Source organism: Thermobia domestica, chromosome 7, assembly GCF_964235325.1.
Source record: "Thermobia domestica chromosome 7, izTheDome1.hap1.1, whole genome shotgun sequence".
Taxonomy (NCBI): domain Eukaryota; kingdom Metazoa; phylum Arthropoda; class Insecta; order Zygentoma; family Lepismatidae; genus Thermobia; species Thermobia domestica.
Genome location: NC_137460.1, coordinates 42760880 through 42832968, shown reverse-complemented (window position 1 = coordinate 42832968; position 72089 = coordinate 42760880).

Sequence of the window (72089 nt, the reverse complement as noted above, 5' to 3'; positions counted from 1 at the left end):
CATTTTCCAAAGGCAAAATTGTCACGTAGAGATTAATATTACTTTTGTTCAACTTTTTCGATAATTTTAAAGAAGTGAAAGTTGTTGATAAATACAATAGAATGATCAATGCCAATTTCAGTTTCTCATCTATAGAACAATGTATCTATTGAGCTTATTAGTGAATGTACTAAGGATTGTGCAGAATACAGGTGCTAATGCACATATGTTCACGGTAGTACATTTCCTTCCCATGGATGGGTCCCAACAGAGATACTTCACACTTAAAACTATATCATAGAGAATTTTGAGAGAGTGCCGGGTTTTTTTCTTTTCCAGAGTTGGCAACCATAGGCCCATTGGGTCCAGTCACTCCCAAAACTTACTTACTCAACAATCATTTGTACACTTCTTGAAATACACCCACTTTCATCTTCCTCTGTTACCACTAAAATGTGTTTCTACTTTATAGATTTAAAGAATTTTCATACATGAAGCTCGGTGTACTGATAGAGAAACTCTCACAGTAAAGAGTGTAAACTTCCTTTTTCCTATCAGACGTATTTAAAAACTGACCAGTAGTAATCAAGCTGTGCATGAAATTCTATGAGATGTCAACTAGGTTACGCCAGCATTCAAGAACAACATATGAGTATTTGTATGATATTTTAATTGATATCAATTCTAAAATTTTTCAACAGTCTCTTATCAAATTGCATATTGCAATTAGAACGTATTCATTATGTATTATCATCTTTATATTCGTATACAATTTCTTATTATTCATCACATTATTAAAATCGTTCATCATCATATTCCGTCGAGGGCTATATTTAGTAAAATTAGCAAGTTCTCAACACACACACACACACACACACACACACATATATATATATATATATATATATATATATATATATATATATATATATATATATATATATATATATATATATATATATATATATATATATAAAGTTTAACATTCCACATTTATGCGCCTAAGCTAAGCAAGACAGTGATGATGAGAGTTGTGATAATGAATGGTACAATGACGAAAAAGGGAAAACCTCAAGAAAACCCACGCATATGGCGTCTGTGCACCATAAAGACAACTTCCTTTGAGCAAGGGCCCACACCGGAGGTGAGCGTTCTAGTATTGAGTTACCACGGCCCCAACTCGATATGATCTATCTACTAATATATATATACATCTTATTTTGGGACAATGCATTTTTAGTTAAGAGGCCTATTCTCTGCGAAATTAAAATACAGCTAATTTTACAGTAATTATCTGATATCTTCAAATAGATAAAAGATAATCGAAATATGGAACAAGAGCGCCTAGACAATATTATTTTGCATAAGGTACCGTTATCACTAGTCACCTAGTACCTTTCTGTTTGCAGCTATTTAAAAAGCGCGAGAATAAAAGCCGATTTTCAAAATGGCTGGAAATCGAAAGCAGATAAATGAGTCATGATAACGGAGTCTCATGTAAAATAATGCTGTCTAGCGAACTCTTGTTCCACCTTTCGATTATGTTTTATCTATTTGAAGATATCACATAATTACTGTAAAATTAGTGGTATTTTAATTTCGCCGTGATAGGGCATCTTAATCAGAAACTAAAATGTAAATGACGATATATTAAGGTTTATTTCCTTAACCATGTAACTATGTATAATAGTCGTGTTATGAACCATATTACTAGTCTAACTAGTGTCCTAACCATAGATGTTCATTTTACTTCGACCTCACTCACCCTCGCCCTCGCAGTAGCAGTTGGCCCTCGCCCTCGTTCACCCTCGCCCTCGAGAATGGAATTGTCCATCGCCCTCGCGCGCCCTCACCCTCGCTGTCGAAACTTGTCCTCGCCCTCGCGCACCCTCGCCCTCGTCGTCGAAGCTTGTCCTCGCCCTCGCGCACCCTCACCCTCGCCATCGAAGCTTCTCCTCGCCGTCGCACACCCTCGCCCTTTTCGTCGAAGAATGTCATCGAACTCGCGCACCCTCACCCTCGCCATCGAAGCTTGTCCTCGCCCTCGCGCACCCTCGCCCTCGCGATAGGAGTTGTCCATTATCCTCGCTCGCCCTCGCCTTCGTGCTCAAAACTTTTCCTCGCCCTCGCGCACCCTCGCCCTCATATCATTGAGGGCGAGGGTAATTGAGGGTGAGGAGGCCTCGAGAGGGCCTCCTTTGTGAGGATCAGAGCATCAATTATTCAACCTATTTGTTGAATTATTTCCTTATCATCAGTGGCGGATCCAGGGGGGCGATCGGGGCGATCGCTCCCCCCAAGAAGAGGAAACTTCCTTATTTTATATATACAAATAAAACGCATCCCAGAGTTTGGAGCTCTTAAAAGTAGCTCTAAGTAGCAGTATTACAACCCACCACCCCCAAGAGAAGTCCGTCCTGGATCCGCCCTTGCTTAACATACGTCCTAAAGAAAGGAAACTAAACATATCATCGTATAACTTACTGTGGAACACCTAAAATGGAACAACTGTTACAATGGAGATCTCGGTCGATAGTGACGTTTACATCACTTAATTCAACAATAGTGTTCTGAAGTATTTTATTTGTTTGCTGACGGAGTTTTAAAATTAAGCTCTTTAGATCTTTCCCCTCAAATTTGTTCAAATTCCTCAGTTACGCTACATACATCAGGGATGGCCAACGTGTTGACTGTCAAATTCTGACAGATAGTCCGCGGCAGTCACTCTACCGCCACTCATCAAACCTTGATTTCACCCTCACCCTCATGAGAGCCGCCCTTCTGTGGCTGAATACTTATGCTTGCATCGTAGTTCAAGGAACATTTTGAAGTAAAGGCATTCGGAAATATATACCCACTCTAACCTATAACATGAATGACTTCATTGATTTGAATGTGAATCTAAGTTAATTGGTATTTCAAAATATAAACTGAAATGTGTCAATGTGCTTGTAAGGTTAATTTCGATGCTCAAATATTGTTAATATTCACCACTAATAGAGATACATTTGTCCTACCTTAACAATGTTAAAATTTTTAATTTTTTTCAATAATTCAATAAATATGAAACTTTGTCTTAAGAAACTACCCTAGGGGCCAATTTGTGCACTTTATCACTTTGGTCTTGGTTCATTTTTGGCAGCTATCATTGTTGGAAAGTTTATTTTCAGTAATTCCCACAATTATGAAATGATATCTTTCAAACGTTGTCTCAAGGATTCCTTACACTACAAATACGCAAAGGCAAATGAAAAATGAAATCTTTAGTTTAAGATCCCACGATTATGCAAGCTAAATGCTAAAGGTGACAGAAGTGAATGATGAAAGAAATAGTTGAATGAGAATGTGGTAGGAAACTGGAGAATCCCCAGAAAACACACGAACACGATGTCCTCCACCACGAACTTACTTGGACGGGAATCGAACATGCGACCCTTCGAACAAAGGTAATTTCTCTATCGCTGAGCCACTGTTCCTTCCTAAATGGCACGCTCAGAGCTTAGCGCCTCCAGGGGCCTTGGAAAGATTATCGAGCCTAAAATGATTTAGCACTGACTTTTATAAATCCACCAATTCAACAATTAATAATGTCGTGCAAACTTTAATACGTGAAAACTTTAAGATTGTAGTAATGAAAGAAAGGATGAAATCGTCCCATCTTTTTAGTTTAGCGCCCCAGAGTTATGTAACTGCTAAAGGTGATGGATCAAATTGCAAGTGAATGATGATGAAAGAAATGGTGGAACGGGAAAGTAAGAGAACAAACCTTTATTTTCTTTAGCACAAATAATTAAATGAATAGATTAATTGATTTCCAGAAATTTTATTATAATTAGCAATTAAAAACTGAAAGGGTGATCATAAACTTTTCTTGCCCAGGACCTCGCAACAATTTGTTACACGCTGCCATACATCATTAAAACGGGAGTAGAGGGACTGAATTATTTTGCTCTGTGGGTTGAAAAGTAATAATGCAAAACAGACAATTATTGACTTGAAGAGATAGGATATTTTAAAAATTCTGAGTGGGGAATAAAATCTTCATTTTTACGTCCTACGATTATCGCAGTCTTGTAGCCAACCTGGAACGATAGAGATTCAGCCCACTGAAGATTCTTTGCGAATATCATTTCAATGTGAATTTCGAACAAAGATCTAAGCTTACCTTCATGCTTACGTTACGTCAAACAACTAACATATAAGGTGGAAATTATTCAACTTTTTTCATAAGATGTAATCCAGCTGACTAATTAAAATTTTATAAGCTTTATATGTTATATGTTGATTGATTAAATGTTGCACCTGATAATATGTAGTCGTTACTGCTTGTTACATAGTATTAGCGTGTGTAATGGTTGTATGGGGGAGAGGAGTATTTAAACGCTAATATTCTAAAGTGAAATATTTACATAAAAATTAGGATAATTAAACATTTTCAATAACTCCCTCTTAGTCTTCGACTCTGGTTATAGGTCGATTACCGGTGATTACTGAAAGTTAATGATATTGCAATATACAAAAGAAGTTAGTATAGTGTCTAGCAAGCATGTCTGCTTTGCAGCAAGTCTCAGGTTCGATTCCCTTGAGTGAAGTTTGAACGCATTATGGTGGTTCGGATCCTACCATAAACTATAGATTCACGTACCATTTAGCATCGGCATCGGTGATGAATTATAAAGGGACATTAACTCTAATATGTCAGAATACAGACAGATCGACTGATTCCCAGATATTCGTAAGTAAAACTTATATTTTCCAAAACAGCAAATTACGTTAGTAGAGTGCTATTTTTTTCTAAATATAGATCATGAACGGTTTGAAATTATGTTTATTCTGTTGTGTGAGAACGTTTCTCTATAGTTAGAATTGAGGACATCTTCGAAAGTTCCCCTTCTGGAGGATGAACACTAAGAATCATGAAATTATAGGTGTAAACCTGAATGCAGTTTTACTAACTTATCTCAATAGTAATCTATGTAAATGTAAGGTTACTTGACAGGTCCAAATGTAAGGTCACTTGACCAAAGGCTTAGATAATGTCCCCACAACCTCCACGATGCGAGGCCACCAACTCCAGGGATGTAAAATATATAGAAAATGTTTAGAAAGTAGAGGCGAATAACTAGGGGCTGCAGCGGGCAGGGGCTGTGTAGCAATAATAGACTATCAAAAACTTCCTGCTCAAGTCCTAAAATTTCACACGGCGTACACCATAGTCTTAAAATTTTCACAGAGTATACGCTAGTCTTAAAAATTTCACAGGTTATATATGCTAGTTTTGAATATAGTACTACACGCCTTGAAGCAGAAAGTATGCGCAAATGACTAAGATTGAGCAATACACCTTCGTATATTCTCGACTACACCCCTGAATATATGCTTTTATTTTCTTAGTTTGCTTACATACGTGTGAACGCGACCACCCAAGCCCCTCGTTACGACGCCCATGATTAGATGAACCATAGCCGAATACTTCAGGTAGTTTTGCTTCTTTATTTCTAAGTTTTCCTATGCTTTGCTGACTAAATATCAGTTGTCAGGGAGCTTTAAAACTTGCGATATAGAACCAAATCATTCTATTTTAATATCCTATTTAGAGAAAAAAAATAATAATAAAAACGTCGATAATGAAGGGTAACAGATCACAGAAAGAAGCCTACTGGACGCCCAAAATAGTCTCCCTTTTCAAGACTGTGCGCTGCATATTCTTACAATATATTAAAAACGCTTTCAAAGATACCAATCTTAAAAAAAAAATTAAAAAAATAAAAAAATAAATCTTTAGTTTAACATCCAACGGTTATGCCATCGATGGCTAAAGGAGACTGATGGAATTGCAAGTGAATGATGATGAAAGAATAGGTGGAATGAGAAAACGGGAGGAAACGGGAAAATCCCGAGTCCCTCGCTCCTGCAGTAACACTTGGCAATCACCCTCGTTCACCCTCGCCCTCTTCGTCGAAGCTTTTCCTCGCCCTCGCGCACCCTCACCCTCGCCATCGAAGCTTGTCCTCGCCCTCGCGCACCCTCGCCCTCGCTGCCGAAACTTGTCCCCGCCCTCGCGCACCCTCGCCCTCTTCGTCGAAGCTTTTCCTCGCCCTCGCGCACCCTCACCCTCGCCATCGAAGCTTGTCCTCGCCCTCGCGCACCCTCGCCCTCGCTGCCGAAACTTGTCCTCGCCCTCGCGCACCCTCACCCTCTTCGTCGAAGCTTTTCCTCGCCCTCGCGCACCCTCACCCTCGCCATCGAAGCTTGTCCTCGCCCTCGCGCACCCTCGCCCTCGCGGCACTGTGGGCGAGGGAACTTGAGGGTGAGGATGCCCTCGAGAGGGCCACCCTCGCGAGGGTGAACATCTCTGGTCCTAACCAAGAGCTTATTGAGGTTGTATCTTAGCTTCACCTCAATAAACAGTATGGTTCTCAATCTATATCAATTTCTAAATCTATATTTAAAAAATCGTTTTTCTCCATTTCTTCGAATACTGTGCTTGAGGTTTTATACCATATTCAGCTCAGTAAGGTTTATCAATTGTTATATGTCTCATTTATATACCAATGTTTAGTTAATTGACAATACTATTGTAAAATTTATTGATAAACTATTTTGTGGTTGGATGCATAGTTTGGAGTTCATTGTCTCCTTTTAGCATTGAGGCTATATGCGATTGAAATTCAAATATGTATTTCTTAAGCTAGGTTTCCCTGCTGCAAGAATCTTGTGGCTGACATTAATTGCCCTACAATATTTCTCCATGTAAACATAATCTTGAAAGGGACATGCAACATTTTTTTCATCTTGCAAGGAATCAAACCATCTGTAACTTTCTGGGTAGTCTTTCTTGCTACCTGCTATCGTTCTTCCACTGACGTAAAGAAAAAGCAGTTTCATTGCTTCTGAAACGACGGATTATTTTAGACGTGGAGGGAAAGCGCGCCAAAATACACGTTTTTATTGATGAGGTTCACTATTTGTCCACTGGAATGCAGTGCTGCAGTGAGATATCCTTCTTGCTTTCAGAAAGTTGTAAAGTGTAAACAGTGAATAGAAAGAGGGGGTTGCAAGATTTTTTTAATGATAGCTAGAAGATTCTTACAGCATGGCAATCTACTCTGTCCATGAGCGCCCGAAGGGAAAGCCAGTGTGGGGCCGGGCCCCCCTCTGGCTCACGAAAATGTATACATAATATAGCAAACCATATATGTATACATAATATAGCAAACCATATATGTATACATAATATAGCAAACCATATATGTATACATAATATAGCAAACCATGTATGTATACATAATATAACAAACCATATATGTATACATAATATAGCAAATCATATATGTATACATAATATAACAAACCATATATGTATACATAATATAGCAAACCATATATGTATACATAATATAGCATAATATATTAAATACGATAAATACAAGACGCAATATAGCAACCATGGAGATGGTACCCTTCTAGAAAATTTTCTTCGGGCGCACCTGACTCTGTCCCAATATTTCTGTCGCTTCTCCTTTTAAACTGCTTGACTCAGAACTTAACTAATTTTTCATGACAATTATCACCATTGGTTACAAGTATTTTTTAAAAAAAACATAAAAAATCGGTTAATTCATGTAGGAATAATCACAGAAAACACAATTCTTCGACATATCTCAATAGAGAGAAGCTGTCTAAACTTATATAACTATTTACGTATATGTGTTTGTCAGCAGTGTTCTAGAACTTCTAGGTTAATACTTTTCGTGGAGAAACGAGCAGTAGCAAGCGAATGACATATAGAATTAGGGCGCCGAAGACGTTGGGGATGTACTATTTGTTATCATAGATCGATAATTTATTAGTATCAATTTACTCATTACTATTTTTGTGGAAAATAAATTAAGTATTCGTCTGTCTGGATAATTGAATTGCTCTGTCTTTATGTAACATATAAATGTGTGTGTAAATGAGTTGGTAGACGCTGGTATCACAGATTTAACGAACATATTTCTTCACATAAATATGTGAGTGGACAGCTTAGTTTACAACAAACTAAGACTAAGAAACACTGATTTCTGAAAGTTCAACATCACACATGAAAATGAAGTCAAATAGTATTAAAACAGATTAAACACCCCAGCATTTATTTCCAGTTGGTTCTGCAGTTCACTAATGGCTGCCCTCTTCTAGGATCCATGAACGGACAATACATGTCAGTCCACTAGATCTTTTTATTTCAATAAAGAGATATTACACAGGAAATTCTGATGATTGCCATATGATATAGGCCTATTTGACTCCAGTGCTCTTCAAGGTCACAACGCAAAAGGCTCAAGCCCAATTACCAAAATTGTAAGAGAGATATATAAAGTTTTTACGCTACCTTAAATGTATCGAGAATTGGCTCCCCTTACATTATACGGAAAGGCACGGTGCCTCAGTGGAAGAGCGCTTACCTCTGGTGCATGGGGTTCTGGTTCCATTATCAGTGGGTTTTCTCGGGATTCTCTCATTTCCTTCCACATTTTCGTTCCACCAATTCTTCCATCATCATTCACTTGCCTTAATCATCCGTCTCTCTTAGCCTAAAAGGCATAATGATGGGACGTTAAACTGAAAGTCATAAAAGTCATACATTACATAAAAGTCATTTACAATATCTGGACATTAATCTTTTAAGCACCGAAAGGGGCTTCAAGTAAGATATCTTAAATGTGAAATACCGAAATGACCAAAATTGGAATTGAATCAGTTGTGCACTGAACGTTCAATATTGTGTATTGCACAATGTCTATTTAAATATTTTTTTGAACACTGCTTTCATTTTAAGATTTTTTTTTAAAAACACATCTCAGACATGGGGACCCTGGTGCGTTGCACTATTGATTATTATGACTATAGCTGGTTGGGGCATTAGACCTATTTGAAATGAAATTGTTGTCTGATAGTGATAGAAAATATGCAGGGGCGTCATTGAGGGGCATTTTCTCCAATCCCTGAGTTTGAAACATATATACATTTTAATTAATAGCAGAGTCTATAGTTAATATACTAATAAAGCCATGAAACTACTTATGTCAGTGAAGAATTTTGTTCCCCCACTCCCCTCTCACTGTAAAGCAGAACCTGAAAAGACGCTACTGAAAATACGGTAGAAGATAAAATAGTAAATATTACTAAAAAGGATAATTTTTATGTCAAAACTAATAGGTTTAGCTGAGAATTGCAGTGCGTGTGGAAGCTTCTTATATTTGCGCCTGTCACTAATGGCAGAACACATAATAATGATGATGACCTTGTCTAATACATTACTTCTTTTTTTTTTCTTTTGCTTCTTTAATTTTAATTAATAAAGAGATTTATACATCCTATTTGAAATAACAACTACAAAAAAATAAACAACAAGAATTATTTTTTTTAAAACAAAAGAAAAAAACTAAGAACACAAAATCCTTTAGTAATTATACCAATAGAAAATTACCGTATCTCATTTCATGATGGAAAACATTTGGTACCTCTTTTATTTTTATTATTATTCTGTTTTCCATTCATTTTATGTTTGATAACCAATCGCGTGTTGCCTTTGTATCACCTTGAAAGAAAAAGAAACAGAGATTTGATAGAACAGCCAATCAAAATCAAGTATTTTTCTGTTTCTTTTTGTTTTTATTTTTTCCCATGGACCCCTAATGTAACATCTCATTACTTATATATATATATATATATATATATATATATATATATATATATATATATATATATATATATATATATATATATATATATATATATATATATATATATTCATCTGTTCTTTTCATCTCAAGGATTATATAACGTAAGCTTCTAACGATAATCTATTGTTCCCTATAACGCAAACATGTATGTATACTCCTTGCTTTCCTTACATGAATATATATATAATTTCTCTCTCTCTCTTACCACTTGCCTTGTAATTCCAGTTTGGAAATGTGTTATCAAGACAGTAGCGACCTCATGTATTTAATTTTGGAATGATGACAATGCATGATACATCGTATAGGCATATTACATAAAAGTTTATCCTGTTTCTGTAAAATGCAATTTTTTTCTCTTTATTATTTCTTCATGAACAATAAAGTATTCTTAATGATTATTTCTTTATTTTCTTTCAGCTAGTTTCGTTTAACTAAATAATGAATTTATGTGTGTACGTTCCTACATTTTAATCTTGAAAATGAACCATCCTTCCTAATTTTAATCTCCAAGATATAACTTGTGTTGCAATTGGCTGTAATCTTACAATGTTGCTATCATCATCACTTATAGGTATTCTGCCATTACTAGCAGGTCATATGCCATAAAGGACTCTTCAATGCATTACGGTCTTCAGCTAACATCTTCGTCTTCATGTAGGAATTTTTTTGTTTTGGCATCATCAGCTGGAGCCTCTTTTGCCGAACTCTCTTTTTCCTGTTACCGTAGCTTCTAGCATATTCCTAATGATACAGTTCCTTCTTAGCAAATGTCCCAAACTGTTTCTCTTTCTTGTTTAATTACATCTAAAATCGTTATTTTCTCTTCTACTATTTCCAACATTCCATTCATTTTCCGTTCGATCCAGTTAATTCTCTTTATTCTTCTCCACACTCACATTTCGAAAACCTCCATTCTTTTTTTCTTCGTTTTTGTCTAAAGTTCATATTTCTGCTCCATACAGTATAATACTTCATACGAAGCATTTTATTAACCTCTCATTCGTAAAGCTTTATTCAAGGACCCCTAAAATAAGAGTTTTCTCCCTCCTAAATGCATCTTTCGCCATTCTCAGTACGTAATTAGACTAAGACTGCACATTTAAAAAAAAAAAAAAAAACATTCAATTTAAACTAAATAATGAAAACATGTTTGTAAAAGTTCATAGCACCGCCGTAATCATTTTCACGTTATAGGTCTATGATGCTATGCACTGTCTACATAGAAACACGTAGTTTTGGCAATTATTGTAAAAAAAAAAAAAAAAAAAAGCAACAGAAAACATAACTGATAATTGTACTGCTGTGTCATACCTCCTCAACGTTTTAACTAGTGGTGGCCACAAAACCCGTTTTTTTCGGTTTCCGATTTTAAAAAAAACCGAAACCGGTTTCTGAAAAATTCAAAATCCTGTTTTCGCCGAAACCGGTTCCGGTTTTCTCCAAAACCGGTTTCAGTTTTTCCAAAAAGCCGAACCGTTTTTTTGAGAAAACCGAACCGATTTTTGAGAAAATCGAAATGTCGGTTTTTCGAATTCCGGTTTCTATAAAAGTCGGTTTTGCCCATCCCTAGTTATAACCTCGTCATTTACTATATATGTTCGATGTTGGTGCAATAGGTTGTATATTTTCTCCGAGACTTCCTTATCATTTCCCAGTGAATTAAGTTAGAATCAGTCTAAAATGAAAGACTGAATTTCACTTTCTTCATTTAAAGAAAGAAAGAAAAAACTATCGCGAAATATTTGTAAAAGTTATCTGAGTTTCGTGAAATACTTTTTGTTTTGTTTGATTCACATCAAAGGCATATTCCTGCTGATCGGAAATGAAATTAATCTAAGAGAAGACGATAAATTCAACTTGCCTCATAAAAGTATGTCCTTTGGCTTTCCATAAAATTAACCGATTTTCGTGGAAACTTATGTTAACTCTCTTACAGGCTTCAGGATGCAGACTATTGTTTGTAGCTGATAAATCAATCAAGGGCAAAGGGATAAATTCACTTCCCATCCCTCCCCAAATTGAAGAACGTGCTCTAGGATAATTTTCGTAAACAAAATAAATGAAAACTGATTTTCATATAACAAGACGTGTATCTTCCAGGAAGCTTATTAAGAATTAATGTTTTTGGTTGAGATTGAATTTGGTGAAGGATGAAGTGACTTTTTTTTAAAAAAAATCTCCAATTACAAAAACAAAGAACAAGAAGAAGAAAAAAGAAAAGAAAAGAAAGAGAAATATTGCGCTTGCTTCTAAAGCGTATAAGAATCAATTCTAGTTGGGTTTGAATTTTCGTCCCCCATCCTTTATCTTCATTTCATATAATAAACCTATTTGGAAAGTAATAAATAAAACACACGCAAAGCTTTACTAAATTTGATAAACAGATTGCCTCGATCAGGAGTGGAGAACTTGCGGTCTTTGGACCCATAAAGTGTAGCCTCCTGGGTTTGCTGTTAAAAAATAAAATAAAATAAAATAAAATAAAAGTTAAATGGTAAAAGGTAAATAATGAATATTTAGCATTTTTCGCAAGCTCAGCAGACGACAGTTGGTAATAGACCAACTAGATCCCTGGAATAGACCAACTACGGTATTAATGTATGAGCATATCGTAGTAGAGGGTAGAAACTCGGTTACGCTAACTTAAGTTACGCTAAATGAGGATAACTCTTAAATTAGTTATATTTTCGGCCCTATTCTCCTGTTCATTTATTCATACACACAGTATTGAACACTATACAATAAAAATGAGTAAAAGGAATAATACAGGGAGGTCTCCAAAAGTAGGTATGAAGTTGTAAGAGTTATTTTCTCTATTAGTAGTTATGTATTATAAAAGTTCTTGTTTATGAAAGAAAAACTTCATTAGGTCACAATCAGGATGATACAGGAATTTCAATTAAGTACAATATCTGAGGGTCTCCAAGTGCAGCATTCAGACATTCCTACAGTCTAGTTTTCACACTAAATGATACTTTGGCACGGAGGTTTTTGTTGTTATTAATTTCTTTGATACTTTACAGATTAAGCCAATTTAATCAAATTTATTGCATAATCCGTACATTGTTAGTCTACTTGGTGGAGGTGTATAAAATTCTGTAGCCCATTTACGTACAACTTTCTCAGTACTCTTTGTTTTCCAGTGTTGTTTGATTATTATCCACTTCGCTTGATTGATGATTGAATTACCAGCCATGATTATCTGAAAAACAATAAATATAATGAACATAATAAATGTAATATAATTGCAAACAATAATTATCTGAAAAAATAATAATTAATAAAAAATAATACACCGTATACATACTTTTGTACCTCCCTGTACAAACATTATACTACACTAGCACCAATTACCCGCTTCGCTGGATTAAATTAAGAAAAAATGTAGTATGTTTCGTTAGTCAGTCACTTTTTAGCAGGGTGGATTGATTTAAATTGACTTTTTAAATAAAAATCGTTGATTTAAATCAACTTCCGAAATAATAAAGTGAAAATAAATAAAATCCCGTTTCTGTTCTGTTATTTCGATTATGGAAGTTAATAATCATAATACGATGAGACTCAAATGTACAGTATAGTATGAAAGCAAGTATCATGCAAAGGATGATTAGGGAAAATCCCGTTTTGAACAGGTAAGGGAGCAATCCTGCTTTATTCTTTTCGTAACATTAGGTTTGAGTTTTAAAATCGTTAACTATTTCAACGGGGAAATTACCATCGACATTTAAGACGAAAATTCTTTTTTGTGCGTGTCTGTTTGTTTGTTCCTAGATAATAGGGCGTATTTAGAGGGGTCCTATCCGCTTTCCAAAAAAAAAAAAAGTTAATTTTATAATTTTAGGCGAAAATTATGTATTTCATGCCACAAGCTAGTTATGAGATTTTAAAAATAGGCCCCTGCCAAATATCAGTAACTTTTGATAAGCGTTGCTGTACTTTTTCCTTAATGCTTAGCCTTTTAAATTATATCACCTATTTTTAGGTGATAAGGTAGAATCTTCATTATTCGATTAAAAAAGTACCAATAAGGCTTTTTACTTCGTTTTCTTCAAGACTAGAGGCATCTTAGAACACGTTACATATGCTTTCACGCCTTTCTGCGTTGAGGAATAGTGTGTGATGACGTTATAAATTTAAAAAGATATTTTTTGTTATGCGTATTATTGTTATTTTTTGGCAGGTTACATTTTGCATTCAGAAGACTGAAATTTTGCACACTCGTTCAGTACATCCCTTAATAATTTTCAGATGTTTTCAGATCTCTACGTGGAAACAGCGGGGCCAGAGGGGCAAACATGTTTTTAAAAAGGATATTTTTAACAAAAATAGCTTTTTTCGTGATTTTCCCGCCTTATATGGAGACATACGAATGGTACCGTTTGAAAGGCTGTCCTATTCTGAAGAAAATAATGTACGTACTATGCTCCTAGGATAAATAGGGATGTCTCAGGAACCATTACCTGAGATCCTGTTTTATACGGGAATCTGGGGTATTTGGGGAATATTATTTTTTGCGTACTTACTTTAGCATCTACAAAATTGAAATTTGCACATTTACTCAGTGGACCATTCAGTATTTTTCAGACTTGTTTCAGATCTCTGTCTTAAAACAGGGGGAGGAGTCCACAGAGGTATTTTTTTTTTAAAAAAAAGGTATTTTTAACAGAAAATTCCTTTTTTCGTGATTTACCCGCCCCAGATACATGATGGAGACATTTGAAGGGTACCGTATGAAAATTTGTTTTATTCTGAAGAGAATAATGTACAAATCATGATCACAAAGACAGTCACTTTTATTTTTATCCTTTTCACATATATATCTCCCCCTTCCCTCCCCTTCCCTTAGGTTTCACCGTAAAAGTGAAATGACGAAAACATCACAGGCCCAAACCATATCTATGTTGAAAATTTGATCAAGATCAGTCTTATGATTCAAGAGTTATTAAGTTTTATTTAATTTTATAGATTTTTCCCGTCCCCTCCCACACCCCTAAGTTCTACAGTTAAAGCGATATGATAAAAATCACCTCAGGACTGAACTTCATCTATGTTGAAAGTTTGATTGAGATCGGTCGGGTGGTTCAAGAATTATTAAGTTTTATTCATTTTCATATATTTCCCCTCCTCCCCTCCTTCTCCCCTAAGATCTACTGTCAAAATGAGATGATAAAGTACTTCCCAGGTTCGAGCTTCATACATGTTGAAAATTTGATTGAGATCGATCGGGTGGCTCAAGAGTTATTAATTCAAACATAGTCACTTTTAGTTTTATATTTATTGACTTTTATATATCTTCCCCGCCTCCCCCTCCCCGATGTTGCTCCGTCATAATGAAATGATAAAAATCATCCTAGTCCCGAACCTCAACTACATTGAAAATTTGGTTAAGATCGGTTGGGCGGTTCAAGAGTTATTACGTTTTGTTTATTTTTTCTATGTTTTTTTTTTTTTTTTTAAATTTCTTCCCCAACCACTAAGTTCTGCCGTCAAAGTGAACAGCTAAAATCACTCCCAGGACAGAACCGTACCTACGTTAAAAATTTGATCGAGATCGGTCGGGCGGTTCAAGAGATTAAGAGTCACAAACATAGCCACTTTCAATTTCATAATATAGATTAGCCTTTGGCTAGCTGGGAACTCCGCCCCCAAACTTCCGAGACTGCTCGGTCTACGGCCTCGTATTTCTTATCTATCGGCCTCTGCATCAACAGTGAATTTCGTGAACTTGCTCTTCATATTTCCTGAATTTGCCCAGCCGGGGGCTTCGCCCCTACACACTGTCTTTGCTCTCCTACGGCCTCGCATCCCTTCTACCCATAATTCTATAGTTTCTTTTTCTTTTCCAACTATCTAAAAGAAACTTGGGGTAAGATCTTTTATCCCAAGAAAATGCCCATTTAAAAAGTATGGGAATTTCTTCATCCCCCTTTAGACCCCTTAAAAATTAAAAAAATCACTTATGGCGATTTTCCTGTAGGTTAGTCCTGCAAGGCTACAATCATGCCAAATTTCATCATTCTAATCCGGCCGGAAGTGCCTAAACATTTTAGGGTGTAAAGACGTCTTATATAAATAACATGGGAAAGATTTTTCAGTTCCCCATAAAACCACTCTACGGTTGGAAATTTTTCATTTCTGATGATTCACTAACGAAAATGTACAAGCATACCGAATTTCAAGTTTTTATTCCAATTCTAAGTATCTAAAACATGAGATTATAAGTCCATAAAAAGGCCCATTTAAATAACATGGGAATTTTTTCATCCTGTCTTTAGACCCCTAAAAATTAAAAATATTCACTTTTGGCAATTTTTTGTGGGTTTTTCCAGAAAGCTACAACCATGCCAAATTTAATCATTGTAGCCCTACAGGAAGTGTTCAATAATTTATGACAGCTCATGTAGTTTTATATATAGTTAAGATTAGATACGTACGTATTACGAACTCAATACTGTATTCTGAATTTTAGATAGCCTAGCATTGATTTAATGTAAGTTTGGTTGCATAACATTCGAGGCTTAAACTGGAGATTTCTATTACTTTATCGAGAGTTGGACGTTTAACGATCCTTTCCAGCATTGAGGCTATTGTTTACAAAGACATCCGAATCATTATTCGGTTTGAATCTGTGGTAAATACTCCACTGGTGGTAAAAATCGGATTCACAGGCGAAGGAAGCACGTGTCGATAGGATGTCGCAGGAAGAAACATCCATGTTTTATGAGTCCAAGGTATACCTCGAAGATTCATTAAAGATCGTGTCAAGATTTTATTAAGCACAACAATCATTCCCAGAAACAGCACAAATAATAATAATAAAAAAAAAACACTACGAGGACTCTATATCATTGGCGTAGCCAGGGGGAATTCAATGGTTCAGAAGTCTCAGGTCTAAGATTTTATTTGATTTTTTTAGCCCAGCGTCTCTTTCAGTCCGAGACCTTAGCCTCACGTAGGATCCGAACAACATAAGCCCCCACCGGGAATCGAACCCCATCGAACCAAAGTCCCTCATACCAAGTCTATATATATATATATTTAGAATAGACTATTACAGATTATTCGAAATAACTAACTTTTAGTAGATATTAAAAATCATTCAACAACTACCCTTTAAATATTGAACCTACCTAGACAGTAAATTGGCTACATGATTTTCTTTGGAAAACGTCTAATACATCTAATACAGTTAACATCTAATACACATTACACGATTAAACATACCTGTGAGAGTGTATATAAAATTAGCAGTATTGGTCAAAGCTAATGTTGTTACAAGACTAAATAGACTTAAGTCCAAAACTGAACAATAATCTCACTTCAAATATGCGAATAATTTTGAGAACAATTCAAATCAATCAAACGAATATTATAGTTCGAAATTGAATAAAGGGTTATTTTTTAAAAAATTTTAAATGTTATAGGAGAAAGGAAAAGATGTATTTGCTTTTGGAGTAATGCATAGACAATCAGAAAGAGTTCCTAGATACATAGTAGTCTTAACTGTGTTTAATGATGTTTTCTCATCCATTATCATATTGAGAATAATGCCCTAACTTTTGTTACGTCCCAAATATAACGACAAATGTCACATCTTGAAAAATCGTATTATATATATTGGTGCCATTCAAATTATTTAACAACCGGTTGTATTATATGATCAGCATAGTAAGTTGGCTTAGTTTAATCTTTTTTACTATATGACTAGAGTATTATTATTATTATTATTATTAATATTATTATTATTATTATTATTATTATTATTATTATTATTATTATTATTATTATTATTATTATTATTATCACTATTATTAAAGGTAGTTTGTCAACAGAGCAGGTTAAGATCTTCGTCAGAATGTTAAGACATACAAATTTCTTATATTCAAAATGATTTTAAAATCAAAGTTCAATTTTTTTTTAAAAAAAATAATAATCTATGTTTTAAAAATATAATCATCAAAACAGTGTTGTTAATGTTTCATTTAAAATAAATTAGTTGAACTTCTTAGAAGTTTAAGGTCCTCAAGCTAAAATACTTTATTATCCTGTTGTGATGTTGGTTAAAATATACTGAACAGATAAATATAACGGTAATATCAAATTTTGGCAGAGTTCTTAATTACGTTAATCTACGTGACTCTAACGTCCTGTTATATATATGCTCAGTTTAAATTATAAGATTTTGTATGTATTAATAAAGTGGATCAAAGGAGATGAACATAACAAACCCAAAGTCCATTTAAGATTTGGAACAAAATGCTCGAGAGAAATCTTTCATAAGTACATCATAATAAAGAATATGTTTTAAATATTGTATTACAGTATGTATACCTGAGGAAATGTAACAAAAATTTCTCTTTTTTTATCTCGTTTCGTTATTATTACTTTTTGAATTTAACCAATTGTATTATTTGTTTTCTCACACCATACATTTAAGTTTTTTTTTTTTTTTAAAAAAAAGGAAGATAATTTTCTTAACTAACAAGAATTTTTAGATTCATTTCTTCCATTTCTTAATGTTCTGACTTTTCCATCAACAAACAGGCACGCAATTGCAATATAAAAATCTGTGTAGAGTCTTCTATGGCACTTCTGCATCCTGTTGGAAAATCTTACACTTAAGTCTGACCTATGATTCCTTATACACTTTTTACCATTTTATTATTTTGAAAAATTATTTTATTTCCTATATTTTTGGAAGAAAAAAAGTACATGTTTCATGTTCTGGCTATTACTGTATTTTTGATTTTTTTAACATTTCATATTATTTTTTAAAGAAAAAATATTTTACAAAAACAATGATTATCTTCTTTTCTCTCCATCCTTCCTCAGGCTGTGAAAGGATGTTCCTTGTTTGTTCTCGTGAGAGACTTGGTGTACTCATGAAGTGTTAGAAATAATTACACTACATTATTACACCGTTTTAATAGTCTTTTAATAATAATAAAATTCCAAGAAATGTTATCGTGTATTCCTTTTTTTTTTAATTTTATATTATATATTTACTTATTTCTTACTAGGTGGTATTAAAATCTCAATCACGTTATAGTGAAGTCAAGAGGAATTCCTGTTTCTTTCTTTCATTATTATAGAAGATTTATTTACGAAATAAATGTTGATTCAGTTATATTAATAAAAAATTTTAAATTTACTAACTGCCTTACTATAAGCATTTTTAATATATATATATAACACTTCGAGGTAGGTAGTGGTTCAAAAATTCATGTCAATGAGTTCAATCGTCCCCAGCCTTGATATGATCACAAATTGAATTAAATTAATTTTTTATTAATGTATACAGTAGATCAGGGTTTCTCAACCTGAGAGTCGCTAAGATAAGCGGAAGAGATAAATATAATTAGAATCTAATACCGGAAAATATTTTTAAATATTATTTTGAATTTTGTTCTGATAGGCATATTTTTAGTTTTATATATACCGTTAAGAACAAAAAAAAAAAAAAATAGGTCTACCAAACATTTTCAACAGGTACAGAGTGGTTTAAAAATCAGTTTAAATGAAAGAGGTCCGATATGAAACTAATGAGAATTGATATACCAGAAAAATACAAATGCTACGAAAGCTGCATATTGAAATATAATTAAAATTGAAAGCTAATGAGATACCTGAGCATGGTGTGATTTCACTAGTGCGGCAAAGTTCCGCTCAATCTTCGTCATGCACATTATCAAGCCATTTAAAATACTCAATAACTTTTTAACAGCTGTCTAAGTTTTTAAACCAAAATAGAAATCACTTAACCAAAATTAGAAAGTTTTTTAACCAAAATTAGAAATCAGCAACATTTGTTATATGACCCAAAATTAAGGAAGTTACGAAGTTTTAAAATTTTCATACGGCCTGCATTTTGAAAAAGTATGACGGATAGAATTCGATGTTTGTAATATGAATGAACTGACTGAATTTGGTTTTAATCCATTCGCTTTTAGGGAAGTTACTGTGTTAGGAATTAAATTAGTAGATTATACGATTGTAAATACCCAAAAACATATGTTTATTCTTTTTCAGCAGCGAGGCTATATGAGACTGGGCTTACTGATTAATGTGGAACTCGAACTACATGAGCTTCTGCCGGGGATCGAACCCGGGTCTCCCACGCCAAAGGCGCGTACGCTAATCGCTTATCCACGAAAGACCGTAATGCTTAATAAGTTCCTAGTTCTGATATTAGTGGAAAAGGACAATAAGATTGTGGCTGCACTTGGTTCTTATATATTCGGTTTTGCGAATATTAGAACTTTGAATAATGGGATAATGCCTGATTCAAAGAACAAAAAATGAAGAGGTTTACCGAGGTCTGAAGCGTAGTTAGTGATAATAAATGTCAATATGTTAAGTCATCAAATAATGTTAGGTTCTAAAAGACCGTCATTATCAATATATAATGATAATTACAGTATTTGATTGATTGCAAACAGTGGAGGGAGGAATCACTATACTGAGTGACCCGTCTATATTACAAACTTTCTGAAATAAATGTCCATTTTAAAACATAAAGAAAAAAATGCCTCTTTAAATAAGCTTAGTACATGTAGTGTTATGATAGATAATTTGCTAGTGAGGTTGGATACGTTTGTGAAACAAAAAAACTGCTTAAGTGGTTAAAGTAGGTATTTTATCCAGAGATCATTCATTATGTGTATTAAAAAAAAAGCATTAAAAGTTCAGAAATATTTCTTGAATGCTTTTAAGAAAGATCACAGGATTTGCGCAATATATGCATATATATACACAAACAATTAATCATCTTGGTATCCTCAATGGGGTACGAGTCCTTTGAAAAGTCAAATGGACAGCTTATTAACAGCAAGATTTCAAAGGTTGGGAGCACGAGAGAGAAAAGCGAATTGGACAGTCCTAATAATCTAAAATCAAATTTATCCTTCAGCAATAGAATGAAGGGGTGTTGCCTTTTGTCTACGATCATTGCCGTTGTGGGTTCCAATTATGTTTAATCCTACGTCGCGCTTCCCTGCACACAAGTCTAGCGCCTATAATGACAACCCAAGCGAAAGATCTTCTTAATCTGTAAAGCAAGGATGAAGAGTTTGGGAAAAAGAAAACAAAAACGAATCAAGTGTTAACGCCAAAGTCAACTCAACTACTCGTATAGACAGTAAAAGCCCAAAGCAGAAAGACAACTACGTCGAAAGAATACATATAAGAAAGGAATCAAAGGGAGGAACAGAAATCACAAAAAATCACCCTCTTTCCCCCTGTGTTTTTCTTTCCTTCTGAGTGGATACACATTTATTTTTACCCGTCCTACTATCACACCCCCTTGATTTCATCAGAGGACGCCAACGACGACCGAGACAAAAGGGAAAATGGTGACGGATGAGGATGAGTAGGAAAGGGAGAAAATTATTTTCTCACTTATGTCTTCATTAATCTTTGGTTAATCGTTTGTTATTGCCAGGCGCTGCTAAAAGGAAAAAAAGTGCGGGAAAAGGCTAACAAAAGAGCAAATCAGATTTCTTAAATAATCAGGTGTGTTTTTGTGTGTACAGGCTTTCCTTTTTCAAGAATAAAGGCTAAACTTATAATAAACCCAACTAGTAAGATTTCCTTATTACGGAAAAAGTTCGTACTTGTTTGATTTATTTTAAAAGCAATTCCATTTACAAGAACAGTTAACACTGCATTGTATTTCCAACACAAGTAGTGGCGTATTTAGGATTTTGTTTCGGACAGTGGCGGATCCAGAAGAGGAAACTTTCTTATTTTATATATAAATAAAACCCATCCCAGAGTTTGGAGCTCTTAAAAGTAGCTCTAAGTAGCAGTATTACAGCCCACCGCCCTCTCTAGAAGTCCGTCCTGGATCCGCCCCTGGTTTCGGAGGAGCATGCACAACACGGGGGGAGCAGGGGGGAGCAATTGTCCACCTGAGTTTGAGAATTAAGTATATTTGAACTTATGCATAAATTGAAGTTTTATTGGCAAGAATTTCAGACTGGTGAATCCTATGTGATATAATACACACAAAAATTTAGCAGTAGAGGGCGCGGTGGCTCAGTGGTAGAGCGTTCCGGTGCATGGGGTCTCAGGTTCAATCCCAGCTCACGTCGTGTGGATTTTGTGGTGGACAAACACCGCGATCGTGGGTTTTCTCCGGGTTTTCCCGTTTCCTCCCACTTTCTTCATTCCACCATTTCATTCATTTCTCATCATCACCATCTCCTTTAGCCTAACCGTGGGACATAAAACTCAAAGATTTCATTTACAAAAATTTAGCAGTGAATCCTAACCTTTTATTTAGCAGAAAAAGGAAGCATCCTCTTGGCCTATCTAAATTCCCGGACTACTTATTATCTCCTCTTGATTTTGTTTGACTCAAAACATTTACCTTTCTTTATAACTAAACGATGTAAATATTCCTTTGCTATAATAATTAAAGTCCCATCATGTTGATATGTTTATATCAAGTTGGTGTGGAACACCAGTTAGTTTTGGTGTTACTGACTTGAATAATATCTAACAACGGTTGAAAGTATGATTGGAGAAACGAAAGAAAGTAACAACTAAGAAAAAGAAACAGAAGAGTAGAATGGACAAGAAAAGAAAGAAAAAAACGCAGTTCTTACCCGAAATGAAATTTGAAAAATAGAGTATAACACAAGTAGTCCATCGTCTCATCATTTACCTTCTTATCCTTAAATTAGCGCTTAATAAAAGTTTTGTTCCATGATTTTTTTTTTTTTGTCTACAGTACATAGCAATTATGGAGCAAAAATTTGACGAAGTCCAAACCCCCAAATTTGATGGTCGATAATTTGGGAACCATATAACCAACATAACCAAATTCAAATGAGAGTTGTATAACAATCGAATAAATCTTATTAAGCTGAACATAATGATTAAAATAAGTATTAATCCTGTAGTGTAGTCTTCGAGAAAATCGATTTATTTTTGTAAACAAATTTCAAACTTTATAATAACCACGTCATCTCATCAAGAGATAACTCATACTGAAGTTTACCTTTATCATTTTTTTTTTTATCACAACACTAGTGATAAGTCAATACACTAAATGGTTATAACTAACTAAACGGCGTGACAAAGATCTTGGCATTTGAAGGCGGTGCTCCACGTTCCATTATAAATGCTGCTGGCAAATGAGAGGTCAGCGGTATTGCCACGTTTATTTTGTACACATCCACGCCTATCCCCTGCCACCTGATCGCGCTTTAGTTCGTCTGTTTAGCAACAGCCATACCCCTTTACTACTCGGCAACGTCGTGTCAGAGCTTGCGTTTTATTCGTTTAGCTGAAATGCCAAGATGTTTGTCACAGGCTTTAACTCTATGGCCTATGGAAACCGGAGTTCAATGCCACATTCACACTCCATTGACTTCTGTCCTTAGCCTTATATACATATTCTATTATTAACTGTTATATACAAAATTACTTTACATAATTCAATAAATTTACACTTCCTCATGTCTAAATAAAAGAATTATCATTAACGTTTAAGTAATATACGTAATCCTACTAATCCTCTTTTGAAATAAAATAATATGTCAACAAATTATTATACGATCGACAATTTCAAATTACAATATTCTGTAAACATGAATATATAAAATTCAAAAAAAAAACTTTAATAAAAAAATTAACAGTAACAAATCTAAAGTAATTATCAATTCACTATACATAAAATTCAAATTATAAATACAAATCATTAATTCATCTTAATTCGATCATAATTAATAAAATTATTATTCATCCGTAAAATAAATTCCAAATGAATCGTAAAATCAAGCTCAGAAAACCATAAAAACTGAAATTTAAATTTAAATCTAAAAATGTATTTAAGAACACTTTTTTGTACAAAGTTCAATGTTTGTTATTATAACTATCGAAAATAAACCAAAAATATCATAGTGGCGTTGAGTATCTCTATCTCAGACATGCATAACTCCACTATATCAATATATATATATATATATATATATATGGTTAAAATATCATTTTTATAAAGAATTCTTTCACTATACGTACTTATGATACACTATGTTAATGTTGAGACCTTTGCTTTGCTCTAAAATTTTAATTTAACCTCACATAATAATCAACAATAATATAAGAATTCTATGTTCCTTAATACTTCAAGTCTTAACTATTATCTTTGAATACCAAAATACACGATACACAACTATATATAATACGCTTGCTTATGAAATATGCACGTACAATCATAATAAATATACTTATATTATCTATTATTTATATCATCATAAACATTATTAATTAATTCATATCATTAACTAAATATTTTACGTAGTTCAAAAGATATATATCGTAAGATTTAAAATAATATATAAGACACATATCTCGTTATAAGTATGGTGATCCAGTGATAGAGGGTAAAGCGCTTACCTCTGGTGCATAGGATCCTGGTTCGATTCCTAATTAAGTAAATTTATGTTGGACAATATCGTGTCCATAAGGTTTCTTAGGGTACCAAAGGTACCCTCATATACTTCCACACTTTCATTTCACCAATTCCTCCATCGTCATTTACTTGCCTTAGTCATCCGTTTCAGTCTAAAGAGTATAATCGTGGGGCGTTAAATTGAAAAAAAAAATTGAATTGGTTTTTCGTTATGAGCAAAAGCTTCCTTGCGGTTATATAGCTATCGTACGCGTCTTTAGCGGGAGAGACTCTAGTTCGATTCCTAAAAACTCATGTGGTTCGGATCCCTCTTTAAGAGGCCTCATCCCGGCAAAATTAAAATACCGCTAATTTTACAGTAATTATGTGATTTCTTCAAATAGATAAAAGATAATTGAAATATGGAACAAGAGCACCCTAGACAATATTATTTTGCATGAGGTACCGTGATCACAAGTCACCTAGTGGCTTTCCGTTTTCAGTCGTTTACAAACGCGAAAATAAACACCGATTTTCAAAATGGCTCGAAGTCGAAAGTAGATAAGTGAGTCGTGATAACGGTACCTCATGTAAAATGATATTGTCTAGGGCGCTCTTGTTCCACATTTCGATTACATTTTATCTATTTGAAGATATCACATAATTACTGTAAAAATTAGCGGTATTTTAATTTCGTCGGGATGAGGCCTCTCAAGCCTCGCTGCTCAAAGGTATGCTAAACTTGTATCCAACCAACGAAACAATCGTTATGAGCAAATAATTACCTACTACTGTTTAGGATTAGTGTTGACCACCAGACGAGATATTTCTCGTCTAATCTCGAATTTGAAAATGTATTTCTCGTCTCAACTCTCATTTTGTTTTCGAGAATAAACGAGAATTTTCACGAGTGTCGGGACAACACTAATTCTCCAAGTCCTAATAACCCTGGACATAATTCGTAATATAAAAACAATTAAAATTATATAGGTGCCGAGTACGTGAATGCATCAGGCTTAAAGCATTCATCGGAAATTTGTAATGGGTGCTCAGCATTTCCTTAATTTTGTTGTGTGTCTGTCGAAATTACTTCGGAAATTACATGTTTATGTTGTACGAGTATAAAAAATTAGATCTTGTGACTCCCGACGTTTCATTACAGGACCAGATCCAGGATTTTCTGAGGGGGGTGCACCAATAACTATCAGTACATTTGAATCAAATTTAATATTTTAAAAAATGCCTTTAGGCATCTGTGATGTGTCTGAGGAACTGATTTAAACTATTGTGTTTAGCAAAACCGCTTTCTTTTAAGCTCGAAACGGAAACATGACATGAAATTTTAGGAAAGCATTGCTATTTCCATTGCCAGTTTTTCACTTTAGATAGTGTATATTCAGAACGGAGGGGAGTGCACGTGCTCCGGTGCACCCCCCTAAATCCGGCCCTTGGTGCGTATAAATTAAATAGTTATTTATCAACATCTATTTATTTATACAGCATATCGAGAATCTATCGATACGATAACATTATTATATAACAGCAATAATAATTTATCACAAACTATGGCAATTTTGTAGAATTATTTCTTTAAATAAGTTTTGAATTTGATCCCGTTCTTTTGTGTTTGTGTGCGTTTTTATTAAAATATGTAAAAAAAAAAAAAGCGTTTATAGGCCTAGGAACTGAGTTTATATGAATTACGATATAGTTTAATCATTTTCAGATTTCATTCAAATTATTCTCGAATGTTTTAGGTGTTTGATTATTACTATTTAAAATATTTTCTGTCTCTTTTCTTCGACTAATATTGCTAAACATAACTGATTTCTTTTTTAAATGCAATGTTTAGTTTGAGTATTAAATAAATATGCATTTGTGTGATACAAACTTATAACTATTAAAGCGCTAATTTTAAATATCGCAAAAATGATATTAGATCTCTTATGTCATCCATAATTGAGTCACTCCACATCTCCAAGATTACATACCATTACTCTTATTTAAGCCTAAGTAACTATTTAGAGCCAAGCATAAGCTCATATTTTGATTCGGGTGTATTTATTACTGTTTACTTTCAATTCTCATGTACCATTTACCATTTCCAATAAACATCAACTGATTTACATACACATAATACCCAATTTGTGATATCTCTTCCAAATTTATAAAATAATAGACCTATAATAAAAGCCAAACAACCAAACCATCTTGCTACACATATAATTTAATTGTTTTTCACAGCATAACTCATCGCAACGCATAACCACAATCTAGGCATGTGCAATTATTTCTTAACACGCCAGTTCAATATCTGAACAGCCTCATTCCATGCAAGACTTATTCCCAACACTATGTATTGTTTTGGAGAAAAACTAGAACATTTAGAATTTTGAACAATTGGGGAAGAGGGGATAGATTATGTAAATCTGGACTGTTCCGGTAAATCAGGACGTCTGGGAGCTCTAAACGAAGAAGTAAACTTGCAATTAGAACTTTTTTTTTTATTTTTGAAGAATGTTCTTTAAGTTTTTCAAAGTACAGTAAACAGGAATCTCTACTCAAAATACTATATTTTCAGAAAATAGGAGACTGGTTCAAGTCCCTGGTAATCCAGCATCCCTGATAGTTTTTCTGTGTAATCAGACTTTTTCAGATATAAGCACATGGTTGCGCATGTATGCAACAAGGTGACTCGTTATTAGCACATCGGTTCCCAACAGTTCGTAATTCGCTCCCAGTTAAATTCATTCAAAGAGTCACCTTGCACTTACTCGTAATTAAATGATTCAGTGCACAAGACATGGGTTTGATTCATATTAGGAGTTTATCTGCTTTGAATCTCAAGTTAAGGTAACGTTATAGGCCCATGTCTCACATGGACTCAGTGCTGAATAGAAACGCTAAACTCTCAAGAAACCAATCACCAATCAAAAAGTTCGCAGTGCAATGTTTTGATCCTTTCTTTTTCAACTTTCAAAAAAGAAATACTTTATTTTTTACTGGCTATACATTCATCCGCACAAGTATACTTGAATGAATGAATGAACTTCTATAATGAATGATAAAATACCTCCTCAAAGGAGAAATATAAAAACAAACAATATAAAAACCATATATATATATATATATATATATATATATATATATATATATATATATATATATATATATATGTTGGCAGACGCCTACCATAGCTTATGTTTCATTACCTGTAACCCTTTACCAGTGAATACAACATAAATATGTAGATAAACAAATAGAGATACAAACTAACATATATTATACGAAGTAAATGTATTCTTCTATCAGATCCTGAATTTTTTTCTTTTTATTTCTTTTTTTCTTTTAAAATACACGAGAGCAAGAAGAAAAGAGACGGAACTACGGGAATTCTCTAAAGGAGAAAGAGATACACATCATATGTATGGAATGTGAATATGAATATATATATATAATACATTCCATATCTTGTCGCGTGGATGAGGGATGCTTCTTATTCCATCTCCGGGGGTGGCTTCTGACAGGAAGATCCTACGCGCGAGTTCCCTACTTGAATTTACGACGTAAGTCCGAAGCATGACATAGGTATGTGAAGAATGTAGAATCCCTGCTAAGTGATCTCATATGGCGTTATGAATGCCATTGTCTCTAAGCAGAACATTTTAAAAGAACGAGAGAGAAAGAGAGAGATAGGGATTAAAGAATGAAATAAATACAAAAGAAATATAAATACTACTTATATAAACATATAAAAGGAAATATACATACTGGCATTTCAAATAAGCTTTAATACAGGCCAGTTAAATATATTGTGTTTTACAAGGATATAAATATAATAAGAGTATAATATTTCTTATCTACTTATATATCACTTTTAATTTTCTTTTTTTAAGGACCTTTGGCGTGGGAGACCCGGGTTCGATTCCCGGCGGGAGCTCATGTGGTTCGGATTCCACGTTAATCAGTAAGTCCACGTCTCATATAGCCTCGCTGCTCAACGGGACGTAAAACTCAAAGTCAAGTCAAGTCAAGTCTTTTTTTAAGGAAAATGATACATAGTAAAAGGCGGAATATCGAGGCAAATGTCGATTAAAAGCAGGGAACTCGTGTTATTATTCAGTTCAAAATCTTTTGTCGTCACGAATTCTGTCGAGGAAATTGAAGCTTAAAATATATAAAACGATAATCATGCCGTTGTGTTGTATGATTATGAAACATGGTCGCTTACTCTGAGGGAAGAGCGTAGACTGAAAAATACTTGAGTTCAAGATCCTGAGACGAATATTTGGGCCTAAGAGGAATGGCGGAAATTTCATAACCAGGAACTACATAATTTATACTGTTTACCGCCCATTGTTAGGGGCATCAAATCTAGGAGGTTCAAGTGGGCAGACCATGTAGCCAGAATGGAAGAAAGTAGGAACGCTTTCAAAGCTTTAACTGGAAGTGAACGCGGCATTGAACCTCTGAGTTTCATAGGCCATAGAGTCAGTTAGTAAAAAGCGGATATTTTAGTGTAATAGCCAAAGGCGCTAAAACGCTATCAATTTGACAAAGAAAAGTTTTAAGAAATTATACGAAGAAATGAAAAGAATACCAGACGTTTTCTTTTACTGAAACACTTTCGAGGGCTGAAAATAGTCCGGCAGACCGGTATTTAGGAGAATAGGGACATGTCTTCTTTTTAGGGAGTATATAGACAACTACCGCTAGTTTACATTTGTTTTATTATTGAACTACCAAAGTGTTTGAATGAAAGGCGATGGATTCTGAAAGAACAACAAATGGATGCTGATTTTTCGAAAACCAAATCATCTTCAGCAATGAGACTTATTTTCGTCTTGATAGCTTTTTGTTAATCAACAAAATTTTCATATTTCGGGTTCAGAAAATCCACGAATGATTGTTGCATAAACAAATATTACCACAATGTATCAATGTTTGCTGCCAATTTTGGGCTGGAGGCATCATCGGATCGTTCTTCTTCGAAAATGCAGTTGGTCGGGCAATAACAGTTAATGCACATTTATACAAAACGGTCAAGGAAAATTTCAACAAAAGAGTGTATATGTGCCAGCAAAGCCGTGGAGGCCATTTACCAGATATGTTATTCCATACAAAACCCTATACTTTATACTTTACGAATCAATAAAAATTTTAACAATTGTTAATTATAAGCCTGTGTTTTCTACCAAGATTACTTTCTGCATAAATTCTGGAACACTTATTAGTTAAACAACAATTTAAAGTGTGAGTTACTTATAATTTTGGGCTTGCCTTCTTAGTGTTATCAAACGGGCCTTAAGACCAAACTTATTCTTTATACATTTCTGCTCTTACGCATGGACAGGTCGTATGGGTATGAGTTCCACAGAAGTTTTATGATAAACTACAAGTCCTGGAACGCATTGTTTATTCCTTACCACAACGGACGTCAAAACAAGAGGTCTGCCATCGCACATTTATACCAACACTCTTACCACATCTGTACAGTCATCACTCTCGTTATATTCAACGCCGTATAACAGACACTCATTCGATTTTCCATGAACTCTTAGACCAGACTCCAGCTCTAACAAGTTACACATATTCACCGTTCGATCACCTTCTTGCTATCCATGAACACGATCAGACCACCGCTCACTATAACCCCTGACCTCGTATATATTGTCACCATTCATTCATCCACTGCACATATCAATGAACCCGTTTGTTTTCTAACTAACAGGGATCCAAGGGTCTAAACCCGCTCTAAGTAGGCCCAGAGCAGAAGATTAACACCATCGTCGCACTTAAGATCATATGAAGGGTAAGGGGAAAAAAACAAGGAATGTCCATGTATATGCTTTTTCGGGTGCTTTGTCCTATTTGTTGGTGACTCTTGGTACTATTTGACTACATATGCCATGCATACGTGGATGTAAAAATGTCCATGTAAAAAGGATCAAAAGTTGTAACAAACCCTATTCTTCTTACGCGGTTTTCAATATTAAATCGCAGTTTTCTCGAAAATGCAGTTATGTGACATTCCTTCTTTTTTCCCCTTACCCTTCATATATCCTTGTGTTCTTTACCTGCACTTCATTTCATCATATAAATTACATACCATGCTTAAGTCACCTTCTTCTGTATGTCTAGCCAGATAAACATATCAATAAATAAATAAATCCTGATGCTCATCTTGCAATGAAACTACCAATAAATGAATGCTCGTGGCCCCAGAGAAGGCGTTACCTTCTGCGGATCGCCCATCTTCGAATGAGAATGAAAATAAAGTATCATAACACCGCTCTGCATGGATTCTGATGTTTTCAAACGAATAACATTCTCTGAACTGGATTTTGGCACTGATTTCAAATATGTAATCAGTCTATTTTCTATCACGTCAGGTCTTTCGAGAATTCGACATATTCAAAAATCAAGGTTTAGTGGAAAAACTCCTTATGTCTATGGGAAAAACTACTAGGAAACATGCATATATTTTAGTAATTGCAAGAAGATTGACATAAATTTTACTATGAGCGAGTCTTACTATATCTTGATAAATATTTAACCAGCAAGAACTAAATGATTTGTCCCGTGATTTATATCTATGGAAAGAAAGTGCTGAACTTATAGGGTCAAGACTCAACGCGAGCAATTTACATTCACTCGGGATTATTTTCTCTTGGTATAGACAAAGAGAACATGAGATCATTTCTTTTTTTTTTTTCTTTTTTTGCTGAACATGGATCATTGGTTTACTGCCGTGACATACCAGGACTTATAGAATGGTTTTGTGTGACTTGCAGTGCTTCTGATTGGAGTTTTTTTTTTTTTTTTTTTTTATCGATTCACCGAAATCAAGTTTGAAAGGTGTCTTACTTCACAATGGCAATATCCCTGGGTCTATTCCTGTTGCACATTCTATTCATATGAAAAAGGCATATGAATATGTTAAGTGTTTGCTAGATTATGTGAACTACAAAGAACATTAATGGCTTCAGTGTGGGATTTTTAAGTCATAGGCCTCATCCTTGTTATCTCTGCGAATGGGACAGTCGTGCAAAGGGTGAACATTGGGCTAGGCAAGAATGGCCATCCTGAAAATCTCTGTCACTTAGCGTGAAAAATGTTGAACATGAACTACTCGTGGAGCGTTCAAAACTTTTACTACCTCCCCTGCATATAAAGTTAGACACCATGACACAGTTGGTTCGTGCTCTAAATAAGAACGGTAAGTGTTTTAAGTATATGCAAGGTATTTAATACTATGAGCATATGAAAACTCACAGCTGCTATATTTACTGGCTCACAGGTAAGAAAACTTCTTAACGACCCACTTTTTGAGAATACCATAATTCAAATGGAGAAGAAAGTATGCCAAAGCTTCAGGAATCTTGTGAAGAACTTCCTGGGTAATACAAGAAGTCCTAATTATGAACATATTGTAGAAGAATTGCTACAAGATCTTAGAAATCTTGGGTGTAATATGAGTTTTTACATGCACATTTAGAAAATTTCTCACACAATCTTGGCGTGTATAGTGAAGAACCGTGAACGCTTTCACCAGGACTTAAAGGATATTGAAAACAGGTATCAAGGAGGTTGGGGCATTAATATGATGGTCAACTACTGCTGGTTGCTTAAAAAGAGAGAGAGAGAGAGAGAGAGAATACAGGCGTTGTAACCCCTGGAAAAATGGCAAAACGAAGGATGCTTTTGCACGATTAATTGTACAGTCAGAAACAATATTAAGTATAGGTAGGAGCTATCATTTCTTATTCCTCCAACTTATACTTAATATTTTTCTGACTGTACATATTTGAGTAAACTATAGTATTTATTTGCATTTGTGTGTATTTAGTTACTTTCGTCATTTTGAAACCACTGTATGTACGTGAAAAATATATATTCTAATACCTCCTCATTTCCAGGAAAACGTGACGTAATGGGAGAAAATTGATGTTATATTCGTAATCTGCTTCCCAAAATTATAAGAAAACGCCACTCAAACCAAAATCATCGGAACTTTTTTTTTTTTTTTTTTTTTTTTTGTAAATGCAGAACAGTGTAATAAAAACTTTAGTGATGATATGTTTCGATATCAGTTTTATTCCAATCGATGGCGTGGTAATCGCGAAACATGAATTATTAAGTTTGCAAAAAAAATTGTTTTTTTTGTTCATTTTCTCAAAAACTACGCATGACAATTTACTACACTCACACACATTATATTATTTAGCTCAATTGATAACCGACTAGTATATGTAGGCTATATATAGCTCATTTTTTTGGAAATTAAATGCTTATAATGTTTATTTCTTTTGATTTCCGAATTTCTATTTTGCTTCTTTTTTATTATTATTTTTACAGAATATTACAGAATAATGTTAGATACACCAGTACAGCAACGTATCATCTCGACATAAAAAAAAAAACAAGTACTTTCTCCACGAAAGCAAGAAAACGATATAGTCGTATAAGATGCCGCCTGCCGGTGATAATTAGAACCACAAAGTAGTCGTTATTCGCATGTGTTTCAGTTTCCTTTAGAACGCGGTTTTCCTGCATTTTCTCTCTCTCTCTCTCTCTCTCTCTTTCTTTCTCTCTCTCTCCTTTGTAAGATAATTCGCATGTTCCCCTTTCCCCCAAACGAGCTCTTTTTTAAATAGTATATTGTATTGTAGGTATACTGTACAAGGGAGCTGATATAACATGTTCCCTTGTACATGTACTTTTTTAAAAAACTTCTCTCTCTTTGAGGAGAGGTTAGAGATTTAAAAAAAAATATGCGCGTAGTTTTATTTTCTATATTATGCGTGTGTATTAGTGTAATTATCCTCTATTTCGTCCTCCGCTTTACGGTACTTCACTCCTTTTTGCACACTATATATATATAATTCTACCCCACCCCGTTTTTTATTCCTTTGCTACTAATTTCGAGCAAAAACATGGGTTTTGTACGAAATGCAAAACCAAAGAAGACGTTCTTCAGAAGCAAAAGGGCTGGAAGCACAAAAGAGGATCCGGGCGGAGGGAAGATGGAGGGTGGTGAAGATACTGAGAAACTGTTACCAGACAAACTTTAGTCTGAGTGGGAGCGAGACCTAAACTTTGTCTAGTATTTCAGCTAAATACAACAGTCAGAGAGAAGAGAGGCAGTGTGTGTGTGTGTGCCTTTCTTTAGCAAAACTTCTGCGTCTGTTCTTTGGTCTCGTATTTTAGAACTTTACAACTACCTTCTGCCTGTTTCCTCCTTTTACTTTGACTTTATACCGTACAATCTACCCCCTTTTCTTGACTACCTTAACACTCACTTCTTTCTTAACTATCAAGTTTTACCCTGTTTCTCCCCCTCTATACTCTCTCTCTCTCACACACACATACAAACACACTTACTATTATACCATACATATCTTTTGTACTAAGTACTTCCTTAAATGGCTAAGAGTAAGTTTCTCAGAAACCAAAAAGCAGAAATTGTTCTGGAAAGCTCTGTAATGCCATTTTTGTCTTTCATTTTTCTTTTTTAGAAATAGCAACACAAACAAACAAAAAAACAAGTACTATGCATAAGCGATAAGAATGTACAAGGGATAAGAACACTCATACCATTTCTCAACTGCAAAGCAAAGTAAAGACTCAACTCCTTGACGCACTATAGCTGTACGTACTTCTAAGCAAATAACACAAGTGCGAAGCAGTACTTAGGAAGTAGAAAGAATTTAACATGAACACACACATATCCTGTACAAAGTAAGGAACATAAAGCTATTTCTACCATCTTATACCTTACCAAAGGCAAGAACTAAACTTCTTTCATACAAAAACCTGAGTCTTGCAAACTACATATACATGTAAACTTGCGAGAACTTTAATTTTACCCTTGTTAGCCAGATTAGTTTACAGGTTTTAACGTACAATTTTTCTTTCCTAAAGATTATGTTACGTTTAAACCGTCATGTATGTGGTGAAATCTACCTCGAAGGATATTATCTGTTTCAAACAACAAAAAAAAAACTTTATTACTATTACTAGCAGTAGTGGATAAACATACACTGTTCCATCTGTTTTGTGAAGTAAAAGGAAACGATTTCTTAGCTGCAACACATGTTGTTAAGAAAAGGTTGTTAACTCGTGCAGAATTACTTTGACGATGTAAATTGCAAAAGAAACACTGTTTGCTTGCAAAGTTTTGTAGACGTGTTGAAACCGTTTTGAACAACACGCTGCAACTTTGTTCGCCATACTCATACGTAGAGATACAATAATTACAAAACACTGCTTTACAACGATTAATACTCGTTTTATTCATTCTCTCTCTCTCTCTCTAATGCATGCATCTATATATACCCTGTAAGCGATGCTATAAACCGTTAAAAGAAAGATATATATTTCTGTGAGATTGAACACTCTTGCCTATGGATGATGTATGATCACGAAATACACTTGTATATATTTTCCAAGTTACCGTTTTTAGCATAGTTACTGTTAGATTCTTAAATTGATTATACCAGTCTACAAATTTCATGTAGGATATATGTGTCATAAGTAAGATTTAAATAGCCTACAGGCAGTGCTTAAAATGAGCCGGTATGAGCCGGTTATGCATCCGAAAGTTAGAAAATTAGCCGGTATGGCATACCGGCAAAAATAACTGATTTAAATTGTAATTTGGGTTTAGGAAAAAAAAACATTTTGCACATAGAAATAAGTATGACGTTGCCATTGAGTCAACAAATATGTTTGTACTATCAAAGATTGCGTTGCTGCTGCTTCAAAAGAAATAACAGTTCCATATAACCCTATTCAATGGCAGAATATGTGATCTTTGTCAATATTTGTAGGAACAATTCTACCCTCCCCTTGAAAAAATTCTAACTACCATACCGCCAGCTTAAAATAATTAACCAGGATTCGCCCCTGGCATTGACAGGATCTTTTTTTTCTTAATTCAAAATTATTCTTTTCACATTGTCTGGACTTCTGTGTTTACAATTACCAAAAAAAAAAAAAAAAAAAAAAAAGTGTTGACCACGAGAGAAGACGAGACCAGAAGAAGCTTTTGAAAATGGAAATGAGATTAAAATGAGATTAGAAAGAATCATTAAATAATAAAGACAAGACGAGAGTGCCTACAAAGCCTTGAAAACGAGACGAAAAAGCATATGGGCATATATATATATATATATATATATATATATATATATATATATATATATATATATATATATATATATATATATATATTATCCACTTAAGGACCACGTTGGATCACTATGTTATAAATGCGATGTCTAAGTAAACGTACCATCCGTATTCTTCCATATTTAAATCGCCGATATGCTCTAGCAAAATCTTGGAGAATCGAAATCATTTTATAAATATTTATTTCGTTTAGGCAGATGATAGTGGGGAATAAAACATATTAATCCTCATTCTCTCTTTCTATCGATCAGATATGGTGCAAAAATGACAAGAGTAGAGATGCTCTTTAGGGATCTGTCAAAATTACTGCTCTATATGTTTATATTTGTCCCATACCGTCTCCTCATCTAATGTCACTTTAAGCACTGCTTACAGGGCCTGCTCTATCGTATGTGCAACATATGCATTTGCACGGGGAGGCAAAATCTGTCATAACTATAGACCCTATTATTTAAAATACAGATTTCTTGTTGGAAACAGACTTGATGATGATGATAGTTCAATTTACTAAGCTGCCCTTGTATTTGAATATTACATTCATAACTCATGTTTAGGTCGCATTAGTTTAAAGTCACGTGGACAGTGCTAAAGCAAATGCTCAAAGAAATCCAAGCATGAAGTGGTTAATTGTTGTCAAATACAAGAACTAATTCTCGAACAGTGGCGGTCACCTGTTCCCTCTAGTTAGTTATCATAGTTTCGATATAGAAACTAGACTTGTCTTTGTCACAAGCAAATTCTTTATCATTGAAGGTAAAAACGAGTTTTTAAAAATATATTTTTTAAAACAGATGTAGAAGGAAAATCAAGAAAAAGAGCTACTTGACTGGAATTGCAAACTGATATATTGAGATTGAAGCTCGATATTGAATTCTATAGAAAGGTCTTAGCATCTTTCCTCTGTAAGTGTGCTCGCTTTATCTTCACTAACATAATTGAATACTATTTATAGGGGGAAAAAAAACATACACAACGAGATTGTATTTGACGCGTGTCAAGTTAGACCAACCACCAACACTAAAACGACCGGAACATATCTCAGAATTATGGGCTATTTATGGGCTAATTAGTTGCTCTAATCCCAAGTTTTGGGCTCCTATTGTTTAGCGGTGGGATTAGAGCAACTAATTAGCCCATAAATAGCCCATAATTCTGGTGTTTGAATTTTTTCGATCGGACCATTCTAACCATATGGGGGGTTCTAGCTTGATATCAAGCTAGACTCGCCCACAATGAATCCGATTTCCCGCTAAACAGTAGGAACCCAAAAATTGGGATTAGAGCAACTAATTAGCCCATAAATAGCCCATAATTCTGGCGTTTGAATTTTTTCGATCGGACCATTCTAACCATATGGGGGGTTCTAGCTTGATATCAAGCTAGACTCGCCCACAATGATTCCGATTTCCCGCTAAACACTAGGAACCCAAAAATTGGGATTAGAGCAACTAATTAGCCCATAAATAGCCCATAATTCTGGCGTTTGAATTTTTTCGATCGGACCATTCTAACCATATGGGGGGTTCTAGCTTGATATCAAGGTAGACTCGCCCACTTTGAATCCGATTTCCCGCTAAATAGTAAGAGCCCAAAAATTGGGATTAGAGCAACTAATTAGCCCATAAATAGCCCATAATTCTGACGTTTGAATTTTTTCGATCGGACCATTCTAACCATATGGGGGGTTCTAGCTTGATGTCAAGCTAGACTCGCCCACTTTGAATCCGATTTCCCGCTAAACGTTAGGAGCCCAAAAATTGGGGTTAGAGCAACTAATTAGCCCATAAATAGCCCATAATTCTGAGATATGTTCCGGTCGTTTTGGTGTTGGTGGTTGGTCTAACTTGACACGCGTTTGTATTTGTAGTGTTTAGGCCTTTCTGAGAGCGAGTGCTTTTACTCTTCCATTTGTTGTTCATGGCGGAGTAGCATACTTAAAATCGTAGCTTTTAAGACTTGTCCTTTCTGGAGAAAGGGGGCGGCAAATTGCCAACTATAGCCTATATTTCTCTGTGTTATCAAAGCATGTCAGGATTCCCTCATACATAGAATAATACATCTTGAACATTTTACCTTTTGTTTCCTGCAGTAAATTGTCATTATGCGAAAACAAATATACATTTCACATGTAGAGTTTTTTTTTTTTTTTTTTTTTTTTGTAGAATAGCTATTATTATGCATTCGGAAAACTTTTTAAAACATTGAAATAGGGATGTCTGAAATGTACTGCTCTAAGCAAAAGGGTTTTAGTAAACGAAGTGACATACAAAGTATGTGAGCATAACAAAAGATGAGCTACCTTTTCATTTTTTTTTTTGTTATAAAAAACATCTTGAACTTCATCGCACACATGTGCGGGACGTGTGTGTGTATGTATGTGTAGGAAGGGGTGTGCTTGTAGGCACGTGCATCTAATGTAGTATTTCTTGTGAACGTACGTACATTGGATCTTGTTTTCATGTCGGTTGATTTTTTAAGAGGAGAATTTTTTTTCTTAAAAAAGACCCGGAAACACATCTCAAAGAAGAAAAAGAAATAGTTTCGCAGTTGTTTTCTGTGTTTTTAGAGAAACCTGAACATAATCACCTAATCCTTGACCATACAGAAAAAATATTGTATGAAACAGAAAAAAATATGAAACATAAGTCAGAAAAGACACAAAGAAGAAAAATTTTCCAGAATAAAAAAAAGTATAAGTACAAGGGCACAACACAATAAAAAAAAAGATAAAAACGAAAGCACCCCTAAGGAAACAAAAAAATTACCTTTGGTATATATAGTTTTGTGTGTCTCTCGTAAAGCGTTCCTACATGAAATAATAAATATATAAGAAAGGAACATTCCTCATATGTTAACAACTGCAGATGTTCGCGACAATACTTCACCTTACCAACTACTAGCATTCGTTCGACTTACAAGAGGAGGGATCATCGGAGAGAGAGACCCCCCTGAATGCCTTATGTATCTTACCTTGTATACTATAAACATAAATACTGAATAATACAAAGTCATATTATAAGAGAGAAGAAGAGCTACATATAAAACGAAAAAAGTCCTCCCTAGGTGGTTTTAATTTTATATATATATATATATATATATATATATATATATATATATATATATATATATATATATATATATATATATATATATATATATGTATCAGGATTATAACAATGTTTATAAAGTAGATTAGTTTATATGTTTCTATATTGCAAGATGAGTTGAACGTATATATGTTACTTATGCAACGTTACCATACGGTAATCATATGCTGAAAGAGAATAATGTTCCTAGGGTATTTATGCATTACACAAGATTGACAAGTAGTAATACATACATTACATATGCAGAGACTTTTTTTTTTATTTCTGAACAGCTTTGCTTTTGCTTTAAACTATGTAATAACTTATAAATACTACCCGTAAGTGCCATATCTCTTTTACTAAAATGGCGTGGGTGTCCTACATGCTTCCCGTACTACATATTTCCTTTCCAAGAATTAAGATCCTTCATGGCTTTGTTTTTAGCAATATACATGATTTGAGCTCCTTCAGGACTACGTATGGATGGCGTACGTACCTTTTTACGCGCAAGACTTGAGTTCGATTCTCAGAGGAAGCTCACACAGTTCGGATCCGACGTTAAGCTTCACGTCTCATATAGTTTCGCTGCTGAAAATGGACGCTAAGCTCAAATCCAACTAAATCAATCTATATGTGTTTTAGGGGCAGAAAACCCGGGTTTGATTTCAGGTAGCAACTCATGTGGTTTCGGTTTCCTGGTTAAGCTGTAGGTTTCGCGTCTCATATAGCCTCGGTGCAAAAAGGAAAGTTGAGCCAAGATTTTACATTTTATTTTGTTTATTTATACTTTATTATTTAACAAACTTGTACCCTGCGAGACCAAATTACAATATAAATTATTTAACAACAGGAAATTGTATGTAAGAAAAGTGGAAAAGGAAGTCGACCAGAGCTTATACGTGGCGTGCCCGTCATCTCAATATTTGCTTGGTACAACCAAGGAAGAGTACTGGGGAAACCATTGTCAAGAGGTCCAGCCGTCGGATTGAACCCTAATCCTGTTCATTGCAAAATAAATACGCGCATCGTTAGTTTAGACACGCATGATAATCATGGTTAAAATAATATGGTATGTTGCTATGTACGATATCGTCTACCCATAGAAGTATCAAATGAGCATAAGATTACTTCAAAGTAAGATCTCAACGACTGTAATGTAATCTCCCATCTATAATCGAGTTCGGAATCTGATGCATTGAAAACATTAAAAAAAAAAAAAAAAGAAAACTAGGTGAAAAAGTAAAACTAACGGTTAGGCTTTGAAAATTAGATATTCTATCTTCACCCAGGTTCTCATGTACTAATATTGCGAAGTGATATTGTCTTCGTCAATATGAAAACCACTACCCGGTTGAAAATAAACTTTCAGTGATAAGAGAGTGGAAGTGATATGGACAAAATGTGACCAAACTATACCCCAGAAAGTGCATCCTCGTACGGATCAGTGCAGGAAAAATAAATCGGTGTTTGAATGTGCTTTGGACATTCTTAGAAATTATTTTTCGTCATTATTTAACGAGTCTAAAAACGTCCTGAGGTGTTATCTCAAAACATGTATATGTCCAATGAATTTACGGGCAGAAACGACTTTTAAATATGATTATGATACTTTACACATTACCAACACTCTTTAAACAACCCCAGCAGGGGCAGATCCAGGGGTGCGGTCGGGGCAATCGCTCCCTTCCCAGATTAGGAAACTTTTTATATATAAATAAAACCCATCCCAGAGTTTGGAGTTCTGAAAAGTAGCTCTAAGTAGCAGTATTACAACTCACCCACACCCAGAAGTCCGTCCTAGATCCGCCTCTGAACCCCAGATGACACTTATTCACTCTTTTAGATACTTTTGGGCACTAGGCTAGGCCATGCATAAAAGTTTTTATTTCAAAAAGGACCTTTTTTTTTTTTTAAAGAAATTAATGTTCTGTAATTACACATACTACACATGAAAAAGATTGTACTTGGAAAGAACTGCGGTCAAACTAGGGACCCAACGACTAGAGGGTGCCCTCTACCCTTTTGTTGTTATTGAACTAGACTTTTCCTGCTGCAGTCCGTGAAAATCAGATGAAGACACATATAAATACATATCAATTCATTGCTGTGCTTCACTGTTATTGTTAATAGCAATGATGATGTCTAGTTTAGTGTTTTAATATAACTTTTAATTTCATTAAGATTTTAATTACTTTTTTTAAAAAAATCATGTCTTCGATTGACTTATATGAAAAAGGATTCCATGAGAATTCAATGGTAATGATTAAAGGGGTAATAAGAGAGAAAAGTAATATACATATACAGGGTGTTTCAAAACAACACCGACAACGCTTGGGAGGTGATTCCTGACACCAAGATAAGACAAAAAGTATAGACCAACCTGGGTGAACAAATGCTTCCTTTCGGAGTTATAGGCTACCGAAAACATGAAAAAATGAACTTTAAAGGTCCATAGCTCCAAAACTATATATGGGACTTACTGCAGTCGGGTCAAGACTTCACTTAGGAACTAGTATGTGCCTTATCTAAATATCGATATTTCAGAATCCCCCGATACTACCGCAACAATTTTTATAGACATAGTTGGTGAGTACTTCATTATATTTTGGGGGGCGCGGTGGCTCAGTGGTAGAGTGTTCACCTCCGGTGCTTGGGGTCCCTGGTTTGATCCCAGCTCGCGCCGTGTGGACTTTGTGGTGGACAAACACCGTGCTCGTGGATTTTCTCGGGGTTCTCCCGTTTCATCTCACTTTCTTCATTCCACCATTTCATTCATTTCTCGTTATCACCGTCTCTTTTAGCCTAACTGGCATAACCGCGGGACGTAAAACTCAAAGATTTCATTTAATGTCATTTCAAATTATATTCCCGTAGCCAAACTTCCTTTATAAAAATTGTCGCTTGAGTACTTTAGGATTCTAAAACATAGATTTTTGGATAGGGCATATATTAGTTCCTAAGTGAAGTCTTGGCACGACTACGGTAGGTCCCATAGTTTTGGAGCTATACACCTTTAAAGTTCATTTTTGCATGTTTTCGGCGGCCTATAACTCCGAAAGGAAGCATTTGTGCACCCAGGTTGGTCTATACTTTTTGTCTTATCTTGATGTCAAGAATTGCCTCCCAAACGTTGTCGCTGTTGTTTTGAAACACCCTGTATTTATAGATGGTATTCGAATGAGGAGATTTACAGATTCCATAAATCACTCACTCTCCAGAAGCACAGTTCAGTACATACAATCTCATACGGTTAAAAGTGAATCACTGTGTGTTTCAGTAATGTTTAAAGCGTGTCCTTAAAAATGTAAGCTAACTTTATATTTTCAAAGCATTTTAACAGTGCTTGATACAAAACAGTGCTTTAACTATGTTATGCACAGACTACAGACGTTGGCAACACAGTTTTACCAGTGTTCTCTAGAAAACTCGTCTTAATGTTGAAACAGTGTTCTTTCTCCGTTTTTTTAATGTAATGGTCAATAAAAAAAGGCAGTAAAACAAGTCCTTTTTATCAGTAGCCCTAAAAAGTTCATGCAGTCCAACTGCAACCACGTCACAAGGAGAAATAGCCTGAGTTCTGTGTTTGGTTTAAACATTTTACCTGGTGGAACATAACCAACTTGGTATTATTTTAATTATAGATGAGGTGTGGTACCGGTTGCGCCCAAGCACTGAACAAGCACGATATTAGATACTGAGCACTTCACAACCTCAAACATCCTTCACGAGTTTTCCACTTCATCTACAAAAAATAGAGATTTGGTGTGCCATATTCAGATGCCGAATTGTAGGGTCCATTATTTTAGCTCTGCAATGACGACTAACTAAGGTTTACCAACATATTCTGAAACAATTCACTGACTTACTGAGAACTGAGGAAAATTAGTCGTAGTTTCAATAGAAAGAAGTTCCTACCAAATTGCAACTGCAACTATGGAGATTATGGTTACCCCTTTCTGAAGACAGAATAATCTCAAGGTGACTTTAGCTAAAAAGATATCCTGATCTTTCGCCCACATACTTTTTTTTTTTTTTTTTTTTTTTTTTTTGCGGAGACTTTCAAAGGAACAGCTCTATTGTGACAAACCAAGAAATGTAGAGTACTTGAAGAGAAACATTGTGTTCTCTATTGCAGAAATCATTCATGCCGTACTATGGAAGGTGTTTTCTAGAGTGTAAAGTGTGTTTCTCTCTGAAGGACAGCTAAGAGAGTAATGTCCATCATGTACACTCATGTTCAAAATTATTGTCGCATATCTATAAGTGTCTTCTTGTAAGAATATAATTTGGTCATGATTTTGCAAGATACTTTTACATTATGTGTATAATCGGGAAATGTATATTTGTGGTAAATTTCATAGGAAAAGAATTATAAATACGAAAATTAGAATGAATAAAATATTTTAAAATGTTGATAAATGGACAAGAAAATATTATTTTCGTTTTATTGTTCTTATTTACTGCTCTTTTGACATGAAATTTGTCACATACATTGTCTTTGCCCATTATACACATACTATCATTATAAGAAATACCGGCCGAATTCGTTATCAAATTGTATTCCTAGAACAACATATTTAGACATGCCACAATAATTTTGGACATGAGTGCACATGAGCTTTTGTACCATGTAAGTGGTATTCTGATAATAATTAATGAATTCTCTTAATGTTGTTGGGTGCAATAGCTAGGGTTGCCAACCGTCCGGTATTTTACCGGAATGTTCGGTTTCTGACTTCCTTGTCCCGTATCTGGCACTATCTCAAAATCGGACGTTAAATGTCCGGTATTTTCCCCAGAGGCGTCATTTAGGAGGGGCAGGAGGGGGCAATTGCCCCCCCAAGAGTTTGAGGAACACATATACTATAATCGATTGTCTATTGATATACTAATACAAAACGTGAAAGTCATATGTCCATGGTGCTCTTGCCCCCCTCAAGCGAAGTCTGAAAAGACGCCCCTGATTTTCCCCTCTTACTACTCCTATTCTCTGTTCTATTCCAGGGGTACCCACAAAGGGGGGCTATGACGCAAACTGAGTCATTGAAATATTTAGGGGGGGGGTAAAAATCTATATAAATATGTTTGAGGATGTGTAAAAATTAATCGATTTTTTTTTTTTTTTATGGAAGAACAACTACGGATAGACAATTGAAAAGGGTGCGTCATGGACATGAGGGGGGATGGGCTCCACTGTCTATACAGATTATTTTTTAACTCCGTGGAAAGTAGATTTGATATTGACTTGTCGTGTGCAGAATTTGCTGAAGAGTTGAAGGTAGGAAAATTTACTGAACTTATCAAACTGCTAAAGATCAACAAAAGTACATTTTCACTGCTTCATCCTCATGTACATCTTCCAATGCATCGAGATCCAGTAAAAGTATGTAGGCATTGTGGGACATTACCAGCCCCAGAGAATCTGGTAAGACTTATTTTTCATATTTTGTGCATGCCATAATTTTGTTAACAATTATATTTGTTTCTCTATTTTAAATACGATGTATTATTGATGGTAGACTACAGAAATTACATGTGATGACGCAACTAATCAAAACTGGAATAAATAAAGTTAATAAATGCTTCAAAAGTAAGTCAAGTTATTAAATTCGAACTCCGAATCGCTCAATTTCATGTAAAGTCCCAATTTCAGTTTTTTTTTTCACATTTTTGATGAACGATGATGTCACAATCTTAAGAGCATACGTACTCCACGAGGATTATTTATTTATTTTATTTATTTAACAATCTCCAGATGCAACTCAGACAGGGACGGATCCAGGATTCTCTGAGGTGGGTGCACCAATAACTACCAGTACATTTGAATTAAATTTGAGTTATTTAAATGCCTTTAGGCATCTGTGATGTGAATGAGGAATTCATTTGGAAATGCTTAGTGTCTGCTCTCGATGAATTCTTTTCTTTCAACCTTCAGAAAATGACTTAAGCTATTGATTTTGCAAAACTCACTCCTAGCTTCTCACTTTAGGTAGTGTATATTTACAACGAAGGGTGGGGGTGCACGTGCACCTTTGCACCCCTCTAAATCCGACCCTGAAGTTAGGAGCCATTTTATACTGGATATCTAACAACAATAACAATGGAAACGATTTGGGCAGGTATTAGCCAGGACCCGTTCCATAGGTACCATTCCAGTCCAGTATTTGCTTGGTAGAACTGAGGAAAACCCTGGAAAACTCTAGTCAGGATGGTCGGCAGCGAGAGTCGAACCCACGACCTCCAGAATGCGAAGCCAAAGCTCTACCATTTGAGTTAATTCGCTTGGGTCCGGTATTTCTATGTTCAAAAGTTGGCAACCCTAACAGTAGCTTACGCAGGGAGAGTTTAACCCAAGGATGTTATAAAATAGAGGATCTGCCCATATAACCAAATCGTGAAGCCATAAGGCCCAAAAGAACGAAACAAAAAAGAATACTTCGGAAATAATAAATAAAATTATATCTCCGTCACAGCTTCGCCACACCTACTCTGCCCACTCCGCGCCACTAAGATCGCAATGTTTCGAGCCAACAATCATGGCGGAGACGAGAGTAGCCAATCAGACGTGCCGGCTCGGACGATGCTCGGTTGTTTTTTGGCTTCATTGAGTTCATATGATGAAGATACGTATGGGCAGATCCTCTATTTTTTAACATCCTTGGTTTAATCTCACCCTTGCGCAAGACACTATGCAAAAATAAATATTTACCATATTAAGATAGTATGTATAGAAACACCAAACACCTTATATGAATTCGGGCACTTCTACGTACGCCACTGGTTGGGTATGCCAACTTTTGAATCACCTTGTATATATGTATATAAACTGTTGTGTTATATAGCACATCAAGCTGTACAGAATACATGTAAATGAGGAAACCATATGTATCTTTTTTTCCTTCATTGATATGTTATTTTCTGCTTACCTGTGTCAAGTTGGACTAATCCTCAATAGATCTACATGTTCATGTATTCACTGTTCCAGGTGGGAGGTCTTCGCCAAGTTAATCCTGAATTTCTCACACAAACACCACACGTGAAGAACAGAAGCCTAAATAGACAACATACAGGAAAATTTACATATATGTGAAATTTCGCAACTGCCACTCGTTTTTTTTTTTTTTTTTTTGTTTCCTCGCGCAAAAAAAGAAAAAAAAATGCCACAGGGTGGACTGAACAACATTTTTTTTTAAATCTTCTCAAACCTGGTGGCATGTTCCAAAAGCGTTGAAGACATGATTAGGTAACTTCTTGCATACTAAATGAACTGTTGCTTTTTTTTTTTTTATTTTATTTGAAATTTGAATGTTTCGTTTTTAGCTATTCTTGCACCTATTTGACAAATATCATCTCCAAGTGTTAACAAGAGCCCTACCGCATAGATCTTGGACTTACGAACGGACGACAGGTGTTTCTCAAAACGTCTGTTTTGTCTGTCGCCCACCACTTTTCATTGATATATATTAGTGAAATCGTATGTGAGGTCAAACATATGTTACTATGGCTGTTAAATGTTACTTTTTTTTTGCCTCTTTCTTTCTTATATCTCTTTGACAGGGTAAGCAAAAGTCGAAGCCTAGTTGTGAAGGTTTAATGTGTGTTTTTACTGTATTAGAGGGTAATCTTCTAATAGCAAAACTATACATATTCCAGTAGTGGTTCGTCATCTGTGAAAACAGACGTTGAAAAATCAAAGATATGTACTCTCTCGGGTGCTTACTTTAATACAAAAAAAAAAAAAAAAATATGGATAAGAAAATAAGGGTACTTCCGGATGACGTGGAAAGTTGAAATTTGACATGATTGTAGCTTTTTGGGACTAACCAACAGAAAAATTACCAAAAAGTGAATATTTTTTTTATTTTTAGGGGGTCTAAAGGGGGGATGGAGAAATTCTCCATGTTATTTAAATAGGTGTTTTTTTTTTCTAACCTTTAATCTCAGATTTTAGATACTTGAAATTGGAATAAAAACTTGAAATTCAGTGTGCTTGTACGTTTTCGACATCATTACCTAAGTAAATCACCAAAACTGAAATTTTCAAAGTTTAGAGTGGTTTTATAGGGAACTGAAAAATCTTTCCCATGTTATTTACAATGGCACATCTTCTACAAACCCAAATTTTTAGGCAGTTCCGGCAGGATTAGAATGATAAAATTTGCCATGATTGTAGCCTTCTGGGACTAACTCACAGGAAAATTGCCAAAAGTGAATATTTTTAGTTTTTAATGGATCTAAAGGGGGGATGAAGAAATTCTCATGTCATTTAAATGGGCATTTTTGGGGGGATACAAAATCTTATATTTTAGATAGTTGAAATATGAAAATAAACTTGAAATCCCTTAGAATTGTGGGTTGGAGAAGTACGAGGCCGTATGCCGAGCAAACGCGGGGGTCTGGGGCACCAGTTAGACGAAGGCTAATCTTCTATATTTTTGCGTTCATTGATTTAGCTTCCTTAATATATATTACGTGACATTCAAAGATAATGAACAATTACCGCACATAGTAAGTTTATAAGTTATTTCTACATAAAAATACTACATCAAACTTATTTAACTCTAGTTTTGAGAAATGAAAAATAGCATGTACCGTAAGACTGCATTGCCACGTTGCATGAATCTTGTAGCTGTCATAAAAGAAAAACTTGAAACCCTACCATATTTCACCATGTAAACATAGTCTTGAAAGGGGCATACAACATTTCTTTTTCATCTTGCAAGGAGTTGAACCATATGCAACTTTCTAGGACGTCTTGCTTGCTACCTGCTATCGCCCTCCCGCTGACATAAAGGAAAAACCAGATTCGTCGCTTCCGAAACAACGGATTCTTTTGGACGGGGAGGGGAAGTGCGCCAAAATATACATTTTTAATGAGGAAGTTCACTATTTGTCCACTAGAGTGCACTGCTTCATGGGTGGAGATACCTTTTTTGCTTTCAGAAAGTTGTAACATGTAAACAGTAAATAGAAAGATTGGGTTGCAAGTGTGTGGTTTTTTATGCTAGCTACAAGATTCAGGTAAAATGGAAACGTGGTATAAGGCATCAAGTACATTCTAATAATAAGATATGTTTCATTCCATTTACGAAATTAAAAACAAAGGTACTATTACAATCTCCAGGGACTAACTAACTCTGTGGTCTTTGGAACCCGGAGGTTCAACCCCGAGTTCACAAAAGCTCTCCATTAAATTCTGTCCTTAGCCAACTGGATCCGATTTCAACTTTCTATTTCTATTTCTGCGACATCAATCTTAATATAGTCCTCCCATCTGCACCTAGGTCTTCATAACGGTCATTTTCCGATTGGATTTCCAGTTAAAACTTTGAAAGTGTTCTTTCTTTATTTCTTACATTTTGGCTACATGACCTGCCTACCTCAATCTTCTAGACTTGATGACCCTAAAATGTTTGGTAAATGTTATAAATTATGCAGTTTCTAATTACGAAGTTTCCGCTATTCCCCATTCCCGTTCCTCTTGGGTTCAAATATTTGTCACAGGATCTTGTTCTCAAATACTTTCAGTCTACGTTCTTCCTTCAGAGTATGCGACCATGTTTCGCAACCATACAGCCCCACAGGCATGACTATCATTATATATATATATATATATATATATATATATATATATATATATATATATATATATATATATATATATATATATATATATATATATATATTAAGCTTCAAATTCCTCAACAGAATTCGCGATGACAAGAGATTTTGATCTGAACACAGGCACAATTATAATAAAACAAGACAATATATAACACATGATACTTAACATTTTATAAAAACAGGTTGAGAACATTTGAAAATAATACTTCTTCTACCATCTGTCGGAGTGAGTGACAGCAATATTCAAGGGCACCCATGTTTTGATTTCCAGGGGGGGCAAGTATAAGCGACATTTCAAATGTAGTCTCAAATTTTGCGGTAACTATTCTAAAAAAAATCTATTGGGTTTTCGATCTTCTGAAGTACAATTTCCTCTAGAGGGGGGGGAGGTGTGAGCGCTCCTCCTTGCCTCTTCTCCTGATGGGCGCCCTTGGCCACATTGACTATTTCGAGACGAGACGTCACTTTCACAATATATTTTCAACGACGATAACACCTGAACTCTTGACTTGTGCAGTGCTATTTGGTCGATGATGCATATTAGGCGCCTATATAAATAAGTTCCTTAAATCCTTTTTGGAATTAGGAGATATTACCTGTAAATTAAAAATAAAACAACGGCTACATGTAGGGCTTAATCTCTGTATGAATTCGCCTTTAGTGTCAATCTATTTGAAACAACTTTTTATGGTAATGATAAAAATAGGAAACTAATGCTTTGTCCGTTAAGAGTCTTCATCGCGGCGAAATTAAAATAGAGCTAATTTTACAGTAATTATGTGATATCTTCAAATAGATAAAAGATAATTGAAATATGGAACAAGAACGCCCTAGACAATATTATTTTGCGTGAGGTACCGTTATCACAAGTCACCTAGTGGCTTTCCGTTTTCAGCCGTTTAGAAACGCGAAAATAAATGCCGATTTTCAAAATGGCTCGAAATCAAAAGCAGATAAGTGAGTCGTGATAACGGTTTCTCATGTAAAATAATATTGTCTAGAACGCTCTTGTTCCACCTTTCGATTGTCTTTTATCTATTTGAAGATATCACATAATTTCTGTAAAATTAGCGGTATTTTAATTTCGCCGGGATGAAGACTCTTAAAACAAAAAAAAAAGTAATACAGTAAGTATTTCATAGTACAATATACAACACTTTTTACATTGAACCCGTCATGAGACTGAATAAAATACCACTTCCTAAACCACTAACCATATTCTTCGTAATTGTTTCTTCATGTATTAACATTTATCTATAGCAGTTTTTAATAAGGAGAAAGCCCTCTATGATAAAAGGACAACATTATCTTCTTGACGAGTTTCTTGAATGATGAATGTAAGCAAATAAAAATTTGTGAGATCATCGGCGCCATTTATTCCCCTGCTTTTTCTTCATCAATTCCTTAATTTTGATGCGAGTGACATCTGCCGTTTGATTGCACAGAAAGAGGATGACACACCACCATCAGGGAACCACACCACAGCGCTAAAACAGATAAGTGGAAAATGTCGTTACTCTAATATTAAAGTCAATGCTTTTCTCGTGTTACCAATATTATAGTTATAACGAAACTACTTTAAAAATGAGAGGGGGGTAAAAAGGAAAAACTAATCAAATGTAACCATTAACTAATTAGTACGAAGGGCATCAGTAACAGAAAAAAGAGAACAGACGAGCAGTTCCTTTGACTTAGCAGAAAATCGTCTATTAAAACCGTTAAATGGAGAAATAGTGTTAAAAAAAAACTTCCGCAAATGCTATCCTTTTCGCTATAGTTAAGGTAACTTTCGAATCTATAATGTAATGCTAATGTGGGTATTTGTACCAAATCCGAGTGAAAGCAAAAATTGGTTATATACCTAGGTATATATATATATATATATATATATATATATATATATATATATATATATATATATATATATATATATATATATATATATATATATATTACAACTTTATTTAGAAAGTTGAAATGTGAAATTACAGAAATAGGCACAAAGTACGAATGTCATTACAAAAGTTTTGTTTTTTCGTTTGAAATTAGAAATCCATAACCTTTTCTCTTCTCTTTTAAAGTATGGCTATTAATAGGATTACGTAGTAGGACTTCGAAGATTGTAATATTCAATATACGTACTCTGGTAACTTCACACGATAGCTTTCGAGTGACAACCCTTTTTTAAAAAAAAATTATGTAATTTGCTTTAGATAGATAAAAAGATTGTCTCGGCCGTATTCGTTAATGGAATCAATCCGTGATTATCTTTAACGAATAACGGTGATTTTAACGATGGCCCGTTACTTTACATGATAAGTCTTGAGCGACAGTCAATTTCTGAATTATGTTCTTTGCTATAGATAGATAAAGCAATTGTCTCAGTCGATTTCGTTAATGAAGTCATTCCGTTATCATCTTTAACTGATAACGGTGACTTTAACGATGGCCGTTACTTCACATGATAAATCTTGAGCAACAGCCAATTTCTGAATTATGTTCTTTGCCATAGATAGATAAAGCAATTGTCTCAGTTGAGTTCGTTAATGAAGTCATTCCGTTATCATCTTTAACTGATAACGGTGACTTTAACGGTGGCCGCTACTTCACATGATAAGTCTTGAGCAACAACCAATTTCTGAATTATGTTCTTTGCTATACATAGATAAAGCAATTGTCGCAGTCGACTTCGTTAATGAAGTCATTCCGTTATCATCTTTAACGGATAACGGCGACTTTAACGGCGGCCGTTACTGCACGCGATAACTCTTGAACGACATCGATTTAATTATGTTCTTTGCTATACATAGAGAAATTGATTATCTCGGTCAAATTCCTTAATAGAGTTAATCTGTCATCATACTTAACGAATAACCGTGATTTTAACGATGGCCCGTTGCTTTACATGATAAGTCTTGAGCAACAGCCAATTTCTGAATTATATTCTTGGCTATAGATAGGTAAAGCAATTGTCTCAGTCGAGTTCGTTAATGAAGTCAGCCCGTTATCATATTTAACGGATAACGGTGACTTTAACGGCGGCCGTTACTCCACGCAATAATTCTTGAACGAAAGCAGTTTTCAAATTCTATTTTAGGAAATAGACACCTGGAGCGATTATCTCTGCCAAATTTGTGAATGAAGTCAATTCATTAATAATTTCACGGGTAACGGTGTCTTTAATGATGACTATACCATATCTCATACATGGTAATATATGAAGAGATTAGAATTTTGTTTGAAGTTAAAATGTGAACTATTTTTTGAGATTTTTTTTTTTGTAGGTTAAAAGTGTTCCTGAAATTAACACATTTTATTTCTCGGTAAAACTTCCAAAAATATTGATAAGATTAAAACCTCACATACTTCAGGTATGAGAGGGTATATAAAACATGTTCCTGGAATATGGGAAGGTATATGAATAGAAGAGCATTGTTGTTATTTGGGATTAGTCTAGTCTCAAATAAGAGTTATTTGGTTATACCTAAAAAAAACATTGGTGAGGTTAAAACTTCACATTATTGGGGTATGAGATGGTATATACCATATATTCTTGGGTATGGGAAGGTATATGAAGCCTAGAATATTGTTGTTGTTTGGCATTAATTTAACCTCAAATATAAGAATTATTTGGTTATACGTCAAAAATATTGGTGAGGTTAAAACTTCACATACATGGGGTGTGCGAGGTTATATACCACATATTCTTCGGATATGGGAGTATATGTATATGAAGACTAGAATATTGTTGTTGTATGGAATTAATTTAACCTCAAATATAAGAGTTACCTAGGTATTTGGTTATACCTCAAAACACATAGGTGAGATTAAAACCTCATATACTTGGGATATGAGATGATACTTAAAATGAAATGAAATCTTTAAGTTTTAAGTCCCATGATTACGGAACGGTGATAGTTACGTTTAGGCTAAAAGAAACGGTGTTGATGAGAAACGAATGCAATAGTGGAATGAATAAAGTAGAAGGGAACGGGAGAACCTCGAGAAAACCTACGCACACGATGTTTGTCCACCACAAAGCCCACTTGGCGCAAACCTGGTACTCCACACATCAAGGGTGAACACTCTACCACTGTGCCACGTCGGATTCCTTGACTATTCCTCCCCCAAACATCCGACTACAGTCTAGGCTTGTCAACCTTATTTTCCATAATAACACGTGTCTTCAATATTGGCCAAGGGAAGAACACCCTGTATACTGTCATCTAAGCGTATGTGTACGTGTGGGTTCTCTGATTGAAAACCATAAAAATTAAGCGGAAGAATGTATTTAACATGTGTGTTTATTATTTCTAATTATCACAGGAAATAGTGAATGAAAAGACTCCTAAAATGAAACTGAAAAACCGTTTCATTTAACACTATTAAAGAAGATAATTTCTTTAGGACTTCCTTTTTTTTCTTTTCTGTTTTTTTTATACCGAAACATGAAAAAAAGAGGAAGAAGAAGAAGAAATAATCAGACAGTAGCTCATAACAGTCGTAAAATTCATTTGTGCATGTGTATTAAGAAAGACCTCCATAGTGGATTTTTTTTTTTACAAAACGTATAAAAAAAACGATAATGTTTTGTTATGAATCGTGAAAAATCTTTACGGTAACTCTTTCAATTGTGTATAGAGGTGTTGACCAACTCTGTACTTTATACACTTTTTCTTTTTCGTTATATATATATATATATATATATATATATATATATATATATATATATATATATATATATATATATATATATATATATATATATATATAACCTGGGTGGCATTTACACTTTTTCAGCGGAAAATATAACCTTTAAGACAAATTACAGTTTTTTAAGTTAAAAAATAATAATGGTTAAAAAAGAAAATAAGAATGACCAATTCATGATCGGAAGTACCACATTTTAAGGGTATTTATGTGAAACAGGAAGTTTCTACAGAGAGGAGCGTGCGGGGTAAAAGGGTGTTATAATACCCTTCTTTACCAAAATTGCCCCCCAGAAATGAAACAATGACTTTTCTGCTTTATTATTTGTACGTAATAAAAGTATATATATTTACCTGTTTGAAAAAAATATATATATACTATATAATCTTTTAAAAAAAATATTCGTTCACCTTTTTACAAAAAAAGAATGCATGACGAAATAGTAGGTTTATTATTTTTATTGCTGTGAAAAAAAAGCGAAAGAGTACATGCAAAGCGCGAATTTTATTGTTCAAAATTTCTTTTCTTTCTATTTATTTATTTCAAAGTTTTCTCCCCCTGTTTTAATTTTTACTGTATTTTATAGCTATTTGACGCTTCTGCTATGTTCCTCGAATTGTATATAAAACACACACACACACCTGTTTTAATGATAATAATATTGTTATGTCCAACAACATATCAAGGCAAAACAGGAGGCTTTCATATATTTTGTCATGTACTTTCTTATCCTCGGGGTTTTTTGCAACATTGAAGTGTAGCACAAGCGAATGAATAAAATAATATGAAAAAGACAATTCATTATGCTCATTGTATTGTCTTCTAGGACTTTTAAAACTAGTGGTTCCGTGCAGAGGTGAAGCTAGCAAAATATTTTTTCTTTCTTTCTTTCTCTCTCTCTCTCTCGCTCGCTTCTCTTCTCTTTCTTTGAAGACTTCGTGGTGTTTCCCCATCGTGGTGATTGCCCGAAAGTTAATTTTGTGGGCATTCGCCGAAATAAGAATGTTGTCGTGGTCCGAAATAACCGAACCAAATCAATCACAGGCGAACGAAATTAATACAATTCTAATATATAACAGCTCCAATATCAATACATAACATACAGGGTGGTCCGGAAGTGGGCGTACACCCTTTAGTTTCAACAGTATAGTGTTAGTTATGGTAGAATGTCTGTACACAGTTACCTTGAAGTCTTAAGAGTCTTAAGTGTCATAAAAATCGGTATGATCACAATTCATGTCGTAACCAGCACAGTTCGCGATTCACGTGCGCAATGACCTGAATCAGACGTTTCTGGGACGCTGGATTTGAAGAGGTTGTGCATCTTCACCAGTTCCCTTTGCGTGGCCTCCAAGATATCCCGATCTGACTACACCAAACAATGATCTCTGGGGTTTCATACAGCAACAAGTAAGAAACACTCGATATCACACAACGAGGGATTACGAGCAGCTGTGGAACACACCTTCACCCTCGTGACTCCGAAGTATCTCCGCAAAACTTCTGCGAGAACTTGGCGCAGAATCCAGCTGTTACAACATGATGGTGATCATACCGATATTTATGATTCTTAAGACTCTTAAGACTTCAAGGTAACTGTGCAGACATTCTACCGTAACTAACACTGTATTGTTGAAACTAAAGGGGGTACATCCACTTCCGGACCACCCCTTTTAATTCCCAAATTCTCCAGAACGAAATAGAGCTCCTTCGTGGCTAAGCGGTTACAGTACGGGACTTTGGTGTGGGAGACCCGGATTCGATTTCTGTCGGGAGCTCATATGGTTCAGATTTCACGTTAATCAGTAAGTCTTGTCTCATACCTAGGTATAACCTCGCTGCTGAAAGGGACGTTAGACTCAAAATCAACTCAGTTCAACTCCAAAACCAAATGCAGACGTTAATTTATAAATAATCCGCTGTAACTACGTACATAGAAACGGGACAAAGCTGGAAAATGATTTGTCGAATGTCTGTTCACGGAATTTAAAGGGAACTTTAATACCCTAGTCCCTTCTGTGGGGTATTTTCATTGTTTTTTCTTAACAATTTTCCAATAATTAACTGCCAATGGTTAGGGGAAAGTGGTCGAATTCTGCGCACTTAAGGGAAAACCGTTATTTCTCCGTTGTTTTTGTAAGCATAACGACATAAATTTGCACAGCCATTGTTTGCTATGTAGTAGACAAGATAAAGACGAAGTTAAAATAAAAGCTCACACCAGTACTCGACAATAGACAAAAAACCTGAACTATACATTTGCGCAGAATTACCCAACTAGGTGGGTAATACTGCACGTAATATAGGATAATTCTGCGCGAAGCGAATATATATGTTTAAAGCAAGAAAACATTTTCATAACAAATAACATGCTTAGATAATATCTAGATTGAGTCAGTATTTCCTCCAGGCATGTTTTTGGGGGGCACTGCCCTCCGAAGGCTCTGAGAGTGCCCCCCGGAGAAGACTAATATAACATATCTATAATGTAATAATAAATAGAATAGTGCAAGCAGTGACCCCCTGAATACTAAGTGTTCCCCCGGAACGTTGTTTCTGAAAGAAACACTGGAAGGAGTGAATTCAGAAAAAGAACAAGGAAGGCTACAAATTTTACTATGTACTTTATGTCTATTTGTTTTATAACTGAAAAAAAAAAATACATATTATTGAGTGCATTGAAACAATGATCGTATGACGATAAGGGATTTCAAAAACAGAGAGCATTGTTTACAGTGGTGCGTAGAAAGGAATGTCGAACGGCTGAATCCTATGAGATGTATAGGGAGGTATTAATACTACATGTTATTATGATATTATTTTCTCAACAATAGATGTGAATTAGGAGCGAAATATGGCTAGTATGGTTGTCAAGAATTAGAAGTACTGGACCACTCGTAGATGGGCGCAAAACACTTCTGAAGTTATAAATCCATTGCATCAACAATGTTCATTAATCCATCCATTGTTACTGCAGAAATAGATTGCACTTATTAGACCCCTTTTTTAATTGTTGTGACACGCGACGCCGTGGCAATATAAACATGGGCGGGACTAAGATTCCACATGCACTACAGGCACATACAGTGACTGTCTTTCCACGCTCGTACAAAATAACAGTTCCTACCTGTTTCTGACCTTTAGGTGCTTAAATTCTCACATGTTTTTATACGTTCGAAATACCGTTTCGTCCACATTGAAAATTCTACTTAGGAGAAAATTGTGCTTTTTTATTACTGTTTCCAAGTTATTGAACAATAGTGTCACGGCTTTTTCATTGAATCCCTTTATCCTATTCAATATTACTCCCTCAGGTTTCATTAGGATTTCTTTAAAGAAACAGTTTTAACTAGTCCACACTAGCAACTTCGGTATTTTCATCAAAATTATGGGCAATTCGATTTGCTTCAGAAATTTGTATGCCAAACGCCAATGGTCTCTAGGTGTGATACCAAAAAATAAATTTGCAATGATAATCACGAATACGCGACAAAACGTACTAGCGACAAAACGTACCACCGAGAAAACGTACCACTCACCCTGAGGCTGCTTGTGAAGGGTTTTCTAAAAACACTTTAAATAATGACAAGCGACAAAACGTACCACTTGCCTGGAGGGCTACTTGCGAAGAGTCTTCCAATCAGCCATCAAATAATGTCAGACGACAAAACGTACCACTTGATAGGACGGTATATAAGTATATATATATCGGCCAAAATAAGGTTAAAAGTTGAACAGATTGGTGCTGAAAAAAGTACCGATGCAAGACCAAGAATAGGACTAGGCTAAGACTAAGACCATGCCTGCAAGATTCTCGCAACACCAAGACCATACCTGCAAGATTCTCGCCAGACCAAGACCAGCAAGAATCATGCATATGCAATATTTGAATATTTGCTGATTTCCATCACACTTTATCCAGGCTTTGGACCAGAGATGGATGGGCATTATTAGAGGGGCGCGGGTCCTTTCTCCCACAAGGACCACTAGCATCTCAATGTCACAAATCAATGTTTTCTTTCTACAGGAAGTCAATAGTATTAACAATTGACAATTAAAACCTGATATTCTTTCATCAGTATATTATTCTGAATTGTTCAAAATATTATATGAAGTTCAAGGAGAACGTATACTATATTACAAAATTAGCAGATGTTTTAGTGTACTAGTTTTTGATGCTACTGTATCTATCACTTTTGCATTCGAAATATTTTTTTAAATAAATCTTTTTCAATAGACATCAACAAGATGTTTTCAAATGTTCCTGAGACATGGTACTCGTTAGCCTATTTTTAATGTATTTCACTTTATTTCAATTTTGAAAAATTTCTTTTACCTGTTACCTGAGTTACGGGCAAAGTCAATAAAAATTTGTATGCTAGAAACCTGGATAAGTATTACTGCACAAATTACAATTCTGCAAAATTAAAAAGCAGCACACTGGACAATTTTGCAACACGTTTTGCATTCGCTTTCCTTGTAAACAAATGTATTTTCTCCTAATTCTGAATCACTTGCACTATCAGCACAACCATTTTCCTCGGTTGTGCTCGTCGTCAAGACTGACTTTCAAGGATATCCACGTCCTTCAAAAGTCCAAGTGAATACATTTATAGTATCCTTGGAAACTTCTTAACTGAAGTTTTTCAGAAAATATGTAAGTTTATCGAAAGGCACGTCTGGAAGTTCTGTTACTTGGTTGAAGTGGCTAGAGTACAAATAATCCATAAAGTACATTGCTTCTTGAATCTTGAAGAAATACTCAAAACTACCATGTCCAATATTGTGTTGAATGCTTCGATGCAGTACCTGGTCATTGGATACAAGCAGCTTCATCTTCATATTCTCAGGAAAAATCTCTGAATTGTCGATAGGTCAATAGAAAAAAAGAAATCACGTTCTAAGTCTTCGAATTTGTTATTGGTCCATTCTGCAAAGCTTAATGCTGCATTCTTAACGGATTCAAAATCATCTCTCTACTCTTTCACTTGGAACAGAGTAGTCTGCACCATCCGATAGGACTACACTAGCAGCCCCCTCTATTTGTAGATAGTTTGACAGTGAGGTCGTCACTTGAAATATCTTAAGGAACTTTTCTGCTTGTTTTGAACTTGAGAAGATCTTTTATATATCCTTTCGCTTTACACCTAGCTTTTGGTTTAACATTTTCTGTAGAAGCAATTTTCTTAATTGTTATGTTCAACTCTAGGCCTATATACAAAGCACTTTTTGGGTTCGAAAAATGACCAAACTTTTTCTGAACAACAGTGTTTTCTACCATCTTGTTTCCGCAATAACTGTAAGACGCCTTTGTTAGCATTTGATCTTCCAAATGTACATTCGCTGATAAGACTCACGCATAAATATCGCACAGTCATTCAGGAGAATAATGACACAGAATCAATGCAATTTTTTGTCAGATCACATATGACATGATTGAGTATATGAGCGTAACACCACACGTGTAACTGAGTTTCTTAGTAGTTAAGCGGTTAGCGTATGCGCCTTTGTCGTGGGAGACCTGCGTTCATTCCCGGCGGGAGCTCATGTGCTTCGGATTTCTCGTAAATCAGCATGTCCCGTCTCATATAGCCTCGCTGTTAAAAGGGCCGTTAAACTCAAAATCATCTGAATCAAAATCACGTGTAACTGATCATAGGTGAATTGAAAAAAAATCCGAATATTGTCCTTGCATGTTACTTGAGCCATCGGTTGAATTTCAAATACACTTCTTAATATCAAGATTCAACTTCTGCAGAATTTCCAGCAGTAAACTGCAAAGACACTGGTCTGTGGTAGATATGCATTTTACAATGACAACAATACTTCGTAAAATAACAGAGCACTGGCCTGAAACTACTATATCTTGAGTAGTGTCTAATAGAACAGAAAATATTGAAGCTTGAGATACTTCTTTCGAAATATCTTCTCTGATAAGTGTGCTGATAGCATTCAAAACATAATTCACTGTGTTTAGTAAAAGTTATGCGACCACTATCCTGCTTACTTCCTCGTATATGACTCTTCTCGGCAACCTTATCTAAATTACTTTTAAGGGGAAGATCAAATTTGCTTAAGAAAGGAATAATATCCAAAAAGTTTCCATGATCTATAGCTGTGTCTTTCAGTTTATAGGCTGCTACATTTCCTCTGTAAATGAGCCCTCTTTTACCAATGAGTTTCTGCACTTCGACAACTCGATACATTACCTGTCTGTTCTTTTCAACCTTATACTGCCGTTGTTTTACCTGTTCATGAGGAAGTTGTTTCTTAACATGAAGTAGTACGTTTTGTCGCGGATTAAATATCCGAAATGTTTTAATTAGTCCATGACAGGTTGTAACTTACATAAGTGGTACGTTTTGTCGTGGAATAAATATCAGAAATGCTTTAATTAATCCATGATAGGTTGTCATTTATGACAGGTCGTCAAAAGTGGTACGTTTTGTCGCAAAAATTCAAGTGGTACGTTTTGTCGCTGGTACGTTTTGTCGGGACACCGATAATCACATAGTCCACCAATTCGCGTTCTTGTTCTAGCGAGAACTGATTTCCGCCCGAGACTAGCACCGTATTTCCAGTTTTCATGTGTAGACGAATAGCATATTCTACTGTTCCGTAGCATCTTCCAACTTCTCGAATCGCACACCCACTTTTAACATCACTGACAACTTCTCTTAGTTATTCCTCTACATAACTACCTCTCGTAGTTGTTGTTTCTCTTCTTTTCGGCATCTGTAATGAGTGACGTTATTTTGTGGATCTATTACGTACGCTTGTCATTAACATAAACAATCTTGAGGTGCAATTCTGCGCATTGCGCAGAATATCCCATTGATTTTGCGCAGAATAACCCCACTCCGCCATTTAACAAAAAACACGAAAATACGACATATTAAATGTTGATTAGCACTACGAATTGTCATGGTTATAATGTCCATTGTACAATATAAATGGAACATAAAAGTAACTACCTAGAAATATATAAAGTATAGTACGTACATCTTAATTTGTTTGAAGAAAATTTAACATCAACAAGAAAGAAATAATTTAATGGCCACTTATAGCCTAAACATTTGACATAATGGCTTCTCTCCTTTAATGTTAGTTACTAGTAATGGTTCCTTCGTGACAGCAGCAACCAATCTGTCATAAAGGATCTCCAAGTTCAAGAAACACGTGTGCGCAGAATTATTCGCCGCGCAGAACTCGACTACCTTCCCCTACATAGATTTAACAGATTATGTAATTTCGGTACTGACACACGTCATGTTCCAACGGAGCACAGTGGTTCAATGATAGAATGTTCACTCATCTCTGGTGCTAAGGATCTCTGGTTCGACCCAAGTCATGTGAATTTGTGGTGGACAATAACGTGTCCATGGGTTTTCTCGGGACTCTCTCATTTCCTCCCACATTCACATTCCACATTTTTTCAAAATTATTCATTACCGTTAGTCATCCATGCCCTTTAGATCATAAGTAACATAACATTAAAAGATTTAAATATTTTTACAATCATAGTAAATAATAATAATAATAATAATAATAATAATAATAATAATAATAATAATAATAATATAATAGTAATAATAAAAATTCGCTAATCGTGAAAAGCTCGTCCTCCATTGATTTGAGCAAATCTTTATTATTATTATTATTATTATTATTATTATTATTATTATTATTATTATTATTATTATTATTATTATTATTATTATTATTATTATTATCAGTAAACAGTAAGTTACATTATTTCACCTATTCATTATTTTTTCTTAGAAAACATATGAATCTCATTTGATAACGCTAACCGCTAAATTGCAAATAATTTCCTTTTTTTATCTTCCTATCATTCAGTTTGAAAGTTTCTTAAAATATCCTGATTTCACATTCTGAAAATACGGTATCTTCAGTTAAACCTCAAATATCCCGATTTCACGCTCTAAAAATATGATATCGTTAGTTAAATCTCAAATATCCTGTTTTCAAGCTCTAAAAATATGATATCGTTAGTTAAACCTCAAATATCCTGATTTCATGCTCTGAAAATATATCTTTAGTTAAACCTCGAATATCCTGATTTCACGCTCTGAAAATAGGGCATCCTTAGTTAAACCTCAAATATTCTGATTTCACGCTCTAAAAATATGGTATCCCTAGTTTAACCTCGCCTATTTCTAACTTTCTTTCCTATTGCATTGTTCTTATTGTATTAAATCAATACTGAAGAATATCTTCACCACTTACTCAGCATTGAAATCAGATTAACGCGAATCGAAGAAGGGCAAGGATTCCACCAGGCCCAAGAGACCTCTTACATACAAACAGAAGATGTTTGTTTTTTTCAGAGTCGCGTGTAAATCTCTCTCTCTCTCTCTCTCTCTTACTGTATGATGTATGTATGTGTGTTCTGTCATGTGTTGTGATCACATATGTACAATCATATGCAGCCACCCGTTATCCAAATACAGTAAGGACAAAGCATTAAATTGTTAAAGCTACGAGATGTATGAATGGATGAATGACATTGCAAGAGAATGACATTATCAAAGTCGTTAGTTACTACGTGTCTACCGGTGTTATGACGTTACTTTTGTTTTAACGTAAGCACCTCCGGGATATGTGCACATGTGACGGTAATTTCCACCTGCTCCTTATGCTTTCTTCCTTCTTTTACTCTTTTTTTCTGTATTCCTTTGTGCTTTTGGCAGCATCTTTGTTTTCTGAATCTGTTAGAATGTCTTCTTTGTGATGAGAAAACACAAAATAAATTCGTAGATGCATAATAAAATTAGATTTCCAGTGTCTCTAGTGCACCAATATGATTACTGTTAGAATTGCGACTAAACTAAGGCTCAAGCCAAATATTCCTTCCAGATATCTTTAAAATGAATCTTACATACATCTGGGCCGTTAATCACTTCAACCTCAACCTTACACTTCTATTTGAGTCCTTTAAACTCGACCACACAACCAGGGCCGGCCCTGGGCAATTTGCCGCCCCATGCAATGACGCCATTTGCCGCCACCTTTCTTCAGAAGGAACAAACCTTAAAAGCCATTATTTTAAGTATGCTACCCCATTATGAACAACAAAGGGAAGGGAAAAAGCACTCGCACTCAGAAAGGTCTAAACACTACAAATACAATCTCGTTGTGTCTCTTTTCTAATTTAAAAATAATCTATTAAGTTTGTGAAAGACAAAGCGAGCACACTTACAGAGGAAAGATGCTAAATCTTTCTATAGAATTCAATATAGAGATTCAATCTCAATATATCAGTTTGCAATTCCAGTGCAACTAGCTCTTTTATCTTCATTTCCTGATTTTCCTTCTATATCTGTTAAAAATTTTGTTTTTTTTTTAAAAACTTGTTTCCACCATCAATAATAAGGAACTTGTTTGTGACGAAGGACAAGACTAATTTTCATATCGAAACTGTGATAACTAACTAAATGGAACAGGTGTTCGGTACTGTTCGAGAATTGAGCTCTTATATTTCCCAATAATCAAGCAATTCATGCTGGGCTTAGTTTGACAACTTACTTTAGCACTGTCCATGTGACCTTAAACTAATACGATCTAAACATGATTTATGAATGTAGTATTCAAATAGGTCAGCTTACTAAATTTAGTACCATCATCATGAAGTCTGTTTCCAACAAGAAATATTTATTTTAAATAATATAATTATCACACATTTTACCGCCCCTCGGAACTTGTCGCCCCGTGGAAATGCACGTGTTGCACATATGGTAGAGCCTACCTGCTCACAACTAGGGCCCTGGTATAAAAGAAAATGTGGATACGATCGTAAATGAATGGTTTGAACGTTATAAAGCAAATTATAAGGTTTTTCCCACAGTTCTGTTTATATTTGAAGTTATGAATCACTTTAACATTTTTTAACGTTCTAAATTGGAAATTTTGTCTGCATTGGACACCAATATGAAAAATATTGTTCCTACCCTCTCTTCTATAGTAAATGAACTCTTTCCTAACATAAAGATATTAATTTCATTCATGTACATGTACAATTATTGGCAGGGGTGTCCACAGCTGGGTTTTAGGGTGTAGGTAATAAATAGGAAGTTATTTGGAGGGGATATAATTTTTCCCTTAAAAATGGTACAACCAAATTGGAAAATGTTAAATTTGGGGAGGAGAAAGGTACATTTGACGAACAGAATGGTAAATGTGGGAGAAATGATAAATTTAAGGGGATTCCCCCAAGCTGCTAGGGGGAACGATAGACACCCCTGATCGTTGAAACAATTAAATGCCTGGAAACTTAAGATGCATCTCAATGAGTCATTAGAAGTTGTTAAGAAAACAACTTCTTCAAGTTCTGCCGTTAGGCGAAAATGAAAAAGAAAAAAAAAGTTAAAGAGAAGTACTTAGGCACAGCTTAAATCAAAGGTTGTGTGAATCAACGAGTATATCTGAGGGATCAGTAAATCATTGTCAGACGATCAAATGAAATCTTTAAGTTTTACGTCCCACGGTTGTGCCTGCTATGCTAGAGATGATGATGAAAAATGAAGGAAAATGGTGGAATGAAAAGTAGGAGAAAAGGGAGAACCCGGAGAAAACCCACACACACAGTTTGCTCACCACAAAGCTTACTTGCCGCGAGCTATTATCGAACCAAGGACGCCATTCACCAGAGGTGAACGCTCCACTACTGAGCCACTGCGGGCCCATTATCATATGTATGTTTCAAACTTTCTGTGTCATTGTCCTTGAACAATTTCTAGTAGTATGTCGTGGAAATCCGTTTTGTATCTGTATAGAGTAAACAACTGGATCTACAATGATTTTTTTTTCCTGAAGTGCATTCATTAAAAAGATCAAATATACAGATGATAGGGTTATTATAGCTAAAACCGAAGGAGGACTACAGGAGATGATTGACAAAATAGTTGACACTAAGTAACTATATGGAATGAAAATCAACATCGAAAATCGAAAGTCATGAGAATATCCTTTGGAGCGCGCCCTTACGTGTCAATGTAGAACAAAGAGAACTTGAAGAGGTTGATAATTTCAAGCATTTGGGAAGTATTTTGACGAGAGACGCTTACAGCACCAAAGAGATCAGGTCAAGAATTGCCATAACCAAAGAAGCTTTTAACAAGAAAAGGTCACTCTTAACTAGCAGCCTTAATATTGGACTAACGAAGAAGTTGGTCAACTGCTATATATGAAATACTACCATCATAACCCGCTTCGCTGGGTTAAATTAAGAAAAAATAGTAATATATTCCTTTAGTCAGTCACTTTTTACTATTACTAACGCGCTCCTTAATATTGGTCATTTTGATTTTGTATATATATATATATATCTTTAGTGCTGAAAACGAGTGTGGAATTTACAACCTGGACCGGACTTAGGGGGTGCACTATCGCTAGTGCTCACAGTCACTAAGCTTATTTGTAGCTCACGCTTGCTCAAACATATGCTTTGGCTCGCTCACGTTTACTTGTACTCGTGTTCAATTACTGAGCTCCGAGGTTGATTGATCCCGAGAGTTGTTTGGGCTCGCAAGTTTGGATACTAGGGATGCGCACGAGACGAGTCGAGACAGGATTTTTCCTGACAAAATTCGAGTCGAGACACGGCTCTTCCAATAGAGAAATGTACATTTTTCGAGTCGAGACATCACTTTTACAGCACATTTTCGAGTCGAGACAGCCACAAATCTTGTCTCGTGCGCATCCCTATTGGATACCGATGTAGAAAGGATTTTTCCTTAGCTCTTTGTGGAATAATGACATGATGAGCTTTGGGCACCCAAAAATTCTCCTTGAAATCCAATCCGATCCATCCAATCTAATCCATCCAATTGAAATCCAATGAAAATCTCGTGGATATTGTCAACATTCTCAGTGGCGTATTAAGGAGTCTTGCGGACTTAACCAATTTTTTGGGCAGACACGCCCCTCATCCGCCACTACACGTACTCTGCACGACTCGGTGGTAAGCTGTCCGCTAATGAAATCATCCCAGCATATCTTTCACAGTTTTGCTTTAGCCACAGGTAGGAAGACGCATGAGACGAGAATGTCCCTAACAAAATTTGAGTCGAGACATAGCTCTTCCAATAGAGAAATATATATTTCTTTAGTCGAGACATCACTTTTACAGCACATTTTCTAGACGAAACAGTCTCAAATATTGTCTCGTGCGCATCCCTAGCCACAGGTTGCTTTACATCACATTTACGTACCTTTTAGTATATAAAGGTATCTTCGGAGTCAACAGTTTAGTAGATAACATCACACAACGCTTTCTGACCAGTGCTGAGTGTGAACTATGAAGTCATTTGTCATGAATAATAAAAAAATAGGTTTGTTAATTAAGAGTAAAAATGATAAGTACCAAACAAAAACAAAACCTAAAACGTTACAATAACAATTTAGAAAAAAAAAATATTGTTTCAAATGTTAACTGTTTTCCTTCTGTGATCTGTGTTCAGTGGTTCTAATTAAAGACTTTCTATTTCAACTGTGCCCTTGCTGGCGCTGCTGTTGATATGTGATTTCCCGTATCTCCCTTGAAAGAGGAGGGACAAATTGCTGCGGCCGAGATCTTTCAATTGTTGGATGCGGAAGCGTTGCCACAATGAATTATTTCACGGACTTCGCTGTGCTCTGTCTTGTTAGCCATCGTAAGTAGCCTACAGTCTTCACTCGTCAAACCCAAACGACTGAATGAAAAATTGGCAACACAGCTGAGGTCATTCACTTCCACCAGAGGGTGGCGGGAGTGGGGCCGAAGTATAGTTCGCATAGTTTCCGAGGGCACAGGTGGAATAGACAGGCTCCAGCTTGTCTTCTTTGCCTAGTCAGAATGAGTTACAACTGTAATCTTAAATGTCCTGGGACAAGTATGGAACATGTAAAGGACATGTTGTGCTGTGCAGAAGTATGCCCACGGAACAGAATAACGCTTTTGCATTATTCCATAAAGATGCATAAGGAACATTAAAATTCATGAAATGAAGTGCAGTCTATCTGCTGTACATTAACAATAGGAAACGTTCTTAACATGTATGTACAAGAGAACCAGGACACACAAACTCTTATTGTTATTACATGATGAACTCTTATATGAACAAATTCCACAAAGAAACATTAGAACATGACTCAAAACAATTAACATTGCCCTACTTCTTTCTATCATCTACCAAAATCGTCATAATCTGTTGTTTTCATTGGTTAATAACTCGGTCACAGTACTGCGCGTAGGAATGGAAAGACATATATAGATCTCTCTCTCTCTCTCTCTCTCTCTCTCTCTCGTGTGTATGTGTATGTGTGTGTATTTATATGTATCGTTCCGCTATTGACGTGTTATTGAGATGCTTGAGTGCTGCAGCGGCATTGATGGACATACAAGGCGATCCTTGTTCCACAAGAGTTCTATATATGTGCAACACATTACTGTACATGCTGGTAACTTCAACGCTCGAACAAGCGAGCAAACTTCATTGCCCTTCTGCAAAGAAACACGTGTCTTAAAGAGTCACAGACAATTGAATGACGAGAAGTTTCTCCATGGCGTCTTCCGGATTCGTCCATTACGGTTGTGGATATAAAGTGTCATGTCTTTTTCTACATACATAAATCTCTGATTAGCTGTTGATATGGATAGTAACTTCATGTCAACAACTATCTTATGTAACGTTATGATTTTGGCTTTTACGATGATTTTGGTTCATAATCTTGTATGAAAAGTTGTTTCGACTGACCTGCGATAAGATTTGTGTAATATTTTAATATACCAGATCGATATTTGAGATATAGAAATATCGATACCAAAATACTAGAAATATCGATACTAAAATATTAGAAATATCGATACCAAAATACTGTAGACTTAAAATGTAAAAATAAAAAACAATATTTTAATTTTATCGAAATCTTTATGTTTATTTTACGCACGTAAATTTCCTAGTTTTATTATTTTTCTATCTGTTTGTTAAATTATAATTATCGAGACATATCTCCCCCCCCCCAAAAAAAAATAGTGTTATGTCCATATGTAAATTGTGTTTGTCTACATTGTATAACTGCCATGTCAAGTAAAACTGCGAATGCAACAAATTATAACAAACTGTTAAAAAAAACTTACTTATGCTAACGAACGTATTTATCTCAAACTGACAGTTTTCTGCACATGCCAAAATTTTAGATTTAAAACATCACGGGTAGTACTTTTTCACGTTTCAGTCCTATCTCTTCCGTGGTATATAAACTAGACTTCCTAGTTTCATTCAATAAGGTGTCTAATATCTCTATAGTCACCCGTAACTAGCAAACCAACACCTTAACCTTTCAAACATAAACAGCCAAGGCTGCAATGCTAATTCTAAATTCAACTTATCCTATAAAAAAAATAGTATGCTCAATTACCATCTATCCTCATTCTAAGTCCACTAAATAAGTAGTAAAGCCAGTAGACTTCGAGTCTATAGATATACTACATAGACTTGACACCTAATCTTCCATTCTAAGCGCTGCTATCGGCTAAAGGAATTTCATTCCCTTTCGTCATCCTCCCTCTCGCTTAGCAACAGCTGAACCCTTATTGGCTCAACGCGTGGGTGTGTCGAGGGTGTGAGCTATAGTTCGCATTTTTTACCACGGCTCAAGACATTGTGGCAGCACTATAGTCTCATTCATCAATCTTGGAAAACAAGCCGTTTCCAGGTTCATTTTTTTTTTAAAAAAATCATATACATCATCAAAAGTTAGTATTAAAAAAAATATATTGCTTGTGTATACAAATTCACTACACTACATGAAACACTGTACATTCTCTAAATATTCAATAAAAGCAAGGCCTGATCCAGGAGACAATCGGGGCGATCGTCCCTCCAGAAGAGGAAACTTTCTTATTTTATATAATAAATAAAACCCATCCCAGTGTATGGAGCTCTTAAAAGTAGCTCTAAGTAGCAGTATTACACCACCGCCTCGCCCCAGAAGTCCGTCCTGGATCCGCCCCTGAATAAGAAGACTATTAAACTCAGAAATAAAACATACTTATGTGTCAAGTATTTCATTTCTGAAATAAAAAGAAAACGCTAAGATTACCAATGCGAGAATGGTAAATTAAAGTCTTTATAGCACTAAATATTGTAGTATTTTAGCTCTATTTTCATACCTATAAGAATTTTATTAAGCTATGTCGTCAATACATTGCTGGTGAATGAGTTAATATTTCGATTTTTAGGTGCTTTTCGTTATTTGGATATTCAACGTTTTGATATCGTCATATTTTTCGATTTCTCGATATTGTAAGACTTCAAAATTTTGATATTGAATAGTTCGGTATCTTAATTGTTTTTTTTTTCGATTTTTTCTATATTTAGATTTTTCATTATTCTGATATTCAACATTTCAACATATTAGATATGTTGATACTTTCCAATATTTTCATATTAAATATATATATTTATATATTTCGATATTTTAATGTTTAAAAATTATTTTTCGATATTTATATACAGTATGTCTTGATATTTATTAAATATTTCAATACATGGATCAAGTTTCGAAAATTTAACGATATCTATTTTTGGTGACAGTCAGCATTATAATATTTTATATCGAGTATTCTAAAAATGGCCCCCACGGACAACGGAGCGTTATTATATACCTCATATTAAGTCAAGATAAATTGAAAATATTATATGATGGTATTCTCTCCGGAGTTTTCTTTAGTCTCTACAAAGAACCAAAACTTTCACTATGTGACAACGTCGTAGGCTAACTTTGAACCTTTAGTATTACTCTATAAACTCATCAAGCGGTTATCTCGATTGTTACGGTAATAGATAACGCTAGTCAGCATCTATCAGTTTTATTCGCCTCTGGAAAGAATTGATGTAACTATTTGATAGATTAGATCTACTCTATGGTTCTTTATCTGCGACGTTACTACGTAGTGTAAACCGTGTCTCCAAATAAGGACCCAAAAGGTGTACAATTATATGATATATTAATTTTGACTTACAGAATAAGGCTCTGCAGTGCGTAGTCGCAATTTTTACAACAATTTATATATACTACGACACCCAATAATACGGAGTAGGTGATTTTCAATCAATAGTTTCCCAATCGCACCAACCATTGGCCAGTATGAGCACCAATCATACTGGTAAGGTGCTCCATGTTAAATTAGGAAGCAACGTTGCCAGTTCAGCAGGCTGTTCCCTTGAGTACTCACAATACCAACAATATAGCAGGGGTGCCCAGAAGGGGGGGCTATGACGCAAACTGCGTCATAGAAATATTTGGGGGGGGTTAAAAATCTATATAAATATATTTGAGAGGGTGTAAAAATTAATCGAAAAGATTTTTTTTCATGGAAGAACACCTACGGATAGGCAATTGAGGGGGGGTGCGTCATGGACATGAGGGGGGTGGGCACCACTGAATATAGCATTCTTGGAAAACGACTCGAGCTGTTCTAGCTTCCGTTACACAGCAATTTGCACCTTTCCCTTGTCATTTTTGCTTGTTTTTACTTTCCGCTCGAACGCTGCTGAACTGAAGGAAGGAAGCAACTGGAAACGTTATCTTCTCATTTAACATAGGGCACCTTATGAGTGTACAGCCAATACGACTGATACGATTAAAAAAAAATTCTACCATTTTAGGTTGAGAAAAGAACACCTATTTCCAACAACTCTTCTCTTTCCACTTGTTCGTAGTTTTACTCATAACGGAGTTGGTCTTTGGCCTAAGACTTTTGATACACCCGGTATATATGAAAGGGTGGATCAAAAAGTAATACATCTTGTGGCATTAAAATATATATTAATGAACATTTTGCTGTTCTCAATTGTCCTTTGCAGAAAACCACCGTTCAACATACTCTCTATTTGTGCCATCGTCGAACCAAGGCATCAAAAACCATTTTGGAAAACCTCAGTGGTCTGCTTCTTGACCAATGATTTTCGAGCTGCTTTAACTTTATCCAAGTCATTGGATCTATGAATTTGAGATATCATAACTCAGCAATTATTCCTTTGTCAGAGCCATACGAGACGCGCAATTAATCAGCAACATTCTGAACTGGTAATGCGCCTGTCTTTTCGAATCAGTTCATCAGCACATTCTAGATTTGCATCTGTGACTGATGTCGGCCGGCCGCCTTTCGGTTTATCGGCCTCAATTTCTGTTCCTTAGATACCAACGTTCTTTCACTAAATGCCGCACATTGCTGATGTCCATTACAGCGTTCCCACAAATATTTTTAAAGCGATTATGGATTTCCTTAGTTGAACAAACTTCTTTTATCGTAAATTCAATGATGACTTTTTCTTTTAGCTTCAGAGTTATGATTCTAATCAGTTAATCTAAAAAAGAAAAGACTACGTTAGTAGAGAAAGCTTATCTTTATAATATCGTATGTAGATAGTTCAGTTAGCGAGAGAGGCATTAATTTTTTGATCCACCCTCATATATCCTAATTTCTCACCTAATTATTACAATAGAACTATATGGTAGTCATCACTTCTGTTGCATCAATTATTATATAGTAAAGTCGCAGGAAGATTTTAGTTGACACATTTTTATTATGGTATAGATTGATTTACTGGTTTGTATTTACGTATGTCCCTTGTCAATAATGAGGTTAAATAGGACAGGACCTGCAGTCTAAAGTTGGACCTCAACCAGTGTAAAATGTTCGATACTCTTTCACTCACTAGGATTCAAACTTGGGACCTTGTACTGTACACGAAGAGCACAGTCGCTAGCCACTAGAGAGGTGGGAGGATAACAATTATTTGAGTTGAGTTAATTTTGAATTTAACGTCCCTTTCAGCAGCGAGGCTATATCAGACGGGACCTACTGGTTAACGTGGAATTCGAACCACATAAAGCTCCCGCCGGGGATAGAACCCGGGACTCCCACACCAAAGGTGCGTGCGCAAACCGCTTAGCCACGAGCTCGAACAATTACTTGAGAAATTTCTCTTTATGAAAGGAACGTTAAACGTGATTCGCATGTTTACAGCTTTTGGAAGGGAAGACGTGTTATATGATTTAAAAGGTGCCTCATGAAACACTGGGGATTGGCACCTCTGAATTTGACAGGTTAAATTTAGAGTGGAGTAAGTAAGTCATATTGGCTTTGTTTTCCAGAAATAAACCCAAGAGCTACTGTAATAAATTCGGAAACAAAACAACTGTTTTCTTATCATTAAAACTTTCAAGCCACTGCCATCTGTTGGCAGTTGAATGAAGATCCTACTTCAATTTTCATTTTTAACTGTTTGACTTGTCTAAATCTATGTTTTTAAGTCTCTCTTTTTGGAAAAGTGGCTTAAACCACTGTTACTTTAACCTGTTTAATTCTTACGTCATAATTTCCTTGTACTTATAATTTGTTTCCTTTGTCCTTCAAGGCTTAGTTACTGGAAATAGAACAATATAAGGTTACTATAGCAACAAAAGTTTATATATATATATATATATATATATATATATATATATATATATATAAGAATCTAGATAGTGCTTGCGGAAATTTAAAAGTGTTCCTACATTACAATTTAATATACAAACGTTCTCCCGTACTAACTTCGACGTGATGAACACATTGTAAGTTGTTTCTTTTTATCAAAGTGGGGAGGAAATGCAATGTTAGAGATACACACAAACGCCTTGATCAATCGTATACTACAGTTTTTTATTTCAGCTTTCCTAGCATTCTATTTTTTTTTAAAGAAGAAGAAGAAGAAGAAAACTAAAATGAAACGTTTCGCTAACTCTCTTAAAACGTTATCAACAGTGGCCCAGACAGCAATGAATCTATTGAGAACCAAGCTTTTCTCGTCTGAATGAGTGACTTTGCTGAGCTGTATAGATTTATACATACATACATACATAATACTACACACACACACTCAAAACATCCGGACAAAACTGGCTGTTAAAATTCATCAGCGCGAGGTTGTGTTGTATCTACCGCACAAGCACATTCAACAACTGCGATAAGAAGTTGAGATTGTGTGAAATTTTACGATCTAAGCAGCTTCATATCCGGATTTTAGTTGCTGTTACGAGGTGATACGTCTTCCTGGAGATTATTGGTCCATGTTATTCTATGTTTAAATAAAAATAAAGTTTCATTTTCCCGAAACTTTTTTTTTTGTCTATACACACGAATTTGTGTGTATATATTTGTAAATATTATATAACTTTGTACCTTTTCAATATACAGTGTGAGCCAAAAGTATGGAGACAACAAAATATTGGATCGACACATAAATACGGAACGTGTTGTATTCACATACGTTTTCTGTACTTATGGTATCCTTGCGCCGACCCATAGAATGCAAGAGACTC